Genomic DNA, 50,956 nt, shown 5'->3' with positions numbered 1-50,956 from the left:
TTTGTCTCAAATCAACCATTCACTGCTATCTGATATCTGTCTTGGGACACAAATCATATTCTCTTGTCTGTAATGATCACAATACAGGGATTCACCATGAAAAGGTGTTTTCCCTGCCACTGTGCTGATAGAAAATAAGCTCAGTGTGACTCAAGAGATACGGATCACAGATCTTGTTTGCTGATGGATAGGAGTGTCCAAGCGAAGCAGATCCGACAACCTAACAAGTGGCTGACTTGTGGAGGAAAACCGGCTGTACAGCACTTGGTTATCTCTTCAAAGGCAGAGGTACCTGAGCGAGAAGGAGAGAGGAGGAGAGGGAAACACAAGGCGAGTGAATGACAGAATGAGTGAAAAGATTAAAGAGGGCATGTGACGGAGCCGGTGACAAAGCCGTGGAGGAGGTGGGAATGTGAGTGAGTAGCAGAAACAAACCAAAGAAATGACAGAGTGAGTGCAGAGAGAGAAAAAGGAGAGAAAAGCTTTCTAAAAGAGAGAAAAAGTGGGAGGCCCCCATTAACACACACATCCCAAGCCCCAAACTTGCCCCTCCACTTGCCAGTATCACCAATAGCCAAAGCAGGGCTCTGTCAGAGAAGAGCTTGTGCAGCTGCATGCTCTTAAGTACTAACAGACAATTACAGGTTCTGGTTGCCTTGGCAATATGCTGCTTTCTTCCAAGCCATGCTACTTTCCACAATGTTCAATAATGTGAACAAAGCCAAGGAAAGGCCAAACAATAGACCTTTGGCCATTGCCTTTCTTTCTCTCCCCTCTTTTCCCAAAAATGATGCATTCTCCCTCAATGACTTCAAACGTCCCAGTAACAAAAACATTATTGAATGTTCTGTGTGTTTCAGGCCCACAGACTCAGGGGTGCAAGGCCTCCTTGCAGGGGCTGAGGGCTCCTCAAACTCCTTCTCTTGTTATTGTGCTGCTTTTTTTTCATTAATGGGGCTTGAGAAGGGTCTGGCATGGCTGTGTGACATGTCCCGCGCATCGACTCACTCTGTGTGTGTGTGTGTGTGTGTGTGTGTGTCCTGCGCATACAGACCCCATCTGTTTGGTGGCCGGACACAGTCTGGGAAAGTGTGTGCAGGCGAAGAATTCACACACAGCACAAAGGTCCAATTATGAGCCCCCACTCGGAGAAGGAGAAGGGGGGTGGATGAGGGGATAATAGGGGCTTGTCCATCTTGGAAGGGGGTATGATGGTTTCCTTGCCTCTCACCTCGCCCTCCTTTCCTCTCCCTGCCCCACCACAAACAAATATGTGTCAACAAGAACTGGGCATGGGGGAAATTCCTCTGGACAAAAACAGGCCTGCTATTTAGGTTTTTTATGCTGTTATTCACCAGATATGATAAAAGAGTTAAAATCAAAGTGGAAAAAGTAATGATAAAAGTTGACATACAAAGCAAATAAAACACAAATGCATATCTTCTCCAAATGGAGTTAATCTCTTGTGTACATGCAGTAAAAGTGCCCCTTTCCCCCTCTGTGTTCTTTGCTGACTGTCTCCAGTCTCGTCTGACATGAGTTTAATCTTTGGAGTGTTGGGCTTCTGGCGTCTTTACGGTTTCACCTCCAGTCTGTCTTTACTGTAATACGGCTGATTAGATTAGCCCGTAGTGGAAGAAAGTGATAGTGGTTCTGTTAGCGGCACCTTTCAAGCGCCCAAAGGTGGCTCAACTGGTGCCAGCTCAACTTTGATTCCTTATCTGCACATTTAGCCACACATTTTGGCAAATTGCTATGTGATTCAAGCACGATGATGACGTGCCTGTTTTATCTTAACAAAATGTCAGCCGACTCCGCCCTTTACCCTGACAGCACAGTAGTGCAGTCAGGGTAGTGCAGAGTCTAGACAGCCTTTGATCTTACGTGTCTTGTTTGAGGCGGTCAAGACAATGTGTGAATTCCCTTATCAGTGGATAGCAGTGTGTACGGTTAGGGACCTCAACACTTTTGCCTTCGTTCTTGGCTGGGACAATGTAAACAGCCAGAGGAACATGACCAAGTAAAGAATTACAATGGCTGAGCTGTGGATAATTTACAATGACAAAGACACTGTTAATGTGTACCCAGGGGTGGAAGAAGCACTCAGATCTGTTCTTAAGTAATAGTAGCAAAAGCACAGTGTAGAAGTACTGTGCTACAAGTAATAGTCATGAAATAAAATTAATTATTTATTTTAGTTTTTTTATTTAAGCAGTATTTAGGGAATGTTGATAATGGTAAAGGTTCTTGAACTGCTGTATTTATGTGCTGTGTTTATCTGCTGGTATAGGCTACGAATTTCCCATCAAGGATCAGTAATTTCCCTGTTCCCTGTTTCCCTGTTCCCAGTAATCAGATTATGTTTTAATAATGGTTTTTATTATTGATTTTAAGCTGTAAAGTAACTGCTGACTAAAATGATCAAAAAAATGTAAGGGGGTAAAAAGTACAGCTGCAGTGGGACAGAAAAGTCCACATGGGCCAATTAATCATTTGCCAAACACACCTGAATAAGTCTGCATTCTCTTTGAGGGGGATTAAATATATGATGTTGAATATTAACAGCATCAAACAACCATTTGCCACGTAAAGATTCAGCGCTGTGATGGTGTCCTGAACGAAGAATGATGTCGCACACTCTCCGTGTTTGTCGTAATGGGGGCTCCTCTGCTCTTTGTTTTGATGGCCGAGCTGGCTGGGTGTGTGCGTGTTAGTGCGCGTGAGTCCCCTCTCTGTCCTCCACACGTCTGTTTGATCGGCACGGCCTGCTTTGACGGTTTGACATGATGTATGTGAGCAGCGTGCGTTCAGACGCCCCGTTCTTTCTTTTGATTTACTGGCTGGGCAACACACACACACTTTGGTTTGATATGCAGGTGTGTGATATCCAATGCTCGTGAATGCGAGATATTTCACCTTCAAACTGAAAATGAATGAGGGCTATGGCATATTGTTTTGTGCCTCCCAAATGTTTGTGTGCTTGTGTGTGTGTGTGTGTGAGTTAGGAATCGTGTGACATTGGATACTAAAGAAGAGTAAAACATTAAATATGCATGTATAAGTATGTTATTGCTATGTACTGTATGTATATACTATTCATGCATAATTCACTGTTTTTTGTTAGTTTTAATTAATACTTTTTTTATGAAGAATTAATGTGTAAAGCAGATTCAGATTCAGATTTGTGCTTTGAACGCAAGTAAATGATTCAAATTAAATCATGCGAAAACAGACTGTAACAAAAGTTCAATACCACTGTGACACTGTGAAATACATTATTCCTATGTGAAATACATGATTCCTATGTGAAATACATTATTCTCATGTGCAATTACTACTAACATTGTAAATATTTGTTACATTTCTTTATTCCATTAGTATTCTAGTTCTATTTAGTATTTTATTCTCTATTTATTTTACTCTTTTTGCACTAATCTTGATATTATTATATTTTGATATTGTGATGCAAACACCAAACGGAGCAGCGCTCCCAAATGTCGTTGTATACTCTGGTATATAATGACAATAAAGGCTCTCTGATTTTCTGACTCAGGTTCCAGGTGGGGCTGCATTCAGTATCTCACTTCAGAGTGTGTCGTTGAGAAATATGTATTCATGCATTGTAGCCATGCGTGACACGTCTGAGCATATGCCAATGCTGGGGCATGTGCATGCATACATGCACATGTGTAGGGAATGGAATGAACAAATATACAGTTGTGTGCATGCAATATGAATGTGTGTGTGCGTGTGTGTGTGTGCATCTGACACTCAAGCATCAGCAGCTGGCGAACTGGTCTCACACGCCAGGTGCGACCTGTAGCTCTAGGCGCTGTGTCAGCACATAGCATGGCAATATGACACTTTAAAGCACAAACACGCACACATACACGCAAACACCTACTGTACTGGGGGACGCGCAAGCATGCGTGCACATGGATAAACTTGTGCAAGCAAGCATTAAAAAGGCTCACACAGACGTACAAACAGAATGCAGCAGGTTTCAATATGAAAAGCATAAATCACTGATTGTATCGGAGCATTCATTAGAGAGAGAGAGAGAGAGAGAGAGAAGAGACAGACAGAGAGAGAGAGAGAGAGAGATCCATGTCATGTTCATGACTGATGCGATCCACACAAGTGGTAAAGGCAGGCAATAAAAGGCATTTGGTTGCCATCTGTCTCTGTGGCCTCAGTGTCAAACAGTTGGCTGTCAGACTCATGCCACAGACACACAACCAGGATAACCATTAGTCCATAAACAGGCGCCCTTCTATAGACAAATGGTTAGGGATTTCTATAGTCATGTCTGTGGTGAGATAATGGCCATAAAGCTGTGACATACAGCTGTTCACGTGAAACACAGGCCGAATGAAGCTGGAATCAAGAAGAAAACGCCTTTTTAAAGAGTGTTTGTTTATGTGTCAAAAAATAACTGTGCGACTTATTGAGGATCAGCCAGGATAATGTGATGTGGCTCGCTCTCTCGGTGTGAGTGCAAGTCATGTGGAGAATCACTCAAACTGTATTCCTTTTAGGGCTGTAATCTGTGCTGTGTTCGTAACAATCCTGTCAGAGTAGGACCATTACATGTTGTTGTTATTAGGAATTCAGGAATCTTCTTCTTCTTCTTTTCACCTTCTTTCTGAAGGGATAAACCGGATATCCACCAGCATATATTTTAGTTTCCTTATTCAGATATTTTGCTTAGTTTTCTTATCTTCAGAAATTCTGAAAAGCCAAAATACATCAAGACTTGGCAGACCTCAGATTGCTTGACTTTCCTCCCAGCATGGTGTCACCGCAGCTATTTCAGCTAATTGCTGAACTTGACATTTGGATGTTCCTTATTTGGTCTTACGGTCAGTCATTTGTTTTATGGTTCTATACCCAAAGTTCTCCAGCGTTTTCCCTCTTAATTTTAAGAAAGTGTAAGCTGATGTGTTTACAGGTGTGGTAACGTACACTTTCGGATTTGGGTGTCTGCAGTGTCCTTTCTGTCTGCCTGACCGCCCATAGTGAGTGCACGTCTGTACAAGGCATCAGCTTCTCCCAGCTACTGGTTAACAGTAAGTACTTTATTGAACCTCGATAATCTGCAGAATTAATCTTTTTCTTATGAGGAAAGCAGAGTGGGCGATAGGAGCAGTGCTGACAGATACGCCGAGGACACAGACACCCGTCAGCTCCTACATTTATCCGTCTCAACAGCACACTTCCCAATCATCTCCAGCTTCACATAAGCCAGTCGTTGGGATTTAGAGGTTATTACTTTGTGTTCCCTTCTTTGTCTGAGGGGTCATCTTTCTGATTCGAGGTGAGAGTGGGGTGAACACGAGAGAAACGCAGTGTAATGTCACGTCCGGTAATGCAGTACTGATGTTAAACACACAATCCTGAACACTCGTCGGCTGTGATGGAAGTAATCTTTGATGACAAACGTGGGAGTGTGGGGTTACCTAATATTTGTAGAAGGAGGAAAACCATGAGAGGAGAAACAGTAAGGTAGCTTGTGAGGAGACCAGCCTCCTCTCCCACCCCCCCCGGAGCACCCCTGATTGTGAGGCCTGTAGTGTTTGAGCACTGAAGGTCATGGGTGACACCTGTTTCCCGTCTCATCTCCCAACATCAAGTTGAGTCGCTGGGAGTGGTGGGGGTGGGGTGGTGGTGGCTGGGGGGTCTCAACCCCCACCACAGTGCAGCACAAAACCTCCTGTGTTCGTTTCCTGCCTTGAGCAAGAGGGGAAAAAAATCACTGAAAAGGGGATGAAACAGCCAACTTTGTATATCAGGGTGGGAAATAAATTTTCGAGGTGAAAGGAAAGGCATGCGTGTCTTTGAAGCGAAAAAGGAGTCACTCTGTTTTCAAGCCTTGTTTGAACAACACATTCAACGGCAGGCCAGGCTCACACTTGAACACTTGAGCCAAACAGTTTTGATACTTTTGTCATACTTACAAGACAGATATGTTGTTTGAGTAACTGCAGCTTACTGTGTTCATGCAAGTCTCCACAGACCTTACACGCAAATACTGAAGAGTGCTTGCCCCCTTGTGGAGGAAGATGGAAGTTTATTCTCTGTCTGTCTGGCCAGAGCCAGAAGGTCTGTAAAATCAGACGGAATAATAATCACTTCTGGAATATCGAATCTATTTAATATGACATGAACTTCCTCAGATAATCTCAAAACAGGCGAAACAAGCAGCGTTTGCCACAGCCTGTCTGGTTTTATTGGACCTTTCAGGTTGGAGGAGCTGTACCTGTTTGTGCTGCACTGCTGTTTGTCAGAGAGCCATCTGTTTTCTGTTGTTATGGTCGGGATCACGCCCTTGTCTTTTACCATATGGTGTTGTAAAAAATATGAAAAGCAGTCATATACTGACACGCAAATATAGAAGAGACTCAGACAATGCACAGAAAGCGCAAATTCATACGGCACATACACAGATAGAGTTCAACACCTTTAAAACAGACTTGGAGAAAAGCAGAAAATCATCTGCTCCCAGTCTCTTTATTAGCCCTCTGTGTCCCAGTTGACTTCTCTGCAGCTGAGGCGTGAAACTGCTCCATGTTTAGGCCTGGTCTGACCTAAGCCTCCGTGCACACCACTGTGCTTGCAGCTGCATCCTGATTCAAGGTACAACCCCAGCTGGCTCTCCTCTCCTCTCCTAACCCTCCTTCTTCACTATTTCTCTTCTCTCAATCTCCTCTTCTCTTCTTTGCCCCTCCCTTCGTCCACAAAGCGTTTATATTTCAGGACCATTTCAGGTGTTTGCCTGCTCCGTTTGTTTCCACCAAAACAATGCATCCACATTTGCCATGAGCCATATTTGCAAAGAGTTGCTTATTTGTAGTGAAAACTCACTTTAACACTCATTCACTGATTTGATTTCTGAATCTTAGGTAAAGAAACTAGCCGGTTTTGAAACGTGAAAGCAACAGTTTGATACTAATACAGACTGATCATTTATATTGCTTTAGAATATCCAACAAGGATTTGAAACAGTTCAGAGAAGGCACAAGGTGCTGAATGTATAACAAAGACTGCCCTGTGTCTGCCCTCTGGTGGATTTAGACCTAAACACCAATCATAATAATGTAATAATAAGAACGGAGTAAGTGAAAAAATAATATTTTGGGGCAGACCCTGGACTCTAAGCAGCATGGGTTATGTATACTGCATAGTGCTTCTGTGCTCTCTACTGAGGCAAATTGTGTAATCAAAGAAAGGGAGTCACACGCAGTTAATATTCCAACTCACACATTCATCAAGAATAATCAAGAATTATCACTACACAAGCACTGTAACGTGATTTGTCTCATCTTGCGATGGTGTCGGCTTCCTCACTTTTCCCAACCAATGTATCCAGGTGTTGCCATGGATGGGATGAGAGCTGGCAGCTGTTTGGGTCTAGTGAAATTATTCAGCCAATCTGGCAACCCCACCTCCCAGACAGATGGAGAGGTTGGCAAGACAGCGGTCACATTTAGCAACGTCACACATCACTCTGGATTTGCTATCTTCCAAACTCATTCCATCATTCCCCACCCAGATTTGGCAGAGCCTTTTTTGCCTCCATTTGCAGAGAATATGACAGTAGAAAAATTATTCTCTTTGCTTACCTTTGGTCCAAATGTAGCCAATATAAATGTAGTTAAATATTCTGAAAACAGCCAGCAGCCATGGTATACTTAGGTACAGCAGCGCTTTGGGCCAAATGCTAGTGCCAGCATGCTACCATGTTCATAGTTGTGTTTACACTGTTAGCAACTGTTTACATGCTGAAATCTAGATGGTAAAATATTTGCTAATTGGCACTATGGACCAAATACAGCTGAGGCTGATGAGAATTTGGCCCCAAACCAAACTATTGGACAAATTTAAGTTTTAACCTTATGGTGGTGCTAGCTGAAAAGTCAGGGACTCACAAAAAATCTTACAGCACATCCTGAGGGAGAATGAATTAATGCATGTGTGCTGCAAATGTCACGGCAAGCTATCAAATCAGTCCAGTGTCATTCCCAGAGTGTCAGATACAGCTGTTCTGTTGCATCCCTCTGGAACTCATCCAGATGCAGAAGATACACTTTAGCAGCTGTATGGGACACACCTGGCTTTAAACAAACTGCAACGTAAACTCATGTGATATGAGCAAAAATGACCAAACATCATCAGTCTTTTCTCCTTCTAAAACTAAAGCCGTTTTTGTGCCTGAATCTAACCTGGTAAAAAGGTTTTCTAGTAGGAAGTCTTTACACATCACACACGTACTCAGTAGCTTGTAGCTTGTGCAGTGTGGGTGTGACAAAGTGGCATCGGGATTTATGTATAACAGGCTGATGGAGCGACAAGGCAGACGAGGAACAAAATCAGATGAAATCACAGGTAAACAAATCCGACAAGGAGCAATCAAAAATCCCGAACTCTGAAAACAGGGAAACAGGGTAAAAAAAGAAAAACCCACACAAATACTGTGACAACAAACACAAGAAAACAATGGAACACTTGACACATGGTATAAAGATCAAATGGCAAAGACTGAGGGATCACACACAGAGATGAAAGACACTGAGGAAGAAAGACCAATAAGGGACAGGTGAAACCTTTTCAGTAAGGGCACCATGAATATAATTAGTAAATTAAATGTCACCTGATTGCTCTGGAGATATTTCAGTCTCATCCAAAGTGGTGGACTGAAAAACAGCAACACTGATGTCCGTCCAGTAAAGTCAATGCCTCTAAAGTACCAGGCTAGCAAAACTAACAAAACTATTCATCGACTGCAGGATCCACTGTTGATATTTCTGTTTGGTGCTGTCATTCCATATGTTATGTATTCTTCAGACAAAAAAGACTGCACTGGAAGTTCTTACACCTCAGCGTTAGTGGATTTCTTCAGAGCAGAAGCAGCACTCTCTAAATTTGGCTCATCAGAGGGACTTATCGATTTGGCCACCACAGACCTCATTTGTCTCCCACTTGGTAAAGTCTCAGATGACAGAGCGCTTGCATTTTACCCACTGCGAGTGGCAGCCCAACCTTAGACAGACAGGCAGAGTATTAATTAGGCCTCACTCTCTGCTGTGCTGCCCCTCTCTCACCGTCACCTCTCTGGATGCACCCACAGAATGGGCATCCGTGGCCAGCACTGTAAATGAGCCTTGAAAGTGTAATTAATGAGTGCAATGGTGAGATAATTACAGAGAACAAAATTATTGATCAGGCCGGCAAACTCCCGAGTATTAAAAACGTCTGACCTGAAAAGTCTTACCTCACACTGCTGTCAGAAAATATGGTGAGTGAGGTAATGCAATACAGTGAACAACAGCTGGGCTTTTTCCATGACTCCTTGGAGATTATTGAGATGCATAAGGAAAGTGTCTCAAAGTGAGAAGACTTCTAAGTTCATCAGGAGTGATTGCTGATTTTCACAGAGGGAAAAGTGTCATTATTGCAAAAAGCAAATTAGACCCGTCTAGCTCAGTAATAAGTCACATTAAGAGTGCTTTCCTCATCGTGCCAAAGTATAAGATCAAATCATTAAGCGGTTTGTTTAGTTTGAGTATTGTGGCTCTGGTTCTAAACTCTACAGTAAAACCTGATGTTGCTGGTGTAACATCAGAGTTTTTTGACCATCTTAGTGACAGGGCTCAATGACCAATTTACCCTACTGACATTCATGCACTCATCAGGATGAATTGTAATCACTTATGTGATTGGCCTAACTATCTTAAATGAACCAAACAAATCACTGTCTTCACTGCAGAACAAAACCCTTTGCAATGTTTTGTGACTGTACTTGCACAAATGGAGACAAAAATGGAACAGAAATGTTGGTTACAGGACAGAGGATAGATTATGTTATTTGCCTAAAGTGAGATCAAATGATTGTCTGACAAAGAGCTGCCAACCTGTTAAATAGTGTGTGTGTGACGGAAAAGTGAGCGGGAGAGATGGAAAGTATCCATGTAAATGTGTGTGCCTGCTTTTCTCCTCCCCTCTGTCCTTCCTCTTCCTTCTCCCCCCCTGCCCCTCCTCACCTGTGCAGGGCAGGTAATGAGGCTGCAAGCTGACGGCCAGATGAAAGATGGACAATGCGGTGACGGGTTTATTTTTGGTCTTCTGAAACGGCGCTGAGCATGAAAAATGACTTGCCAACTTGAATAATTAAATGGCTTCAGAGACTCCACTGATCCACCTGTCCATAGATCAATAGACAACATTCAGATGGAGCGTGCCATATGCTCTAAAGTGGCCCACACCACCACTCACCCACTCAGGTTGTCCATTTTATTTCTGGCAAGGAGATGCTTAGCATTTATGAAATGCCTTATGGATAGACAAATTGTGGTGGTGCATGACGAGATTTTTCTTTCAGCATGAAGCCTGTTGTGGTATGATCTTCTCTGACCAGCAGCAGTTATGAATGTCTTGCTCTAAACACAATGTCATATATAATATTAATTCCATAATGCCTCTCCTTCCCTGTTCACTCATGGGCTAATACCTAATGAATACTCTTGCTGTCATTGCTCTGTTCTCAGGGCTCAATTTTCTATTCTATTTCTGTGTGTTGAACATCAAATGCTGCACAGGGCCCTTGTGTGGGATTAGAGGGCTTGTTCCTTTCTAATAGGCCCTTGACCTTCGCAGCTCTCTGACAGGGGCTCTGGTATTAGCCCTTTGCGGTTGCGTCCGCTGCCTGGGCTCCCATGATGCAAATTTCATGTCACAACATCAAACGGCGTGCTGATCAAAGGTCAGGCCTCCTTTGTGTAGGTGTTTGATATCAAAATTTCTATTTCATCTCCAGCTGTCAAGGGCTGTTAGAGCTGAAGAGCAAAGGATGGAGGGAGGGAAGGAGAGCCAGAGATGCAGTCAAAGTTGATACAAAAAAGTGTAGTGGACTGGCTTGAAAAAAGCTGATGTAACATGCATTTACATGCACCTGTTTGCGTTTTTCCTGACCAGTTTTACCTTTTCTGGTTAAGATAAATTTTCTGCAGATTTATAGAATAGCAAAAATAGCATAGCAGAATAACTTGCACTTTGATCACATGCTATATCTGAAATACCCACACCCTGCACTCTCTTTAGAGTAGAGTTTCTCTGCTTTGATTGTGTTTCCATTTCCTCATCCATTTCTCATAAGCCCTTGCAAATTGCGCGGGAAAGGGAAGGAAGAAGTTGGAATCGATGCATCATTCCGATTAATTAGGGGCATGATTTGCTGAGGCGTCTCAGAAATAAACCAATCTGAATGTGGAATTAGGATTCAGGGGAGACGAGTCTGACTGCACAGCATCTGGGTGTGCGAGATTCTAACTAGGAATCTGCCTGTCTGTCCTCTGAATATCTCGAGAAATGTTCAATGCTGGGGATCCAAGGACCCACGTAGTGTCGAATTTGGTGCAGCTTGGACATGTGACACATTGAGGTAAACTTTGAAAGACCAACAGTGAGTGAGATACTCAAAGACAAGAGACCAACAGTCAGAGAATTAAGTCAGAGAAAAGTAATTTAACATGGTGTGCTCTAAGAAAAGAGAAAGGAAGGCAGCAAGAAACAAAGCTTACAGACATCGGTTGGCACACAAGCAGTTCACTGTGGAGAAGTAGCAGGCGCACTGCTGTAAGAAGCCACGCAGGGACTGTACTGCTGTGGAAAAGAGCAGCAACAAAACGTGTTTGGACACCTCAAAGAAGGCCCACCTCAAAAAAATCAATATCAAAGTGTACCAAAGCCGCCAGACTGTTGAAGATGTTTCTTCAGCTTCTCCATGTTAAAAGTAATTTCGACACTACAGCTGTTACAGTCATGCATCATTACTCCGTGTGCCATCTAATAGTGTCATTTTTAAAAAATATTTTCTGTTTATTTTAACCAGGCACTTTAGCCATGTATGAATGAGAAAATGGCTTTAACTCACTAATAAATTAGGCTAGCTAATAAAGTATCATTTCAATTATTTTCCTTGCCCCCACACTGATGCAAATATTCATTTGCCAGTAATTATCTTAATTGCATATTACTCCAGTGATTAAACAAATGAACTCATAAACATTTTAAGTTTTAAAAGAAGTAGCTTAAGTAAATACTGATTCTCCATCTCAGGTAAAGGGTTGCCTTTACAGTGATTAAATTAATCTGAGTGTCATAACAGTCCTTTTAAATTTGAGGTCCAACGTGTTGATAATCACGCGTCCGACATACTGGGTCTATTATTGTTATTAATTTAACGCAGCAGCGAAGTGGTAATTAGATGATGATGATTAGATGATTGAATAAAATATTAAAAAATCAGTGAGGAATATATTTGGGCTATGAGAGGTAAATTAATCATTTAATTAAGCAAGTAATAAAAAAAACTCTTTAGAGCTATCCATAAATTGAAAAAGCAATCATTAGATTAACTGATAAAAAAAAAAAAAAAAGAATCGTTGGGTGCAGCCCTACACCACATTAGGCCATGTAGCAAGAAGGATGGGTTAATCCTAAATGAGGCGTCGGCTAATTAGATTTTTTTTTTTTTTTTAACATTTAGATAACCTTACACAGTCCGTGTCAAGTAGCCAGGATGAGCGGTTCACAAGAAAGCTGCAAGAAGCAACACCAGAGGCCTAGCAATCATCCCATTCTGAACTGACACGCACTGGTTATGCACGAAATTATGGTTAGGAAAGAAGCCATTTCTCTCAGTCATTAAGATACACTCCCGTGACGTTCACTGGGTTTATTTCTGTGTGCGGATGGATGCGCTTTATGTTCGGATGTGTGCTAATTAAAAAGAAAGGTCATGCATCACACACCCTGATGTCGCCACCACCCCAGCAACAGAGCAAATACACCAGCCACATCAGCCACATGTTTAATCACCCGCACCTCCTTCACTTGTAATCTCTCACGCAGACAGACGGGCCACTCAGTAAAGTATACTTTACACAAGTGCAGCCAGGAGAAATTAAATCACAGCCACGCGAGGCACCGGTGGGACATTTGGGAAAGGCAGCAAAGCGGGATTATCATTTGACAATGTGGCGGCATCACCGCATCCCATGCAAATACGCTGTCTGAGAGCAGGCCTGAGGAATAAATCTCAGGCTGACTGTGGAGCGTTCCCATCCAAAGCTGTGCTGACAGCATTTTATGCATGAAGAATGTCAGTCAGTAGACCATCAGCATGTCAGTCAGGCCAAAGTGATAGCAGGGAGAGACCATTTTGGCTTGCTTAACTTTGCTCATTTCAAAAACCTCATGCTTTGGGATTATGCGTCACTTTTAGCTGGGCTTTTTGGGCTTCTATACAATTTGTGCTCTCACTGACTAAATTTGAATTTTACCAGCTGGCCTTTTTGCTATTGTGGCAGGTTAAGAAGATAGTATAGTTGCAGCATTAGAGGATTGTTTTAACGTTGTGTCTTAAAATCTTGAGTTTCTGATTACTTTTATCTGCAGGCATGTAAAACATCTGATTTCAGCAACTCATTGCCGATCTTTGAGGTGCATCTGCAGTTCTGTTTCTCAGTGACAGATGGCAATGTTGCTCTTCCATAGAAAACCACTCAGCTACACTTGCTGGGTTTGGGAATGTTTTTCAAATAACTGCTTCTTGCAAACATTTTTACTCAGTAATTGTTCAATTTAAGCCCATCAGAACACACTTTCGTGTTATATGGAAGCACAAATGAAAGAAACACTTCAAGTTATGAAGCTTGGTAACATGTATTATTAGACTGGAGGACTCCCAGATTAGAAACTAGAATTACTGCCTTGTGGTGTGTACCTTTTTGGCGAAGTGGATGTTAGAGCTATATTGATATGTATGATTCCAGTAAATAATTTGTTGTGAGAAACAAGGTGTACAGTGATTTTTGACCTTTGAACACCAAATTCTGATCAGTTCATCCCTGAGTCCAGGTTGACCCTAAGTGCCAGAAGTAACGACATGTTCTCAAGTTGTTACTGAGATCTCACATTTACAAGAATGGTCAGACCTTTTGACTGGCAGTCATATGTAAAACAAAACAAACATTCAATAGTGCTAAACCTGCTCACTTAGGTATGCATAATACATAATGTTGTCATTTTCTTAAAACATGTTGCCCAGACTTTTGCCCTTGGAAGGCCTAAACTGAACCTTACTGGTGGGCCATGGGTGAAACATTGTTTGGTAGCACCAACCTCAAATGCTGGACAACCTGAATGAAGCTCCTCAATCGGAGCCTGCAGATACAAACACAACCACACACTTGCAGTGGGTCATAAGTGAAGGATGAGAGAAATTTATTTGAGTCTAAATTTTTTTTTAGGAAAAACTTACACAGTTGCATTTAAATACACTTTATTCATTTATTTAATTGTTCTTCTTCTATTCATCTAGCAGAGCAAATCAAACCTGATTGTGGCCCAACTTTGGGCAGCCTGGTTCTTTAAAATAAAATACACTAAAACTGAAGATGAACTGATTTTCTTTCTATATGCCAAAGTTTGGAACTTTTTAGTCTTTTAAAAGTTAGATTTTCATGAATTTTTCTTGCATTTGTTCATAGATCCACTTTTATCCATGGTCTGCTGTTATGTTAAATTATGTTTTAGTGAAACTGGAAATAATTATGTTAGATTTAACCACATATATTCATGTATGCCCTGTACATACACTCCCCAACAGAAAATGGTTGTGATTTAGTGAAGGACAAAAGTGGGGGATTCCTCCTGAAACAGATTGCCACATAGAGGATGAACCAGTGGCTGCAGAGACAGATTAGTTGCATGAGGGGTAATTACTCTCCCACTGATACAAATGAAGGCACTGGGGGGTTATCTCCTAGCTCATGAATAGGTTTTGTTTATAATGGAGAGGCTCCTCATAGCCATGAAGAGCTACATTAATTGCCTGACAAGGCTTCACAATGTTCAGGGAAAGGCATGAGGAGCCAAAGAAAGGGTTCACTCCCTTTCTCTTATTTCTTTCTCTTTTTTTGGCCTCACCACCTGTGGAGAACAGCAGAGAGAGGTGGAACAGAATTTAGATGAAGTTGGAAAAGTTGGGAGAGTGAGAGACGACAAGCAGAGAAAATGGGAGAAGCAGGCTGACAGAAACATAATCGGCGGAAAAAGGCAACAAAAGAAACGAGACAAAAGAGGGCAGGTGAAGGGAGAGATGAGAGAAGACCAATGCAGGGAGAGAGACACATCGCTTCCAGAGGCAATTCAAAATCTTCCTTCTCCACTAACGCTCAGAGCTGATGTGGAGGAGGAGAAGGCTTCTTCTGGGGTTGAACACCTAATTATAGATCACCACACACACCTACACACACACTGATGGAGTTATGCCAGTGTGGCAAGTAATCTGTCCCTAGAAACTACAGCTTGCCTTTCTGGAGGTGTAAAAAAAATGACATGTCTCCAGTAGGCAAAAATAGGGAAAACACTGCAATGACTGTAATGCAACAGAATCCTTGCGCTTGCCTTCATCAACCCCCCCCCAAAAAAATCCCCATAATAAGAGAAATGAGGCAAGAGTGTAGTTTTCTATCAGCCCTTGTTGACTGAGGGCAAGCCGGGCCAGAGGTAATAAACTCTGACATTTCCAGTATTATTGTGGTAGACGGTGTCTGGCTGCACTCAACCCCACCACTCCTTAGTCTGTGCTCTATCTCGACACCTCAGGTCAGTAACTTTGACTCGCTAACCACCCTCATTAGTATTCTAGAAAGCTCCGTGGCAGACATCCAGTTTCTGTGTAGGGAAAACAAAGGCTGGTGGTGTAGCTGTACTGAAGGACTCTGCTTCTTCCAAATAGCTGTGATATGAGAGAGAGGGCTGAGGAGAATGGAGTATCATCGCAGTACAAGTTGTAGTCTCAAAAAAAAAAAAAAAAAAAACTCCTGTAGAAACATACTTCGACATCTATAACCCTTTGTGTTTAAATTGAAGGTTTATGGATTGAGACTATACCTCATATCTGATGATCAAACCAATGGGGGAGGTGCATTTACACAGCTCTGTCATTAAGTACAACTTTAATGTTCTTGCACTTTATTGATGGTGATATTCTATATAAATAACAAATTATATGAAAAGACCAGAACCTAGTTTTATCTGTGGAGCTTATTCCTAAGTGCCACAGAGCTCCATCGTTGTCTACTGCTATTAGAAACACTCCACTACCGTGAGCATAGGCACTATTTTAATCCGACAGACATCATCGTGGGGCTGCAAATACCAGCCAATTTTCACTTCCAGTGCATCAAATACAGCAGCCAGGGGCCAATCAATTTTGATCTTAAGTATCACTTAAGCAGAAAACCACCTATTAGTGGTAGTTATTTATAAAACCTTACTTTGATGTGGAAATGATCTCAAATCTAAGCAAAGTCTACCCTTGACACAAGTGATTGTCCTGCTGGTTATGTGGGGTAATTGCAGTTTGTGATGCATATGCACCAAGCTTCCAGTGAACTGTGCATGATTTTTATGGACATTGTCATAGGAAATTAGGAATGCATTATATATTAGGGCTATCGCTTAACAGTGTGAGGAATTAGCAGTTTTTGGAATTAGGAATATTCATCCAGATTGCATCCCTTAATTATTTTGTATTGAATTCTTAAGTAAGACCATTTCTTTTTGATATCAGTCAGTTCTGTCTTTCTACCCCACCTCATACACTGCAGTGGTGATGCACTCCCAAGCTTGTTGGCTTTGTTTGTGAACCCACTGTTGAGTCCACTGAATTATATGTGTTGTCTGACTTCAATCTCCTCTATCATCACTGTCACATTGTCTTCCAAAAAAAAAGTTTGATTTTCTCTTCAGGTTTTGGCGCTGTTCCTGTCTAAACACTCTTTTGTACTGGTCTTATATGAGGGGAAATCACAAGGTAGGTGCTGTCACTTCAAACTGATTTGTCATGCATAGACCACAGGTGTCTAAGTTACAAATGGGAGTCATAAAACCTGCTTAAGAAAAGTCTGTTATCCTCAGCATCTTTTATGAATCAAACAAAGCACATCACTGGAAATGATCTTAAGATTAAGTTCAATTATAAATCTATTGGTATTTTAATAATGAAGCCCCTGGTCAGTAGACCCGTGCTTGAAGCTGTAGTTACCCCTGTAGTGTCATTTTTGGAGACAACCCTTTAACGTAGTGATATAAAGAGCAAGAAAAGTTCAGGTCCATTTAAGTAAATATAATCTGTGGAGAGGAACAACATGCAGACCTCTGTCAGGCAAGAAGCTACAAAATGCTGGTCAAATCTGGACCAACACCCACAAAGTATAGCACATGACACATCCACATCAATACAAACAAACACATACAGACAGACACAAAAACAATGAGAAAATTATCAGTCTTTAGGGACTCAAAAACCCAAAACAATCCTTCTCTCTATTACTTGACAGTTTAACTTTTAACAGATTTGAACTTTTTATGGACCTGAAGAAAGAAAAAAAATCTCTAATAAAAACAAATCATGGAGAGAACTGTGACTTAACGTGATTTATTGGCTAACATATTGCCATGACATTTGTTTTGATGGCATAGTTTAAAATTACAACCATCCACTTGCAAAGGCTCTACTGCCGTGCTTTCATGTTGTACATCAAATGCAGCCGGGAGGAGGAATAAATGAATGCGCTGATGTGTACAGTGTGCACACAAATCTGCAATTCATCTTTAGTGTAAATCCTACATGTGTTCCTTTTATAAACACTGTTGGCTAACATAACCAAGCTTATTTATCAAACAAATAGCTTTTGGATGAATCTCCTGGTTAAACAACCTTGCCCCTGCAGTTTAAGCAGCGCTGTTATGCCTTGCTCACTAATTCGGTGACTTGGCCTCCGGTCATGGGATTAAAAGAGATAAGCAGTGGTGAATATTCCACAGCTTCTGGAATGGAGGTCCCCCATTTATCACTCTGTGAGACCAGTGAATAATACATGGGCTTGTCCAGTCCACGCACAGTAAAGCAAGGGCAGTTGTAGTAAAAAAGAACCGCCCTTGTCTAATCAGTTAGGCCTCCCCGAGGCTGATTCCGACAGGTCTATTTGGAACAGTCTTGTTTGACCTCTCCCTATGTCTTCCCTTGGAGCCACGAGTGCAGCTGATCAATCACTTGATAATACACACATTTCTATGCATACACACATGCTTATAACTTTTCTCCGTCTTCTGCTTTCCTTGAACAAACACTCAAGGCCTGCACTGTATCTGTTTCCTATCAAATGTGAACTCTGCGGCCTTGAAACATGACACTGTAATGTCTGGTATGCATGTAAGCTAATATCAGTGCAGCCCCACATCACTACACTCTGGCATACATGGTCTTTCTCAGTGCCACGGCATTGATCACACTAGAACGACTCTGATTGCCATGCACTCCTCAGTGAGGAGATGGGATTCATGAATCCAAATGTTTCAGCAGGTGTCGGCAAGTAACATCGCGCCCATACTGAGGTCTTTTTCCGCATGGGCTGAATTGACATATAAGCACAGGTCTGAGGCAGCCTATTCGCTGATCTTCAAAAGGAAAGAGGGGAAATAGAGGAGTGAAAGCCTCCAACCATGGGGGACACACAACAGCATGCCCACCGTGAGAGATCCAGTTTCATATTGTGTGGAAAACCTTCCCATAGACTGGCGCGGCAGCAATGGGTGAGATGATTAAGTGCTAAAGTTGCATTTTCTCCTCCGAGTAGGCAGCCCTGAGGCCAGAGAGGCTGCATGATTGCCTCTGTGTGCTACATTACATTGACATGATGGAGAATACTCTCCTGGGGCCTGAAGTAATGTAAAAGGAAAGTAGGAGAGAGGGGGAAAAAAGCCCATCCCAGCCTTTTCTGCCGGGACCTCAGAATTCTCTGCGTGCAATCGGATTTGCTGATAGATCTCCCCGCGCTGCCGCCTCAATATTGATGACAGGCAGAGCATTCGCGCACGGGCGCATGGCAGCACACACCAGGGGAGTCCTCTAATCCGATTCTGCTATTAGAGCCCCAGACCACCCGCTTGGTGTCTTGAGCCTCGCGGTCACTCTTGGCTCATTGTGACACAGAGAGAGCTCAGCCGTGTTGTGGACGCACAGGTCTGTGAAGAAGACCACAGGAGGACTATTTAGAAGGAGAAAAAAAGAGGCTAGTCAAATTGGATGAAATGTGTGGAGTGCATTTTTTTTCTCCCTTAACTAATTAGGGGGAGGCTAAAAAAAGCAAAATTTTATAAAACCAAATCCATCAGCCGGACAAGTGGAACAAATGAGTCGACCTCACAGTGGGAGGCAGCACAGCCGTATTTGTTTGCTTTTACAACTTGAAGGGCAGACGATGCACGGTCACCCAGCAGCAGCCTACTGAAACTATTGCCAAAGTTAAAACCAGTGTGAACTGTGGCTTTCTGCTAATCGCTGTGGATTTTGGAAGACAGATCAAAACGCACGAGCTTTCATCCAGTGTTATCAGTGCAGTTTCAACACCAGAAAAGAGAGCATTTCCTTTTTGGGCTCATCTCTGCTAAACCAAGAGTTTGCCTTCAATCTCATAGCTATGAAAGCACGAATGGTTATTATCCCCACATGATAGGACCACCCATTATGATTGCAACAGACTGGATAATACTCAGGCAGCTTCCAACAGACTGATGTTTGTGCAATCTTATCTTTCCTCAAATTAATTCGGTGTTGAGGAATTCTTGGCCATGTCAAGGTTGCACTATTGAATTGAACATGTAAATGTTTATCACATACCTTTTAACTCTTTGCTGCAAATAAAGCTTGATGCAAACTAAACAATACATATCCAAACATACATATCACACATATTCAAGATTTAGATGATAAAACTGTTTATGTGAAGCTGCTAACCAGCAGTGATTTAGTTTAGTTAAACACACAGACAGGAAATAAAAAAACAACTAGCCATTTTTGACCCCGGATCAGCCAGCCACCTTGTGGTCCCCTTAAATATCCATATTGCACATATTACATTGTTCCCACTACAAAGCTTGAGTAGTAAGTGCTGTGATCAAGTGGACTGGTGAAAGGGGACTGATGTATCCACTGACTCTTGACTCCCTGGTGATCAGAGGTGACTGTGGGGTACACAATATTCATACTCAAGTATTCTACACTTTCTTGTCCCTCCATGTCTCTGTCCTCCACTGCTACCTAAACAATTGTGTTTCACTAGACAGTGACTGAGGAGGGAGAGATGATTACAGTTAATTGGGTTGTTAATTAACATGATTATAAATGCAAATCCAGATTTTTTTGGAATTCCCTGATGAAGATCTGCAAAAAGCTGTACAATTAGCATAAACAATATCATCTCTGAAACTCTGATTACTTGTTTCCAAGAGCCAGATGAGCAGATGATACCACCCTCCTGCTGTACAGTAAATATGTAAGCAGACAGTTAGCTTAGCAACACAGTGGCTAGAAACAGGGGAACAGTTAGCCTGAGTTAGTTTTTGAGTTGCTGCCAGGCAGATTTTGATTCTAGACCGAGCCCTTCTCTGTCTCTGCTTTACATTAGCAAAGCTGGCTGCTAGCTTTAGCGTCATATTTAGCATACAAACATAAGAGTGGTATTGATCCTCTCATCTAACCTTGTAAGTGTATTCAAACAAGTCAAACTATTCCCTTAAAGCTAAAATGTGAACTCTGATTTTTTTGACAATAGAAGACCCTAAAAAAAAATCCACAAAAACTTTCAAATCTGGAGTTGTGCAGCTAAACAACAACCATTAGCAAACAACTTTGTCAGCAGTTTGAGTTGCTATGATGGGATTGTGTGGAAATTAAGGTGCTTTGGGGGAGACTCATACCATCTGCTCATCGGCTCCTCGGGTGGGGTTAGTGAGAAAGAAAGTCAGAGGAAAAGAACGAGATAAGGGACTTTTTAAACATGGAGAAGGACCTGCAGGTCTGTATTTACAGCAGCCTCCCATAGTGCTCCTATTTGTCTCCTCGTAGGTGGTGGGGTGGGGGAGCCCGTGGCTCTTCATGGGATCTGCAGGCGTTCTTCCACTGGCCCCCGGAAGCATATAATAACCCATTACCTCCATCTCTGGCAAAAACACACATTTAAACTACAATTACACCCCCTGCCTCCTCTTCTTCATGCATTCCATCTCATCTCATCTTTTTCCTTCTTTCTACAATCCATTTTTTCTCCATCATTTAACCCCACACACTGTCTTTCTCTCATCTTCCCAACAAATTAGAAGAGACAGGCTCACAATACACTTGAGTATCAAGAAATTTTCCTTTGTGATACTGTCGCGATTCTCAAAAACCCTGTCCTGATTTTCAATTAATAGATCACATTTTAAGATTTGTGGCTGTGGTTCATTTTGTGTTGTGTTTAAGCCCCCTAAAGCTAGACAGCACTGTTGTATTTTGACTGTTTTAACTCATCATCTGAGACAGGTTGGATTAACCACACAACACTAGCATAAACACAATGAACACAGGCCTATATAACAGCACATAGCTGTGCGTATTGCTATATAGTGAATCATACGTATTGCGCCAGTATTGTATCACCAGATTCCAGCTAATACACAGCCCTAGATGAGATGAAAATACTTCTTTCTAATGTAAATCCTTTCTTTGTGTATATACAGTATGTACTATACAAAACATGAACATTGCAATGAATTATTTAGCTACATCACATATTTTTCAACAGTAAAAGATTAATATACACATTTACTTTCCTTAGAACCTAATGATGATGTATATACTTGCAATAAAAGCACTAGAAAGTTGTGTTACTGGATCTGAGAGCAAGCAGCAAGAAATGATCACATCCATTCCCATATGTTCTCTGGAGACACCTCTTCCCATTTTATTGGTTGCAGCCATTATTGCGGCTTTTCATGGTGAACCAGTATCATATTGTGAATGCACACTATAATAATACATTTCTTGTTCATAGTGCTGTGAGCAGAAAACGCTGTGCGAGATGTGGATGAAGTATAAAGTGTAGATATCAGGTGATCATTTTCAATGTATCAAAAAGGGACATCTGTGGAAAGGTAAAGAGAAACCAGAGCTATCACATTCAGCAGTAGCTAGGCCCAATTTCACAGGCCACACTGTGGCTGAATGGGAAGAAATTGGAAAAAAAGTGAAATCGATTGCTTAGATTGCAGTTGTACTTTTATTTGTCTCTCCTACTGTCATTTTACAGTGTTATGTAGTGTTAGAGTGCATTTCCAGCATTGATAATGGCCATGCAGTAAAGGTACTATCTCAAGAGTTGCAACAGTTTCCCTCTGCATGCAGTAAATTCTGTTAAAAAAAAAGTCCACATAGGAAGTAAAGCCTAATATTGGCTGTTGGTCTTGACTCTGACTATATGCTTTGGTCCAATGAATTGTTATGCAACATCATCACAGAGTGCCTTTATTACATTTAATAAGCAAAATCGTCATCAAAGTGATAAAATCCTGAAACCACCTGAGCCATTCAAAGCTTTACACAACTCTACCTTTACAAGGATGCAAAGTCAAAAAAGTCAAATACTTACTGTACAATATTTACTGGCAATGAGCTGTGAAAATATAGTATGTACATGTATGCAATATAATTTGTACAGGGGAATAACTGTTTGATGCAATACAGATACCCTCTATAGGAAATGTGCTAAAGATCATCTTCTACAGTAATTTGATTGGTAAAATTCTTGAACGGAAAACTTGACACTGATGAATGACTTAAATAATACAGAAATGGGTACAGTCACTCCGTGTTTCAACCTGTCCATCATACTGACTTTAGGTTGTTTTTGTTTTATATAATACTCATTAAGTGGAAAAATAACAGCAGAATTGTTATATTTGAAAGGTATTTAATCATATTCATTTTCAATAGAAAGAATTTTCTACAGACCCCCCTGCAACCATGTCAGCTGTCATGTTACTCAGCACAGTGCTACTCACCTTTCTCCTTCAGTTCATAGCAGGGTTATGGGGATGGAGTGACAGGGCTGCTGGGCCCAAGACTGCAGCTATTTGGCCTGGCGTTAGCAAGAGGCCAAGACAGTCAATTTAGTATGAAAGGCTTGCTAAGGTTTACCTGTCTTGATTAAATGGTTTCTTTTTTAGGGACCAAAAGTAGCTGATTTCACTACAGATAAAACTTTCAGGTTCCACCACTTATAGTCTGTCATGCTTTTCGTGTTTTTATTGGCCATTATAGTGGAGGGTGTGACAAGGAGTGTTCAGTGTGCTCACATTCTGCAACCACACTGCAAGACGTCACTAAACCCTCACTGGATCTTGAACTCAATCATAGAACCTTTTGCTTTAAAGTAGTCTGTTTCAATGTATTTATGTCACATCTGGTTTCAGGATTTTTCTCCCACAGATTCACAGATTTTTCCCTTTTAATCTCATCATACTTCTTGAAAAATCAAATCGTAGAATTCATACTTTTCCCCGAAATATGTGTCCATTTGCCTCTCTCCACCAGTTATTTTCCCCCTGAACAGAAACTGATTTACAGCGTGTTGTTCCATGTTGTTGCTGTGAAGGTGGAGGCCGTTGTTTTGCCTCACACTGGAATTACATCTAAGGTCTGTCTTCAGATCTATTTCAGTGGAGTGGAAGACTTTTTCCCATATGGTTTTAAAATTTATCAATATACTCAGAGGAGAACGTGTGATGTATCTGTTATATGTATGGAGACCATGTGAAGTTCCATTTAAGGTTGATGTTTGCCTTTAGAACTTACAAGATTGTGTGCATTTCATAACCTGTGCCTTACAAAATGTGTTAAATGCATGAAATTATCATTACCTCATGTCTTTTTGAAGTAAATGTTGGCCGGCTGTTGGCACCAGGTATCAAGATCTTCAGCTTTATTGTGGGATACTGAGTTCTCTTCGGTACGTATACATAGGAATGAAAATTATTGTTTATAGAATACAAATGACCACAGATTATTTCAAGATTTACAAGACGTATTAATGAAATAATGTTGCAACTGGATAGTAAATTTGAAGGTATTCTTTGAAAGTGCAGTATTTTCCATTTTTAGGACACCGTCTCAAGAAAGTAGTGTTTTAACCTTTACTTCATACTTTCCATATAAAGTGGAAATGGAAATTTCAGTCAGTCCTAAAAGCTTATTGAAAGCGTAGTTATAATTTACTGTAGGCTATAACAACAGCACCTATTCACCATGTAGTAACATTCTTTAAAAAAGACTATTAGATTTTATTTTGTTGCTCGTATCTTTTAACACATACTCAAGTGTGTTTATCACCGTTTTAGTACCACCTCTCCTGACTGAATGAATGACTAAATAAGCCTTAATTCAAATTCAAAGTAAATGAATTCCTCACTTAGAGTATAATGTCTACCCACAATGCTCCAACATGATACTAAACAGGTTACTGCCTCACTCTGAGAGCTTCATCTATGCTGTGGACTTCTCCCTATCCCCCTGTTTAAACTGACTGCGTCGTCTTGTATGCTTGAATATATCGAGTGTGGTCTATAATTCAGTTATCGTGTGTAGTATGTATTGTATAAAGAGAAGTATTTTGAACCTTGGTTTGTCCATGCAGCGATCAACTTTTTTCCTATTTCAGACCAAAGTAATGTGATTGGCTGTGAGATCTGTGCTACTCTTGTGATTGGCTATTCCTTGTTTCCGGGGCTCCGCTGAGCACTCACTGACGTTTCTCGGTCTGCCCCGAGATAGACCGGAGAGAATGGCTGCCAGTGGAGGTTAGCAAAATCTTCATTGTTTTGTGTAGTAAGCAGACTGAAATAACGACTTTTAAAGTTAGAATTTGTGTGCTTGTATGTTCGTGCGGTATAGTGTTACAGATTAATGGAAAGAGTCATGACATGTTGTATTCTCGTTAAAAAAGGTCAGGCTCTAAACGACTCCTCAAAAGTGTTGGTTGTCGTTAGCATTGCTATGCAGCTAATGTTAGCTGTCTGGCTAACTTTCGGCCGGTTAGCTCGCTGCCCACAGCTGATTGTGTAAACACTTGTTTATGACAAGCGACAAAGGTTAAGCAACTGGTAGTTACAGTCACTATTATCTATAATATTGCAACAGGTATCTCTAAATACTGCATTTTTTCTAAGAAAGGAACGTTAGGACTTGAAGCTTTTGAGTTTTTATCGCCCTTTAAATCTCTCAATGTTGTGTCAAAGAAAGCTTGCTAACATTAGCTTTTTCCTAGCTGTCTGCTAAAAGTTAAGCTTGCATGTTAACTAGCCGACGTAAGCCTGATTCTTTTCTGCGATAATCAAACGGTCCGTTATCGGTAACTATTACCCAGCCTGACAAGAAAATGGATTGCCACGTTATTCTTCAAGTGGAGTTTCAGTCTATTCTAATTAACCACCCGCACAGTCACTGCAGACACCGGGCAATGATGTGAGATGTTAGCAAGCTAAGTTAGCTACCACCTGGCTAGACCGTAGTTTTCTACTCACTCATCGCGAGCCTTTGTCTTGTCATAGAGTTGGCGTTACTGACCTCGTGTATTTGTGAGAAAAGTGTTTGTTTCTTAGCAGCTGAAAATGTAAAACTGTAACAAACTGAAACATCACAGATGGTTTGAAGTTGTGGTGCCACTTGTACAACTTGCCATGAGACGTGTGATAAGAAATATGTTTACTTTGCAAACCCTAGCATCGGGAAGCACCACCAATCCACGAGTTTATAGGCCCATATGTAGGAACATGGGCAACTTTGGCACAAACTTAGAAAAAAACAGATGTGGGGAAAATCGAGGAAAGGAGATGAGAAGTTTTTGTAGTTGCCACAGTCATAACTGGGCCAAACATAATCCTGGCCTATACACACTATAAACCATAACATCTAAACGAAAATATATTTTATGATATCTATTTTGAAACCAGAATATACATGGTATCCCTCCCACCCAAAGAGACCAAGTCTCTATATTCACTTTTTGTCAAAGATTATAATATATTTTGGTTTTATTTTATCATGGTGTAGATTTGCAATCATTTTGTCGGTATTTTGCGTGAATACCTTTGTGTCATCTCAAACTGCCACCTGCCTCATGTTTTGCTTTGCTAAAATGTGTGATGCAGTACAGGTGTCGTCAGTCAATGTTTATTTATGTATTTTTTTGTGATTTGATCAAGGGTTTCAAAATACTACTAGGAATTATTACTGCTTACCAGTCAAAATTTTATTATGACCCTTCATCAGATTACGTGTTTGTTTTTTTGTTTTTTGTTTTTTAAATAGGTCTCTGATAAAGTCTTTCAGTGTTTTGTGCCGCACTATTTCTAAAGGTGCTATGGTGATCTTATGTTCTCTTATGTGTTCCTTCTCTGTGTTTGTGCTGGCTTATTCAGAGGTAGGGAAGCTGTTACAAGTACAAAATGGGACACCTCCAAGTACCAACTACAACGGAGTAGATGCTGTTCATGCCTGTAACATCCTTCAGCAGCTCAAAGCCTTGTATGACGAAGCGCAGCTCACAGACATCGTTGTAGAAGTGGACCATGGCAAGACTTTCTCATGTCACCGAAATGTGCTTGCAGCAATCAGCCCATATTTTAGGTAAGAAATACTGGAAGTAAAACATTATTTGTTCTTGTGTCGGTTAACTAATAACTGTTACAATATTCAGCTCAGACTTCCTCGTCAAGTTTTAGTATGTTTGAGTCATAATGCAGTTGTTTGCATGAGAATTGAGCTTAACATTTAATGCATTTGGGTTTTCTCCACTGTCACCATCAGGTCCATGTTCACCAGCGGCCTTACAGAGAGCAGCCAGCGTGAGGTCAGAATTGTTGGGGTGGAATCGGAATCCATGCACCTCGTCCTAGACTATGCCTACACATCCAGGGTCACTCTCTCTGAGTCTAATGTCCAAGCCCTGTTCACTGCAGCCAGCATTTTCCAGATTCCTGCTTTGCAGGACCAGTGTGCCCAGTTCATGATCAGTAGACTTGACCCCCAGAACTGTATTGGGGTCTACATGTTTGCCGATGCCTATGGACACCAGGAGCTGAGGGAACGCTCACAGGACTACATCCGCAAGAAGGTCAGTAACATGAGCACAGGATTGATTCCTTAAGTTATTTACATTGTGATTTAATTATAATGTCCACTGTTACTTTATTCCATGTTTGTCAAAGATATAATTTTATTCTGGGCTTGCAACAGTGTCTTCCTTTCATTGTTTTTGTGTTAGTTCTTGTGCGTGTCATGGGAGCAAGAGTTTCTCCAGATGACCAAGGAGCAGCTTGTCAGCATTTTGAACAATGATGACCTTAACGTGGAGAAAGAAGAGCATGTCTATGAGAGCATTGTCCGCTGGCTGGAACATGATCTACCTGGCCGTGAGGCCCACCTAGCTGAGGTTTTTTCCCAATGCATCCGTCTGCCCTTGCTGGATGAGGCCTTCCTCAGTCGGATACCTGCCCCTTTCGCTTGTGCCCTGTCCCTATCTAAGGACCCTGCTGAGGTGAAAGCCCGCCTCACTGGCACCAATGGTTGCCCGCAGCGCCTGGGTATGACTGCTTCTGAGATGGTCATCTGCTTTGATGCCGCTCACAAACACTCAGGGAAGAAGCAGACGGTGCCTTGCCTGGACACAGCCACAGGAAGAGTATTCAAGCTTTGCAAACCACCCAATGATCTCCGGGAGGTCGGTATCTTGGTGTCCTCAGAGAATGACATCTACATTGCTGGAGGTTACAGACCGAGCAACAGTGAGGTGTCCATAGACCATCGGGCAGAGAGCGACTTCTGGCAGTATGAACATGCTGGCAACCGATGGCTTGCACGTGCACCTCTGCTGAGAGCCAGGATAGGCTGCAGACTTGTGCACTGTTGTGGGAAGCTTTATGCACTGGGAGGCCGAGTATATGAAGGTGATGGGCGAAACGCATTAAAATCAGTAGAGTGCTATGATGCCAGGGACAACTGTTGGACAGCAGTCAGTCCTATGCCAGTGGCCATGGAGTTTCACAGTGCTGTGGAGTACAGGGACCGCATATATGTCCTCCAAGGTGAGCCTATCTGTGCTGTCGATGCTGTGGACTGAAGACGACTGTGATAATATCACATCTTCCATTAACTTAAGCTAACTGGAAAACATGAACACAATTTGATATTTATATAACAAGCAGTTATGAGCCGTATGTTAAAGCAGTTGACCACAGCTCTAAGTCCAATTTCTTTTCATTTTTTACAGGTGAATATTTCATCTGCTATGATCCCCGTAAGGACTATTGGAGTCATCTTGCCCCGATGAGTGTCCCCCGAAGTCAGGGTCTGGCTGCCTTGTATAAGAACTGTATCTACTACATTGCCGGCATCTGCAGGAACCACCAGCGCACATTCACCGTGGAGGTCTACGACATTGAGAAGAACACATGGAGCCGAAAGAGAGACCTGCCCTTTGACCAAGCCACAAGCCCATATATAAAGGCCATGCTGCTACAAGGCAAGCTACACCTGTTTGTACGGGCCACACAGGTCATGGTGGAGGAGCATGTGTTTCGCACCAGCCGCAAGAACTCCCTTTACCAGTATGACGATGAGGCAGATGTATGGACCAAAGTCTACGAGACACCTGATCGCCTCTGGGATTTGGGTCGCCATTTTGAATGTGTGGTGGCCAAACTTTACCCACAGTGTCTACAGAAAGTGCTTTGAGGTAGCCAGTTTCGTGAACCCAGTTCTATGAGGCAGAAGGGTTAGTGTGGTCCTGTCTGCCTGGTGCCTGGTGTTACTTTGGGTTTGCGTCACAAGGACCATTTTTGGTTAAGTCTTAAGTCGTTCAAACTTTGGTTTAACATGATCAAAACGGGGGTGCTTTTAAAGATTTGCAGTATTTTTTTTTCCTCACGGCACCAGCTACCCACACTGATGCTTGTTTTAACAAAACCGTTCAATGAATCGTAAGTGCAATTATCCTTTTTTCCCCCCCTTTGCTTGTTGTTGAGCCATGTTGTGCTATTTCTGTTTTAGGTAAGTTTTTTTTTTTTTTCTTTGCAAATGATAAGCATGCGAACGAGGGTATTGGCAAGGAAGTTGCCCTCTGCAGATATGGATGCTATAAGTCAGCATAAAGTGAAAATCTATACATATATATATACATATATATATAAAAATAACTATATAAACTATATACTCATACGGGTAAAATGAGTACCATAGCTCATTAGTAGGTTGTTGGCTCTGAGGTTGTTTTTTTTTTTTTTTTTTTTTGGTATTCTGTGCTCTAGCCTCTCCAGTTTATTTTATAGACCAGTTTTAATTTGCAGTGTGCTTGTGATTTACATTACCTTAGTGTTTTTGAAGCTTGAAGCTTTTTTTTTTTTTTTTATGGCCCTCTCTTCCTTCACATGCGTCGGTGTGTCAAACAATACGCTATGTGTGGCTTCTGAGCTATCTTTAAGTTTTGTTTGAGATTCCAGTTTCATGGGGGCACGTGCCTCCTCCTCTTTCAGCTGGCAACCATTTTGTGTTATGTGCGAAGACAACTTCAGCGAAATGTTAGAGTACTCACTCTCCACATTGGAGAACTAAGGACAGAGTCAAATTTGTGGCAACACTAAGTGGAAAGTTCAGACCAACTAACAAGCTTACCTCAGAAACTTCAGATATATATTTGATTTGGAGAAAAGGGACATTTCAGGCCATTGTGGAAAGCAGCTATGTGAAAAGCTCGGTTCAGCATTGAGCTCTGTGGAGGTTGTTTTTTGACGTTGGATTATAATTATTTGAAAAAGATTTAAATAGCCTTCCTCTTAAATGCCAAACAAAAGCATTTGAGGTTCTTCTTGTAGTTGATCTGGACATGGAAAATAATTTTGTGGTAGCAATAAGTCATGGAACTGTGATTAGGCTATATTACATTACCTTAGTAAAAGTGCATTAAGTGTTTTGTATGCTTGTCTCTGCTAGTGAAAATCACAGTAGCTCCAATAATGATTGTGTGGCTGTTGCATGGGTGCAGGCTTGAAGTGATGCGTAATTTAGTGCAGATCATTTGGGATGCCAATGTGCCTGTGGCTTGCAGAGGGGCATCGAAAACTGTTCCTCCTGATGAAGAATATCTGAAAAGTCTTACTCAGCATTGCACTGAATCACTCTCCACTTCAGCAGTCCTGAGCGGCAAACTTTTACGAAGCACCTCCACCACCTCCTGAACAAGCAGACTGTATAAACGAGTAAGGGTGGCCTGGGCTGTGTGCTGATTTATCAACAGCCATGTATCCATCTTTACACACCATCACACAGAGGACACAAATTGTTGGTGCTGCCTTTTTTTTTTTGACAATCTTGTATAGAAGAATTAATAGCCACCACGAGTGGCGTTCCCTGTTAAAGTGTGACGTTTTCAGTGCCGTCAGTGTCCTCATGCAGGTTCCTGTGTCATCTTTGCACTACACATTTTCTTGGTATTATATCTTAAGGAAGAGTGCCCCCACGTTAGGATAAAGGTTTTAGTGACCACAGCAATCATCGAAGAGATTTAGATGGGGAAAATAAATACCACAAGAGTCACGTTCAGTAAGGACTTGAGGATATAACTTCTCCAAGAGAAGATCCACTGTTGACTTTTGAGCTGATTTTTAATTGCCCCAGCTTGATCGATGCCCTCAAAACAGCCCTCAGCAAGTGTGAAAGAAGGTTTGAGCTTCATCCACGTGTCTACAGACAGCCATTTGAGAAGCAGGAATGGAGAACTCTCAGGATTTCTACTGATACACAGTACTGTATTTAAATGTTTTTGTTATGTGTAATATACTGTACTATAGGTTTGCTGTACTTGCACAGTTTTTTAAACTTCTCTTCAGTTTCTTTTATAACTTGAAAAAAAAATAGATGTGATTTTTCTTTTTGTTGTCTAAAGTGGCTGTTTTTGTTTTCTTTATGTAATTATCTATTTAGTTATGGTAGAGTAATCCAGCTCTGTTGAGAGAAAAAAAATGACTACCCGGCACGAGTGAGACATTTTGATTCTGCCCTCCCTTTTGTTGTACAGTAGTTTTTCCTTTGTAACATCTGACCAAAACTAAGCATTACAGATCAAGTACCTACATTATTATGTCACGTTTCAAACACCAGTCACATAAAGCACCAAGCTAAAAAAAACAAACATAAAACAACAACAACAAAAAAAGAAACCTGCTTTCTATGTTTAAGAGTTAGTGGCCCTGTGGCTGCTCACACAGCTCATCCTGGTCGTCTACATGCATCGCTCATGGGTGCTATTCCATTGTGTTCTTCATGTATTTTCCTCCTTTTTACTTTTGCTGGTTTGTCTGTTTTTGGGTTATAGTGGTGGTTGAGCTCAACTGTGAAATACACATTGCACATAATTTGAAAAATAAAACTATTAAAGTTGAAATTTATAACTTTATTCTCCCTTTTTATATTAAACGTATTTGTAGTCAAAGCCGGCTGTGCTAACTTAGTCTTGCACCACGTGTTGATACACCGCCAGACTGCTACAGACGGCAGCAATGTGACTTGTCGGCTAAACAACTTTCAAAGGAGCCAATTCTGTACTAATCATACTGAAACTAGACAAAACTGCGACGAAGCCCTCGGGGCCACTCGGTGTGACACGTGACCAGACGTCAAATAAAGCAGCAGGCTGGAGCTTTAGTCAGTGACTTTTGTACAGGCAAACGGGCTGAGCAGGCGCTTAATGAAAGGTAAGGTCTGCGTTTTTACATCCGTCAACTTATCTGCCTTCAACAGTTTGAAAGTTACAGATTTAATACCGCAGTTACGTTGTGTCACTGTTATCGATCACTGTCCACGTGTGAAGTATCGCCTCCACCCCCCCACCCCCACCCTCCTGGTCCGACTCCTTTTGTTTCATTCAAAATGTTCGCCCCATTTTACGCCAGTGAACGTCTCAGTTGCAGCAGTTTGTTATTGGCGTGTAAACTGTGTTTTTGAGGGAGGAAAAAAAGTGGTAAGCGTTTGTTGTTGTTACTTGTTGTAGTTTTCGTGAATTCAGTGACATTATATGACATACCAGATGTAACTTCCCCTGTAGACTGCTGAGCAGATAGAGAATTTCATCCGAAACTGCAGTTGTTTAATACTACAGCTGTTTTACGGTTTTGTCTGTTAACGTCATTAATTAAGCAGACTGTCATGTGCTGTCTCTGTTCGGCCCTTAAGGCTAAACAACACGTAACGATTCAAAGACCCACTGACTAACTTGGGCCCATGTGGATAATATTCCGTTGAAGTAGTCATGTAACCGATACTATTATATTTCTACGTCGATGTGGTCATAGGCTACTGTTGTGTTTACAAACACGTGTTAGGTAAACAAACCTTTTCACAGCGACAGAAAGCACAAAAACTTTGATTTAGTTGTCGTAACGTGTTGTCCATCTATTAAAGATACATACCGATTAATGTGGGAGCGTTATGTTCAGTCTTTTATTTTGAAATTTGGCTGCTCGTTTGCTGATATTAATAAGGTCATGCAGTTTAAGCAAAACAATAAGTTCTGCACGCTTTTACTGCCCATCGTGCGTAATTAAGCTTTGGTTGAAATGTGTTTGATAAGTTACAACATCTTGTTGTTTTGATCATAGAGTGTCACGTAACTTGTGTTTTTGTTTTTTTCTTTCTGCTCTTTGAACAGGAACATGCCCCCTGCTCCAACAGATGATTTTGGCTGCAAACCCCTTGATGGTGGCTGGGGCTGGATGGTGGTGTTCGGGGCCCACATTTCTATTGGATTTGCTTACAGCATGCCCAAAGTCCTCTCCATTTTCTTCAAAGAGATCCAAGAGGACTTGGGGACCAGCTACAGTGAAATAGCTTTGATTTCTTCTATCATGCTAGCTGCCATGTATGGAGGCGGTGAGTTGGTTCACTCAGTATTTGTTGCCTCATTCTGCACACCTAGAAAAATAATAAATATTGTCAGCAGCATCCCTGTGAAGAAACTATCACTGTTGCATCTTTCACAGATCAGGATTACTTTTAGTTGACTTTGAACTCGTATGTGTGCACTGCTTGGTATCACTCTCATCTAGGAGCTCATATATTTGTATAGCCTGCTTGTTAAGTTTATAGTTGGAAGGGCATGGTCTCACTTTATTTCAGTATACATATTTCTTTATGTGTTCTCGGTCTGTAATGCTTTGCTGCGGTAGAGACAGGATATAGTTCCATTAGATTAGATTTTTCAGCTAGTTGCTAGTAATCGTAAATTGTTAACTGACCAATCAGCATACATTAGCGGAATGCTAGTGTGTTTTTTTTGCAAAACCATCTTCTCCATAAGAAAAACAAAAGGTAATTAGTATTTTTTCATTTCAGTTTTGATATATAATCTATACTATTGCAAAAAATAAAATAAAACTGTGCTTTTTTTTTTCTTAAAATAGGTGTAAATAATTTTCTGAGCCATTTAGCTCCATTCGCTCATGTTCACTGAGGACTACATTGCGAGTGCCCTTTAAATGAATTGCAGACAATTTTGGTACAGTGGCATTAACAGGAAGTAGAAGCGCTGTAGCTCATGCTTGTTCGAGTAGAGCTTAAAGCTTTCCTGTGGAGTTGTGAAACGTGGGTCCATGTTTTGTTGATATGCATATACAGGAGCGATGCAGTACACATTCCTGCAAAAGTTATCACACTATTCTGCAGATCAGCTGGTAGATAAGCTGCAGTTCACCAGCAAAGGTAGGGAATAAAAAGACTGCAGGCTCGTAAACATACATGTAAGGAATACTGTCTTTAAAATACTTAAATAAACAAGGAAATGTGCTAAACACGCAATGAATTTTGGCAAGTAACAGTGATTGCAAACAATCTTTGTTTTTTTTTTTAAAAAGAAAACTCCACAGGGCTATGGGAAAGACATAATAATGCCATGCTTTAGCTATAGACTCTACTGTATCTGGCAGGTGTGGTTTGCTCTGCTCATCGCACAGCAATGACTAGCTTGTATTTCAGTGCAGTCAAGGCCACACTGTCATTCACGCAGCAGCAACACAGCATTTGTATTGATCACTTTATCAAAATCTTTTCAGAGTCCCCCCCGCCACCAGTAAAAAATAACAACCAATCATGTTCACTTTTGCTGGTTTTCAAACACATTTTGTATCCCTATACTTCAAAAAAATGTTTTGATTCAACAATACGTTGTTGTGTTGTAAATGAGTTGTGAGCACGGTTCGAAATGCACAGATCAGCCGCAGCATTAAAAACACAGACGCAGCGTTTTAATGTTGTGGCTGATTTGGGTCCTGTGGGTTTGCGAGGTAAGACCTCCATGGATCACACTTTTTCCAGCGCCTCCCACAGATGCTTGATCGCATTGAGATCTGGGGCGTTTGTCCCGATATGTACCGAGATGACATCTTAAAGCCGAAAACAGTCCTCTCTGGTGGATGAATCATGGAATGTTTATGTGTACATACTGTTTATATACTGCCGTGTGTCTTTGTCATTGCTGTACTTTTTTTTTTTTTTTTTGTTACTTATGGTTACCATAAATACTTTGAATGCAGGGGTGCAGCAGAGCTGTTTGGCATTCTGTGAAATGTGACGTTTCATACCTTTAGGCCATCTCAGTTTCTGTAGCCAACACCTCTAAATCAATACTCTTTACATGACTAGAGAATGAATTTGTATTGGCCTGCATATAACAGCCTGCAGGTTAACCAGACTGACTGTTTTTTTTTTCAATCTCTCGGCCTTCTTTCTCTTTTTGGATTGTATTTTGTTCCCTCAGGGCTCTGACATACCAACTTCACCTCTGAGAACTAGCACCGATAATGGTCTCCTGATCAAACGCCCTTTAAATCCCCTCACATCTTCCATTCAAAGTTGCACTTGAACACACCACATAGACTGTAGCTAGCGGCCAGCTGACTGCAGATGTGCACGCCTGAAGTAGTTAGTGCTACGTATTTACTCATCAGTTGGCATCAGAAGAAGATCCCAGTTTTATAGCAGCCATTTGGTGTTTGTCTTGTCTACAAAGAAAACAACCGTTGTTCTCTCTACCCAGATATATAATTGACAAATTGAGTTCACATGAGTAACTGCACCCACTGAAATACTTCAGAGTGCATAATAGGAGGAATGATGTTAGCATGCACTTCTCACCTGACTTAAATTTAACTGTTTACAATGACAGTGTTTATTCTGTCATTTATGAGTAGTTTTCCTTTTTCTTTTTCAACAGTAACATTACTATTGGCTGCTCACACAAGACAAGGGTAAAATATTAATAATATTGTTGAACGTTGCCCGTTTTCCATTAGAATGAATTGATAGAATGTGAATAAATGTGACTGAACGTAATGTGAATACAACTTTAAAAAATTACCTTATCTGTGACCATTTCTGCCTGAGTCAGGTCAGATAGATTTTGGTTGTTTAACAGTGCTGACAATGACCCATTGATCCCACAATACCTCATGTCATCAGACTCGGTCTTTTGTTATTGTCAGAAATGACATCATGTGCCTTTAAAACGCAAACAAAAAATTTTCAGAAACTTTGCAACAATAAGCGTAATTTGATGTAGTTTTTTCATCTTTGTTCCCATCATGTAATAATCTTATGACCAGATAAATCTTGTGACCCCTGTAGGCTGTGTTCATACAGACACACACACACACACATTTATATGAATGGGACTCCTCAGTCGATGGAGCACACTGCTGGAACTCAGTGAAATGTCTTCTGGCAAGGTGCTGCATTGGTCAGTCAAATATGTGCAAGTACCCATCCATAATAGATGATTTTGTAATGAGAACAGTGTGTCTCTACTGCTTAGCTCACATATTGTATGCTTGTCACTGTCTATGATCTATGAGGACTGGTTGACAGATATCAAACGGCTGGAAGCTCTGAGTTGTTGGATCCACATTAGACCTCCAGCCTTATATCTATTAAAGGTTCAGCAAGTCCATCTTTTGCAACATTTCAACCCTAATTTTAGCAGAATAAAGGGTTTGTGTGATGTATGAGTGAATATCTTCATGTGTCAGGGTGGGGATCCAGCAAGACAACTGCACCTGAGCTTATGTCACACACGGTACACCTGCTACATCACAGCTTTCACAACAGGCACGGCGGTCTGAGAAACCTGAAATGTCTTGTCCACAGTGTGTGTGTTTTTGTCTCAGTTCACACTGTTGGTATTTGTGGCATGTTAGATCACACAAAACACGACAAACTCAAAAGTCTCTTCGCAAATTGGTCCGTAGCCATTTTCAAGGTTACAGGAGAACAGGGTGTGTGACTCACCTGCACCCAACTCAGAGAGGCCTTACTGGTGAAATATTCCCCTCCACTGTGGCTCAGGCACAGGGCTTTATCATATTGTCCTTGGAAAGGCTTCAGCAATGTCACCCAGTGGAGGAGAGAGACAGGGGGAATATATCAGAGGAAGGTTCAGCACACTGGGGTCTGACACCCGATCCCCATGGGAGAGATGTGACAGCCTTTCCAGAGAACCTCTGACTCAAGGAGTCTGAATGATAAAGTTATAATGGAAGTAGAAATGGTGGTAGTGTTGGAGATGCCCTATTGTGACACAGCTACGGAAAGAAAGATGATCTATCTTTGACCCCTGCAGGCACCTGGTTAACTGTATAAACAGTGGGATGGATATTTTTATTTCATGTGATGTAGTTACAGTGGTACAGCACATAGGGGCGTCGAGGACAGTTCTGTACATATGAGTGTGAAGTTAGATAAAAAGAGAAAACATGCGACTCAGCTGTGATGAAGTTTTGCTCATTTTGTATGTGTATTAATGTGTTTTTTTCAATGCGCGGCTCATGAAATCAGCAAACATGATGATATTTTTGAAGGGATATTTCAGATGGTCGAAGATTGTGACCACAGAAAAGTTTAGGTGCGTCTTTAATTTCGTCTCAAAACTCTCTGTACTGCACAGCTGAAATGATTGGTCATTTAATTGGTAATAACTGGTAATTTGTTAATAATAAGTAAATTGGTTTTGAGGTTTCAGCTCCAAAGTTGTGACATTCAGTTCAAGGAAATTATGTTGTAAAGCTCTCCAAGCACCCAGAAGCTGATCATTAATGGATTGTTTGATTGGTCTACACACACACACACACACACACACACACACACACACACACACACACACATACACATACATATATGTCTTTATAGCAAGGAGAAGAAAGAAGTTTTCAGTGTGGTGTGCTGCAGAACCACTGATGGCGCAGTGTCACTCTTTCAGGCAAGGTTATGAATGAAGTGAAGAATGACAGCATATAAAAGGCTGTTTAATTGTTGATTGATCACTGAGTGTAGTATTTGACTTTTTCAGGGGAGAGTATAATGAGCAACCAGGTTGATTTGCAGTGGACGCAAATGTGTGGTGTTCTATCACCACTGTGATGTCCTTTTGCCCTTGGTTTAGATCTAGAGTGAGAGCTGTTGCAGTCGTGTGAACCCTTGTTCACTTGCAGGAATTAAATTAATTACTATTCATTTATGTTGAGATGCAACATATGATTATTCTGAAATGCTCTCTTTGTCTTCCCCCTTCTCTCTGCAGGACCAGTGAGCAGTATGTTGGTCACTCGCTTTGGAAGCCGGCCAGTAGTCATAGTGGGTGGACTGATGTGTGGGTTGTCCATGGCAACAGCTTCTTTTGGGAACTCCATCATTTCCATCTACATTTGCATTGGCATCATTGGAGGTACAGTGCTTGTATAATTTGGAAATATGCTCCTTTCTTTATAATATCTTGTGACACTGCTTTCTGAAAGGCCTCAGCTCGGTTGATTTTACTGCTTTCAGTCCACCCTGGGGATCCTTAGACAGTAAGTTGATTCACAACCCAAAACTAAAAGAAAATACCAGTGCGTTTCTAGTCAAGTAAATAATGCACTATATAGACAAAAGTAATAAATCACCTATTCACTACACCAACAAGGACTTTAATGACATTGCTTTCTATATATAACAGCTGCTACTCCTTTGGGAAGGCTTTCCACCAAATTTTGGAGTGTTTTCTATGGGAAATTTGGCCCATTTATGCAGTACAAGTTCAAGTTCTTCCACACCAAAGTTATCCAACCATGTCTTTATGGAGCTTTGCTTTGTGCACTGGGGCACAGTCTTGCTGGAGTAGAAAAGGGCCTTCCCCAAAGTGTTTCCATAAAATTGGAAGCATAGCATTGTCTAAAATGTCTTGGTATGCTGGAGCATTAAGATTTCCTTTCCCTGGGAGTAAGGGCCAAGCCTAACCTCTGAAAAACAGTCCCATAAAGAAGTCTGAGTCTAAGTCTAAGTCTGGATACTTTTGTCTGTATAGTGAAATTTCATGCCATGGTTCCTTGACTTGTTTACTTGTTTGCTTGCCATTCCCATCAGCCCTGCTTTAGTACATCTGGGGTAGGTAGAAACCTTTGGCTTTCCAGACTTGCTTCTTTTTACTCAGCTCTTGTACTGTTTGCTGGGGCCCAGGGAACCTGCCTCAGCTCCTGGGGTGCAGTTAGAGCACCAAGGGGACCAGAACCAAGAAGGTAATTAAGACAGAACAGTCCCTGATCCCAGCGAGAATGGTCTTCCGTGGCCGTCTTTGCTTTCCTGTAGGCTCCCATCATGGTCGTCACATGGGGGCTCTGTGGTAAACTGTGAGGCTCATTACCCTGCCAAGGACTGCTGTGAAGGATTAATAGGCCCAGCAAGTGGCTGGGCCATGTGTGATGCCCGGGGGCATATGTGTGCCCTGCACTGCTCCCCTGTGCCATGGCACACTGACACAGGCATTAGGCAGCTTCATCTAACAGACAGGCAGACATGCTTACACACATGTATAAAAATACACGCATGTATACAAAAAGATAAGATTTTTGTGTAAGATTTAGTTGAAAAACACAAAACGATCAATGAGTTTATTTGAGTAAGTACTTATACCATCTCACAGTCAAGATTTCAAATTTAGTTGTCTTTTTTGTGTTGAGAGCGCTGCTTTTTAGTGGCTAAAAGTTCAGGTAAGCTTTATTGTGATAACACAGGGAAGAAAAACACTTAGACGTGCATAAGAGGCAGAGAGGTCAGCATATTGGATATTTAAGCAATGGTTCACGTTTTGGAGTATGTGGGAGAAGAAAACATGTTCATGTAATAAACTTTTTGAGGGAGAGGCTCTGCAGAGCAAAAAAGTTGTAATGGTGACAGTAGCCATCAAAATGGTGAATAACTGTCCAAACACATGTGTTTCAGTGCTTGTAGTGACTGTAAACCTTACTTGCAATAGCAATTTATTGACATTCTTTTGTGAATTACATTATTTTAAACTAATGCAAAGCAGTGTGTAATTTCTGTGTTAATTGTGTATCGAAGGATAACCGAAACACTGAAACTGTTTAATGAAGAAGAGTGCTGCTAAAGTATATTTTTTCTGTGTCTTTATATGGTGATCCATATCCCAAAAACCCAAAGCATTTTCTCTTGAATTATCATGGATTTAAAGAAGATAATTAAATAGACACTGGGAAGTGAAAATATAGCACTCTAACCTATCTACCTGTAGCTCTTCATCTTCATGGAAAATATGGTGCTGTTAAATTCAATTTTCGACTTAAAAAAAAAAGCAAGTGAGTGAATCTATTACCCAGGCTCTCTAATTCATTTCCACAGAAATGGAGAAATTTATTTCTGAAATAATTCCAGCGTTCTGTAATGAGATTTTAGCCAGCAGAAGTGAAATGAGATGAAACCTTAACGAGCACCAGGCAGAATCAGTAGTGATTTAATTTAGTGAGTACCCTTTGGAGTTTATCTTCAGGAAAGGTTTTCTTACTGAGGATTTTCGAAATGTGACAGTTTTTTTTTCTGTCTTCCCACAGGTTTTGGACACTCCTTAAACCTCAATGCATCTCTCACCATCATCAGCAAATATTTTCTGGCCAAGCGCCCTTTAGCCAACGGACTAGCTATGGCTGGGAGTCCAGTGTTCTTATGTGTGCTCTCCCCTGTCACCCAATATTTACTGGATAAGTTTGGTTGGAGAGGAAGTTTCCTTATTCTCGGGGGTCTGATCCTCAATTGTTGTGTCGCTGGGGCCCTGATGAGACCTGTTATTCTGCTTTGTAAACCGTCTCCTTGTGCAGTACAAGAGGAGGAACAGCCAAATGACAGCAGCTCTAAGCTAAAACTAAGCTGGAAGAAGAATGCGAAGAAGTTGTTTGATTTGTCCTTTTTCAAGGATAGGGGCTTTGTTATATACCTTATTGGGAATGTGATGTTCATCTTTGGTGCCTATGGACCTATTGTGTTCTTGTCGGCCTATGCCGTTAGCCAGGGCGTAGAAGAGTACTCTGCAGCCTACCTCCTCTCTATTATGGGCTTTGTGGACATGTTTATTCGGCCTGGCACAGGCCTGGTAGCCAACAGTCGGTGGATCAGACCCAGAATACAGTACTTCTTTGGCTTTGCCATGGTTTTCAATGGCGTATGCCACTTAGTGTGCCCACTGATGAAGACTTATGCCCTACTGGTCGTTTATACAGTGCTTTTTGGAATGAGTTTTGGCATGGTTTTTGCCATGATATTTGAATGTCTGATGGACCTGATGGGAAATGAACGCTTCTCCAGTGCAGTTGGACTGGTCACCATCATCGAGTGCATCCCCGTGCTAGTGGGACCACCTGTTGCAGGTAACTATGCATCTATTTACAGTCATGACAGAATTAGGCTGACTCCCTGAAAAAAAACAAGAGCTCTCAACAAAACAGTTCCGTGTCTGTCTGGATTGTTGAATGTCAGCACAGGCGCGATTGTTTGGTTTCAGCTCCCTTTGGATTGCGTTATACTGCACCTTTCTGCAGCTGAAGTGCCACGAGGGAGTGAATAATGTACACATAAACACACATGGAAAACTCCTTTGTTACAGACGAAACAAATTGCCACTTTCAAGCAGGCTCTTCTGCAAACAATACAGCAAAGAGAATTTTTTTCCTTCTCCCTTTGTGTGTTTATCTCAGTCATAGTCATGTGCTGTGCATTATGTTGCAGTAGAGTTCAGTTGCCTGCCAGGCTGTCATTACTATAAGAGGGAGCAGGATTATCACTGGCGAGAAGGGGTGTTTTGGGGTACATGAGTGTTCCACAAGAAGTAGTAATTGGTCATGGTTATTTATTGCTGTTAAGAAGCCGGCTGCTCTCATTGTTCAGGCTTGTATGACACGTCTGCTGTAGGATTTGGCCTCCATACAAATGAAGGAACATTTGGAACACAATGCTAAGACGCTGAGGTTTGTGTGCATCATCTACTTTTTCTGCATTTGCATACTACGCTTCCAAAAGACCCGAATGACATTTCCTCAAGCAAATAACAGCAGTGACATTAACAACAGTGTGAAAGATGTAGGTGTTGAGTGATGTTGTTATGTCGATCGTGTAAAAAGGCAGAGCTGTTGTCTTGTGCTCTTTTTAATATGAGAATTTGAGATGAACTATACGTTTTAGAGGGCGTGCCTTGCTAGTATTTATCAAATTAACTAATTCATCATCTGTTCACCTGAACTGCCGACTGAGCTTTTAGTGCTGGGGTTTCTCCATATACATGTGCTGAATTGGCTTGATGCTTTAACTGCCCTCATGAGTTGAGTTTCACAGCTGCTGCTGCTCCAACTGCTGACTGTGTTATGGCCAAATTGCAATAACTAACTAAAATAAATATTGCTATTTTTTGGAACAGCAGCATGCACCTGTCCCTTTCAACTCGCATAGTATCTTCTCCTCACATCTTTTCCTCCACCCTCACCCTCCACCCCCTGCCACTCGTTCGGTTTTAAAGCCCTTGCACCAAACTAACCTGCCTGTGCTCAGATGAGTGTGTGGCCCATACCTGGGTATCAACTACGTACAACAAACCCCGAAGCTGCTCTCTTGTTTTTTTTTTTATATTTAAAAATTCTTTAGTCTGTGGTAATGGAAACAGCCTCGGACATTTCCACATAGTATCCATGGATGCTTCGGAGGTCATCTACCTTCATAAGATCACTGGCTGTCACAAATGTCCTTGGTTAAATCCTTAATCTCCAATAAGCTATTTGAGTATTCAAAACAATATGAATTTGTAAATTATCCTCCTCACGCCCGCCTCCTTAATATTGATCTTGATCGCTTCCAAATGGGTCAGACTCACTTAATTGCTCAGAAACGAGCTATAAGCTGAATTATTTAACAGTTTTTGCTTACCGGTCCATCAAATCCAAGAAAAAGCTTCCCTTTCATCTGCTGAGTTTCATCACCAGCATTCTCTGTCTCTGATAGGGCTTTAGATTGAAGTGTTGGACAGCTATCTTCATGGTCTAAATAACTGTGTAATCAGAAGGGTATTGTTTACCCTCTCTGCTACCTTGCCATTTTTAAGATAAGTGCACTTGTGGAAACCCCACTATAAAAAAATTCTCTTGTGACTGAGTAAAAACTGAAAGAATGGACCCTAATGACAGTGATAGTCTCTGAAAGGAGCCACTGGGGAAAATTGTTTTCAGGTGCCAATTTGTAATCAATAGAACAAAAGCACTTTGAATTGAGGTCTCGCTGTTGTACTCTGGAACAGCTACCAAAATATGCAGGAAAATCAAATGCATCAGTGCTAACTGCAGAGGTAGCCAATGTGTTGTGAAATAATCTTAATTTTTTTTTTTTTTACATCTTTGAATGATGGTTTTTTGCGTGTCAAAAATAAACGAGGTCCTTGAGCGATGGTACTTTGATTTATTAACGAAGGTGTGACACAGAACTTATGAAACTTTGTTACTCGTTAGTCAAAACAGGTCAAGTTTGAAGCTGAAATGATCAGTTGATTATTCAGTCAGTAGAGAAAACATAAACCTCAGCCAACTATTTTGGTATTCAGTTAATCCCTTTTTAATTGAAAATTCCCTTTTTCAGTCAGTTGTAGGAATTTGCTCCTTTTCTCTCTTATATCAGTGTAAACTAAATATCTGTTTTTTATGTTGTTGATGGGACTAAACAAGACATCATTGAGGACATCAACTTGTCTTTTAAAAGACATTTTTACAGTTTCTTACATTTGAGGGCTCCTGTAGGTCATACTGTTAATCACATCATACTGGATCTTACTTAGCCTAGAAATTGTAATACAAAATAAATTAATTGCAGTTTATTTCGCTCAAAATGATCTCTAGCAACATCTGTGTGTCACTGCCCACTGATGTTGACCATTGTGCCAGGTTGTATTGGGCTTCCCCACTTACTATTTTTCTTATCCTTAGTTCTCCATTGTAGTGGCTTGGATTATGAACAGGTAAGTGGGCTGTGACAGTAATCCCTTAGCCGGTCAGGGCGTGGCAGGGCAGTTTTTCATCAAACTCAACACATTCCATCCAAACAGTCCAACAGAGGGTGGAGCTTGTTTGAGATCAAACAAACGGTTACAATATTGTAACCCTAGTTCTATAAGCACAGGCTCCGCCCTCTACTTTCAACAAATAGTGCTATTGATTAAAGAGGGTGGAGGATAGTTGGTGGCGGATTCATGTCCTTGTATATGATGGGGTCCCTGTGTGTTCTGGCTGGCTCGTCCTGAGTGGCTGGCTGTGTTTACGTGGGTGAATACTGTATATGATTGTGATAATTAGGGTTACAGTATTGTTATTATACACAGATATTTTGCATTCATTTCAGTCTGTTGAATAGCACACAGTGTGAACTGTAAACTGATGTGCTTTAAAAACTGCCAGGCAAAGAAAAAACAAACTATCAATATGGCTAGAACTCATCTCCTGCACCAATCATTTTGACAACTTTCACCTAGAACTCTCTTTAGTGTCCTAGTTGAATACACTGAGGACATACAGTACTGTAGCAGCACATGACTTAATCAGCTGTGCTTATCAGCCTACTGACAAACTTTTCCTATGCCTCCAACCTGAGTTTTAATGAGGTGAAAATTTATAGGCCCCCTAGTTTGTCTGGTGCGACCCTGTTCTGAGGCACTCATTTAATAGGGTAAATAAGTGCCTCCCTGCATGTCTAACATTCTCCTCCAGAGGGCACAATCGTTATGTCTCCCTTTACTATATTGCTTGTTACTGCTCTCCCAAACCTCCAGGTCAATCCAATTAGGAGGAAGTGAGGTAAGTGGGTGTAATTAGCCTTTTGCTTTGGGTGTTTAATGATGCTCAATTCAAACTCTTGTCATTGAAGTCCTGTACCTGGGCCATAATTAAGCTGCAAATACATTAAAAAAGAGGTGACTATGCCAGATGGACTTAATTACTGCTCAGCCAATCAAGGACTGTCTTAATGAGGGTGATGGTCATTGGCATACACGCACCAGATGAGTGCTATCAATCAGTGCTCTGAGACGGCTGAAATTGATGCAAATGCAAAGTGACCCCTCCTACTGTGTTACAATGCGTTCACACGCAAACATCATTATCATCGTATGTGTACTAGACACTTTCCTTTAACATATTTATATTAGATACTACTGTGCAAAAAAAATGGGTCCTAATTCAACCCAGCAGTCATAAACAAAGATTTCTTAAAGGTTGGGGGAGTTGAGTTGAGTTTGTTGATAATGTGATGATATACAAACGGTTTACAAATTAAATATTCTTTGTCAGTGAGAATGCTAAGGAAAATAAAAAATATATATATATCTTTCTTGAATGTATTTATAGTGTATCTGACAATTTAGGTGACTTTAAGGACCATAAAGAGAATATGTTACTTCTAAAAATAATTCAGATATTGAATCACTCTTCCAATGATTCAATAAGGTACTCAAATGGGATAAAGGAGGATTGTAATGCAGCAAGATGGACAGACTGTCATACATACTGAGACTGACAGGGACAGCAACACTGGCCCATCGATCCATGTCTGGAGGCAGAGGGGGTCGGGCTGAGGTGGAGTGCAGTTAAGACTCAGAAAACCAGGGGGCTTAAATCTGATCTAAACTACATTTGTCACTTTTCTGCAGAATTGGCCCTGATATTTATGGCTCTGAGAATAGGCCTCTCTTCTGATTCGTTTCAGTAGCAGCCGTCCAAATTGCCTTCTCGGAGATGTAGGGTGAGCCAGGAAGGGTGTTATGGCCCTCTGTCATTTCCGACATGGCCCTTCTCAAATTGGACTGTGGTCACTCTCACTCCATTGCACACACCCATAAGCCAAATCAAGTTTGGTCTGGCTCTTCCCCTTCAAACTTGATTAGTGGTCAAGTGAAGATGCTGTTCAGTGTGTTTTTCTGGTCACGATGTACAGCTTTTCCAAGTGTCATTTTACTTATACAGACATAGTGCTGCATTAAATGAACAGAACTGACGCTTACTTGATGAGAAAGCAAGTAATTTCTTTGCACTTCTTCACACAGGGTTACTGGTGGACATCTGTGGTGACTACAAGTACCTTTTCCTCATGTCTGGTTCTGTGATTGCGACTGGTGGGGTCTTCCTCTTTGTCATGAACATCTACCACTATCACATGCTGGAAAAAGAGAAGACAGCAAGGGACAGAGAGCAGAACCAAAAAAACACGGAGAACCAGACCACTGAGGCATCGATGAAACAAGCTGAGCTTGAGACTAAAAAGCCGAACGGAGCCCAGCAAGATCCGTGTCCAGAGAATGCAGAAACACCAAACTAAATGTGATTCCTCTATTTAGTATGCTTGTCAGGGGCATGTGGGTCTTAATGCAGTGCAGTTACTCTTTCCACTGTTTTCCCAAGCCAGGTTTTCATCTAATTGTAGCACAAATTTAAACCGAATTTCCAGAATGAATGCGCTTCCATGTATTACCAAATAACGGTAGTAGCAGCGTTAATTCTCCTGGCAGGTGACATTAAATCATTACAGAAGAAGAGCGGAAAATGAGATTACATAATTAAGAGTCCCTGTCAAACATGAAACAGTGGAAAGCAATGTAAAAACATAACAGAAATGAAACATTTCTTTTTGTGTTGTGATAATTCGAGGAAGGTTACAGTCTCCTCACCAGTTTATTTTTGTCTGCTACCTTTTTTGGTCTCCAACTAGCATGTAGGTCACATGCAGTGTCGCGATTTATTGGCTGTCTGTTTCCATGTCACCTTACATTGTGTATGCACACATTGAAAACACGCGTAAGACAGGTGGATGGAAACATTCAGTCATTAACGTTGTCAGTCAACAGTCATTTTGACTTTTGATTAAGCTTTTAAATCAAGTGCCTGTAGTCACAGCTCTGTAAGGCTGTATTTAGGTACAGTGAAGCTTTGACAATGTTAGCTGATTCTGATCAGATATAATGTTTGCCATATTCACCATCTTGATATGGTGTGTTAGCATGCTAACATTTGTTATTAATGGCTGATGGTTATGCCATTAATTTTCAAAAAAAGTAATTTCTCAGGGCTCCACTTAAGTGTTACAAGTCATTTTGAGGAATGAATGTCTGTTACAAATTTCATGGCAGCCCATCCAGAAATTGTTGAGATATTCAAACATCAGCTGCATGCTGGAAAAGTCAGTGCCTGGGCATTATGAATGTCTCTACCAAACTTTTCACTAATTCATCAGTAGATGTTTCAGTATTTAATTTATAGCCAGGAATGTCGGCCTGCTGTTACGAAGAACTAGTCAGAAAAAGTCAATCAGTGTCATCATCTCTGCTTTTGGACAAAATTTGCCAGAAAATGCTGAAATGCGCATAGCCTCAACATATGGGAGGGAATCATAAAGGTCATTCACATACTGCATGTCCCCCATATGTCTAAACACCATCCTTTCTATTTTGCTTATTTCATCTATCAGAACATGTGTGTTGTTAACACCAGTCAGACTTCCCTTCCTATCTGGTGTATTGTTGGTTTCGGCATCACCGTCCCATCCACTGAATACCGAGTGTATCTACATCTCAACTATCAAAAGGAATATTCCAAACAAACCTTAGAGGGCAGCAATTTACCATTGCAACATTAAACCCCAGCAGTGTTTGTTATGTTGTCATCCTTACTACTGTGCTTGCATACTTTAGTAATTCCCCATAAATGGCTGGTAATTCATATACTACATAAGGCTAATCCAGCTAGCATTGGCATGCTATTTGCCAGCTGCATAAAGCTAATGACCAATTGAGGCAGTAGCTAATCCAGTGGGTTGCTAGCATAAGTTTCCTAGTTACCAGTTTGCTCAAATGATCAGTCAGTTTCTAATTTCCCACCTCTGGATACTCATTTTCCCACTTTCAGCCTCTCAGTTACCAGCATAAGCTTACCATTGGCCAGACCAGTGGCTGACTTCAGTAGGATAAAGCCTTTTTTTTATTTTTTTATTTTTTTTATTATTTGGTAATTAAAAGTATGAACCTGAAAATGAGTATACTTAAATGTTTACTTCTAATGTGTAAATAATCATGAAAGCACACACCTTCTTGTCTGTTTTGTCATTCATAACAGTTCATTTCACAGTAATCGAATCTGTCTGTGAAGACTGTAATTGCTTTTGTTGCAATGTACCATAACCTCAGGGGACTGCTATGAGATATTTTGCATTTGAAGTGTGGACAATATGTGCAGATGAAGGGTGTAACAAGATGATTTATCTCTTCTTTAGCTACTGTTCAGTGAAACTTCTTTGAAAATAAGTAGTAAAGCCTGTAACATGCATACAGTAACAAAACTTGTTACTTAAGTTTGGTATCTGCGGCAAGTAATACTGTCTTTTAAAACGTTTTGTCACGATGTGGAAGACCATGTGACGTGAAAATGTAATTACACAAGTTGTAATTATATAATTTTATTGATTTTCCTCATATCTATGTGTTCTTTGAGGAAAAATTAAAATAAAAATGCACTAATCCAATTTTCACGTACTTGTGGCATTTTATGACCATGTTAAAATGAAAATGGAGAAGCTGTTTGACATTTCATTTTCACAGACTAAACCTGCTGTGGATAAAAGTGGATAAAATATTCAACTAAAATAAGTGAAAGAGCACCCCCAGCCTATTGCATTTACTTTAGATGAGTTTAAGTCTGGAGTCTGAAAAAAATGTTGTGGCTTTACATTTTCAAGTTAGCATTGTCATTTTAACATATTCCCTCATGGGCTTCCATATAGATTTTTTTAATTTGAGCTTTTATGTTTAAACATTAGAAAGTATGCTGTGTGAGCCACAGTAATGTAATAATTTTGTGTTGACCTTTAACAGTGACATTTGTTAGGTGGGAGAGAATGCATTTGTATGCACTGTTGATTGATTTGACGCTTGGTGTATTAGGCCATGTGAGGAAATGTGTTTTTTGGAGTGGGAGTGAGTGACAAAAAGTGAATTTGTACTGCAAATTATCCAAAGTCTTGTTATTACAGATTAACATTTTAAGGTGATGGCAGCTTTTGGATTCTCTGTCCCAGAGAATTTAATGAAAGCTTTAGTTTACCAGTTTGATTATTATAGTTTATTTAAATTTCTGACATATTTTATGCACATGTGGTATATAATGTACCGCTGTTGTAATAACACTATATTGTTAATGTCAATAAAATCCCCATATATTTCATTGTGTTTTATATAAGCTTGTGTTACTGTATATCGAACAGATTTTTGTCATCTCACTTTGTGTTTCAGCAGCAAAGCAGTTCATTTTCATTTCCTTCATCTCTTACTGAGTGAAGGACGGACATGAGCTTTTTACATTCCACCTTCAAGCAGCGAGGTAAATGACACTCAGACACAAGAGAAATGCCGTCAAATCAAGGTCTACCACCCGGCTTCTCAGTGTTGGTGGCTGTGTCCAATTTTTCATGACAATTAGAAGACTGGGGAACAAGTTTGGAAATGTCAGCAGCTTAAGGGCGTGAGCACCTAATGAAGCAAGGCCCGGATGTTCCAGGCTAGTGCTCTGAGCTGCATGCAGTCTCACACATCAGCAAATCAGTGGGCCAATAAATTAGAGATGCACGTTCAAACACACATTCACACACATTTTTGCTATCTTCTGTTCCTTTACTGAGAATTATGCAAGGTCTTTGGACATGACAAGGTGGAAAGATACCCCAGAGACGAGGCGATGGGCAAAGTGCCTGGCAATGTGTTTATCATTATTATATTTCCTTTCACCTCCTGTTCCCCTCTGGCCTGTCGACCCCCCTCTACTTCCCACCCTCCCTTCAACGTGTGTTCTCTCTGAGCTTCGTGATCATTGTCCTCCATGCTCAAGTTTCCAGAGGGTCTTGCAGTTGGTCGGGTGAGCATGCGATGCTAGTTGAAAACTACTGCGGAGGGCAAAAAATCAAAAATTATGAATAACCTTCGGGTAGTTTGATATTCTGTTTTATTGTGTAGTATTTTCATGGTTACTGCTGTTAATAAACACAAGCCACATGTATATTTTTCCTCCCCTTAGATTAATGTGAGCCTCCTCAGAAGAAAAATTCCACTTCCCTTTGGAATTCACAGCCCTTGTGGTTTGGGTCTTGGCACCTTTAATAAAGACATCTCAAAAGGATGGGTGCTTAGTTCAAAGGTGATATGCTAACAATGCTGCAAAATTTAACTTCATTGCAAAATGGTTTGCAATTAAGTTAAAAAAGTGAGTTCATAAACAGGAACTGAAGCTGTGATTGACTTTCTTTACTTAATGAGGACTGCAACTGAATGAACTGACAGCTTTCAGTTAAGCATCAGCGCTTGTTCAACTAGTAGCCAACTCAGGAGTGTGCGATTGTCATCGGACATCTTCATGAAAACACCCTGGCTGTGTGTGCCAAACATTTGTGTTCATCAGCATCTGTCAACATAAATGGAACGAATGCAGACAAGAGTGTTTGGGTGTTGATTATCTGCCCTGCTGACCTTTGGATCTGCGTGGAGCAGATCTCAGTTGTTTACAATAGGTGGTCAACCTGATGAATTTGGAGTGGTCTTACACAAGTGAAGAGCTGGAGGCAAGTGGGAGGGAAAGAATGTGCTCCCAGAGGGCTCAAAGAGCAGTGGCATCTATCACCAGAAGAAATTGAATGGGATGTTTCAGAGCAGCAGAGATTAGATAGGCCCAGGGTGTTGAGCAAGCACAGGCTACCAATGTAATGCTTCCCTCGCCAGAGTGAGATCAAACTTACAAAACACAGTGGAGCAAGGACACACACACACATGAACACATACAAACTTAAAGGCCACTGTATGCATCCTACAATGGCCTTTGGATTTGAAGTAGAGATGGAGATGCTTTGTTATTTGCTCAGGGAGTACTCCGAGAGATAACGCTAGATAACACTAGAGATGTGTTATTTCCATATAAGCCACGTCAGGTATCGCGTGAGTCCCACTGGAGTGATTGTATTAACATCTGAGCAAAAGTTCATCAAAAAGGGCTTACATTGTAGTTTTTGCAGGTACCATTTGAAATGTCACAGCGTGTTCCTATGACGAAGGTGATATTTGTTTTCCACAACTGATTAGCTCAATCTCCAAAACAGATTCCAAAACAGTGCTCCGAAGATAAAGAAGACTTTGAACTATTTAAATATCTTTAGAGTAAATGATCTAGTTGGTTCCATTACTTGATCATTCATTCATACCATATCCTCGGTTTCCTTATTTCCATTTGAGAGTAAAACAATCCAGCATGAATGAATATGCCACAGCAGGGAAGGATTATGAAATAATTGAGTGTGAGGTTGACCTTTGGTCCTTCTTTTTGCTGTAACCCTGCTGCCCTCATCCTTCCTGTGCTGTCATGGAGGAATGATGGAGGCCTTGTTATAGAACAATTAAACATTTCAGGAAACATGCTTATGTATTAATGTATTTGCCAACAAATTGGAAGATTGATATCACTCTCATAATATTTTCTTAAATATCAGGTTATTGGCTGACGTCTAAGTCAGTGACTCTAACCGTTCACTGTAGTCACTTACTTTAGCTCAGCAGAAAGACTAGAAACAGTTAGCCTGGCTCTGTCCATAGGAGACAAA

General features: G+C 41.0%; 2 protein-coding genes across 4 annotated transcripts; both read left to right on the top strand.

The window, feature by feature from the left end:
• Nucleotides 1-24,608: 24,608 nt before the first annotated feature.
• kbtbd8 (kelch repeat and BTB (POZ) domain containing 8) lies at nucleotides 24,609-31,382 on the top strand. Of its 2 annotated transcripts, none has more exons than XM_046384551.1 (5): nucleotides 24,609-24,744; nucleotides 26,365-26,572; nucleotides 26,753-27,059; nucleotides 27,210-28,029; nucleotides 28,215-31,382. In XM_046384551.1, exons 1-5 carry the CDS (start codon nucleotides 24,729-24,731, stop codon nucleotides 28,676-28,678), a joined length of 1,815 nt encoding a protein of 604 aa, XP_046240507.1. In that variant the 5' UTR covers nucleotides 24,609-24,728; the 3' UTR covers nucleotides 28,679-31,382. The 2 variants fall into 2 exon arrangements, with proteins under 2 accessions (XP_046240507.1, XP_046240508.1); XM_046384552.1 differs by lacking the exon at nucleotides 24,609-24,744 and adding an exon at nucleotides 24,777-25,035.
• A 97-nt stretch (nucleotides 31,383-31,479) lies between these two features.
• LOC124056769 (monocarboxylate transporter 2-like) lies at nucleotides 31,480-48,540 on the top strand. Of its 2 annotated transcripts, none has more exons than XM_046384553.1 (5): nucleotides 31,480-31,692; nucleotides 32,646-32,866; nucleotides 37,563-37,706; nucleotides 39,865-40,674; nucleotides 45,375-48,540. In XM_046384553.1, exons 2-5 carry the CDS (start codon nucleotides 32,650-32,652, stop codon nucleotides 45,644-45,646), a joined length of 1,443 nt encoding a protein of 480 aa, XP_046240509.1. In that variant the 5' UTR covers nucleotides 31,480-31,692; nucleotides 32,646-32,649; the 3' UTR covers nucleotides 45,647-48,540. The 2 variants fall into 2 exon arrangements, with proteins under 2 accessions (XP_046240509.1, XP_046240511.1); XM_046384555.1 differs by lacking the exon at nucleotides 31,480-31,692 and adding an exon at nucleotides 31,821-31,958.
• Nucleotides 48,541-50,956: the final 2,416 nt, after the last annotated feature.

The sequence above is a fragment of the Scatophagus argus genome, chromosome 3 (genome assembly GCF_020382885.2).
Source record: "Scatophagus argus isolate fScaArg1 chromosome 3, fScaArg1.pri, whole genome shotgun sequence".
NCBI lineage: Eukaryota > Metazoa > Chordata > Actinopteri > Scatophagidae > Scatophagus > Scatophagus argus.
Note: the sequence above shows the minus strand (reverse complement) of the source record. Positions and strands in the feature narration are given on the sequence as shown.

What these genes read in the sequence shown, in the direction of transcription:
- kbtbd8 (XM_046384551.1), top strand. An exon ending in GCAATCAGCCCATATTTTAG is followed by an intron (nt 26,573 to 26,752) that starts GTAAGAAATACT and finishes TGTCACCATCAG; the next exon opens with GTCCATGTTCACCAGCGGCC. An exon ending in CCGCATATATGTCCTCCAAG is followed by an intron (nt 28,030 to 28,214) that starts GTGAGCCTATCT and finishes CATTTTTTACAG; the next exon opens with GTGAATATTTCATCTGCTAT.
- LOC124056769 (XM_046384553.1), top strand. Translation starts at nt 32,650, where the DNA reads ATGCCCCCTGCTCCAACAGATGATTTTGGCTGCAAACCCCTTGATGGT. An exon ending in TTGCATTGGCATCATTGGAG is followed by an intron (nt 37,707 to 39,864) that starts GTACAGTGCTTG and finishes GTCTTCCCACAG; the next exon opens with GTTTTGGACACTCCTTAAAC. An exon ending in AGTGGGACCACCTGTTGCAG is followed by an intron (nt 40,675 to 45,374) that starts GTAACTATGCAT and finishes TTCTTCACACAG; the next exon opens with GGTTACTGGTGGACATCTGT.